We start from the raw sequence: 72,089 nt of genomic DNA on the forward strand, positions 1-72,089 counted from the left end.
GACTTATTCCTTTAATATCATGAATCTTCCATGCAATGGCTGGTTTATGAGCTTTCAACACAGAAATGAGTTGTGATTTCTCATTTTCAGTAAGAGAAGACGATATTATTACAGGTAATTCAGATTCACCATGTAAATAAGCGTATTCCAAATGGTTTGGAAGTGGCTTTAACTCTAATTTCGGAGGTTCTTCTATCGATGATTTATATCGATATCTGTCTTCTTCTTTTAGCATTTGAATTTCTTCTGTTGTTGGTTCATATCCATTAGCTATAAGTGTAGCTAACATTTCGGCTTCATCAATTGGTTCATTTCCTTCTCCTAAAGAACATTCTCCTGTTCCTTGTAATTCTGGAAATTCTTCTAATAATTCTGCATGTGCATCTATAGTTTTAATATAATAACATGTATCATCTGCAGATTGTGGTTGTTGCATTGCTCTATCAACTGAAAAGGTAACACTCTCATCCTCTATACTTAGGGTCAGTTTCTTACCGAACACGTCTATCATTGCTTTAGCCGTGTTTAAGAATGGTCTTCCTAATATGAGAGGAACTTGAGAATCTTCTTCCATGTCTAAAACAACAAAATCTACTGGAAATACTAAAGTACCAACTTTAACTAGCATGTTCTCCATTATCCCTCTAGGATATTTTATTGATCTATCGGCTAGTTGTATGCTTATTCTGGTTGGTTTCAATTCTCCAAGGTCTAGTTTAGCGTATAGTGAATACGGCATTAGATTTATACTAGCACCTAAGTCTGCCAATGCTTCTATTGAACTAAGACTACCCAGAAAACATGGAATTGTGAAACTTCCTGGATCAGATAGTTTTTCTGGTATCTTATTCAACAGCACTGCTGAACAATTAGCATTCATAGTAACAGCCGAGAGTTCTTCCATTTTCTTTCTATTCGTGATTAGATCTTTCAAGAATTTAGCATATCTTGGCATTCCTGAAATCAAATCAATGAAAGGAAGATTTACATTTATCTGTTTAAACATATCCAAGAATTTGGATTGCTCGGCTTCAAGTTTTTCCTTCTTCATTTTACTCGGGTAAGGAAGTGGTGGTTGATATGGTTTAACATAAGGTTTATCCTTAACTGTGTTATCTTCATTAACCTTTTCAACTACCGGTTCTTTTTCCTTATCTTGATCAGGTTGTGGTTCTTGTGTAGTAGGAATAGTTTCATCAGAAGTTACAGGTATTTCAGGTGGTTTAAGTGTTGTACCACTTCTTGTGGTAATAGCTTTAGCTGTTTCATTCCGGGGGTTAGCGTTTGTATCGCTAGGTAGACTTCCCGGTTTTCTTTCACCTATTAACCTTGCTAGGTTACTCACTTCTTGTTCCAGATTTTGAATAGAAGCTTGTTGATTTCTAAATGCTTGAGCATTTTGTTCATTGGTTTGTTTTTGAGATGTGAAAAACTGCGTTTGAGTTTCAACTAGCTTCGTCATCATATCTTCTAAATTCGGCTTTTTATCATCGATTTGTTGTGGTGGTTTGTTTTGAAAATTCGGTCTTTGCTGATTGTAAGTATTATTGGATAATTGTTGATTGCTAGGACCTTGTTGGTTGTTGTATGGAATATTTCGGTTATAATTCTGGTTTTGATTGTAAATCGGTCTTGGCGGTTGATAATTATTCTGATAATTATTTCCAGGCCTTTGGTTTATGTATGAAATATTCTCTCTTTGTTCCATTGTTAATTCAATATTGAGACAATCTTTTGTCAAATGTGGTCCTCCACACTGCTCACAACTAATTCGTATAGTATGAATATCTTTAGTCATCTTTTCCATTCGTCTCTCGAAAGCATCTATCTTTGCGGAAATGGAATCTAAGTCATGGCTAGAATCGGCTCTAGATGCTTTAGATGATCTAATGATATCTTTTTCTTGGTGCCACTCATGTGAGTGGGAAGCAGTATTATCAATAATTTTGTAAGCATCAGTTTCGGTTTTCTTCATAATAGAACCACCAGCTGCTATATCTATGTCTTTTCTTGTAGTGATGTCGCATCCTTGGTAAAATATTTGTACTATTTGACAGGTGTCTAAACCATGTTGCGGACATCCTCTTAACAATTTTCCATATCTTGTCCACGCCTCATATAGAGTTTCATTTGGCTTCTGTGTGAACGTAACAATTTCTGCTTGAAGTCTTACGGCTTTAGATGCAGGAAAAAATTGTTTAAGAAATTTGTCAATTAAAACATCCCATGTATCGATCGCCCCTTCAGGTAACGATTCCAACCAATCTTTGGCTTCTCCCTTTAAAGTCCAGGGAAATAACATGAGATATATCTGTTCATCCTCCACTTCTCGTATTTTAAATAGTGTGCAGATCCTATTAAAGGTACGCAGATGTTCATTTGGATCTTCCTTCGGCGCACCACTAAATTGGCATTGATTAGTCACCATGTGTAGAATTTGTCCTTTGATTTCATAATCTGGCGCATTAATGTCTGGATGAGTAATTGCGTGACCTTGGCCAGTGCGTTTAGCTCTCATTCGGTCTTCCATACTTAAAGGTTCCAGATTCTCCATAATTGAATTTGTTGACTCGGTATCACTGAATGATTCTGATTTAATAGTTCGTTCCTCAACAATCTCTGTTTGAATGATTGGTGGTTCCGGAGGAAAGTTTAGTGGTTCAGGATCTATGAACCGTTCCTGAATATTTTCTGGATTCTCAATTGTGAGGTCTGTTTCAAAAACTGGATTATCGGAAATTTGAACTGAAGTACTTGGTTGACTGGATGACGATTCTAAAGAAAAATCAACGGCGGTTATATTTGTTAAACGATGTCTTGATCTAGTTACAGGTGGTGAACGTACAAAAGGTGATGAACGTCTTGCTCGGTGCATTCACAGAATATCCTATTAGTTTTTAAAAGGAAAGAAAAATTATAATAAGTTATCCAATCAATAGACTTTTCTGATTTTGCCCACGTTTCGAATAGCCAAAAGATGCAGCAGAGGGGCAGGATTCGTTTGGTCTCAATATAATTGAGGACTGTTTGGCTCCAATAACCCGGTCCACGTACAAATCCAACTATTACTACGAACCAGAAAATTTTGATGTCTATCAATTTAACCACTTAAAATAAATTTTCGTAATTTTAAGAAATTTAGATAAGAAGTAGAAAAAAAATTCTAAGTCCTAAAAACTAGAATGGCGAGAAATAAGAGAGAAAAAGATTGCGCGTCGAAAAATGTCGAAAAAGAAAAATGGTTGAAAAATAAAAGGTGACGGAAATAAAAGAAACTTATCAAAACTTAAAAATACTTAACTAATTTAACCTTATTACTACAACTAACTTAAAATTATAATCGCAATTTGAAATTATTAATTGGAATGATAATTGATACATAGTAAAAGGTCTAAAAATATTAAAGCTTACAAGAAAAACTAAATCCCAAATGGAAATAACTTAAAAAGAAACTAAAACTTAAAAAGGCGTCGCAAAATTCTAAAGCACCTAATTCTTAGTCTAAAGAAAAAGCACTTAAGGAATTCTACGGCAAAGCCTAAAAATCTAGGAGTAAAAATGACTATAGCAAAAACTAAGTTTAAAATTAATTATGAGCTAAAAAATACAAATATTACGCTACAACGATTAAAAAGGTACAAAATATAAAAATATACAAAAAGTTGTAAAAATTACAATTTTTATAAAAAATATTATTTTTATATTATTTATTTAATAAAACTACAAATAATACAATTTTATTAAAACTAATTAAACAAAATACATATATAAAGTAAAAAGTAAAAATAAAACTAAAATTAATAATAATAGTAATAATAATTAAGTTAAATAATAATAATAATAATAATAAATAATAACCCGTGATTAGGGTTTTTGTCCGAGTGTCAGAGGCCCTCCGCGAGTTGCGGTGAATAAAGAGGAAAACCCCGCGAGTCGCGGGGTTCAGGAATTCACTTGACAGGTTTTGTTTTTACGCGTTTTTCTTTTATTTTTTTTTTTTTTTTATTTTGTTTTCTGTTTTTAATTTAAATAAACGATTTTTAATAAAATTTATATTTTTATAAATTAAAATAAAGATAAAGAAACTTATAAAACTTAAATATTTAACAAAATCCTAAAAATACTTATATTTTTGTTTTTCTTTTTATATTTTTGAATGATTAAAACGTAATTTTTACAAAAACGACTTTTAATAAAAGTAAATAAAAATCTTTTTTTTTTTTTTTTATTAGCGTTGCGCTTCCGGCTTTTAAGAGTAATTCCCCGGCAGCGGCGCCAAAAATACTTGATGTCGAACGAGGTGTATATAAAATAGTTTATAATTTTTAGCAGAAAATACTATTAAATACGATACAATTTTACACAAGATATTTATTTATTTATAGAATGGATATACTTAAACCTTGCTACAACACTTATAGGCAGTGTACCTAATCGTACAGTAGTGTAGTTTTTAGTAAGTCCGGTTCGTTCCACAGGGAGATCTTTAAGCAAAGCTCAACGCTATATTAGTTTACTTTTATAAAAATACAAATATATATATATAAATAATATTATTATTATAAAGGGGGGTTTTTACCGTTTAATGACCGGTTTGTCGATTTTAAAACTTTAGTCGCAGTTAAAACCTAATGTAAAATATAAAATAAATACAAGACTTTAAATTAAAGCGTAAAGTAAATAACGATAATGAAATTGCGAATAATAAAAATGCGATAAAATTAAATTGCAATAATTAAAAGTACGATAATTAAAAGTGCGATTAAATAAAATAACAATAAGTAAAAGTGCGATAATTAGAAGTGCAATTAAATATAAAATAAAAGAAATAAAATATGATATAAAAGAATTATGCTTATTTAAACTTCCGTAATCATGATGTTTGACGTGTTGATTTTAGTTTTATGCCCATGGGTTAATTGTCCTTTGTCCTGGATTATTCAATATGTCCGTCTGGTTTTTGTCCATAACAGTCCATCAGTCATAAATATAAATTGCAAGTGTCCTTGTCAAATTATTATTATACCCGAAGATAAATATTCCAACTAATTGGGGATTCGAATTGTAACAAGGTTTTAATACTTTGTTTAATGAATACACCAGGTTATCGACTGCGTGTAAACCAAGGTTTTACTACTTTGTTAACAATTACACCAATTACCCTTGAATGTAATTTCACCCCTGTTTTGATTATTCTAGTGGCTATTAATCCATTCCCGTGTCCGGTTAAATGAACGATTATTCGTACATATAAATACCCCGCCCATCGTGTCCGATCGAGTGTATATGGTAATTTATAGGGACGCCCAATTGTAAATCTTTATATTAACATTAACAAACTTTCATTTAGTTAAACAAATATAAAGCCCATTAATAGCCCATAGTCTAGTTTCCACAAGTGTCGTTCTTTTATCCAAACCCCAATTATGGTACAAAGCCCAATTACCCCGTTTTAGTAATTAGCCCAACATCATGATTACTTCGTTTTAAACAAGCATAATAATAACTTAGCTACGAGACATTAATATAAAAAGGTTGAACATAACTTACAATGATTAAAAATAGCGTAGCGTTACACGGACAGAATTTCGACTTACACCCTTACAACATTCGCTAACATACCCTTATTATTAGAATTAAAATTAAAATATAAATTATAAATATAAATATATATTACTTCGTATGAATGAGAAGAAAAAATGATAATATTTTGATCAGAATTCGGGTTGATTTATAGCCAGGAATGATTTTTGGGGCTCCGCGACTCGCGGCCAAATAGCCTTAAAACTCCGCGAGTCGCGGAGAGGTATTTTCAGTTTTCACCCTTGGAGTTTCCTGCTGCCGACGGTTTTAAATATATATATATAATATATATATAATTAATTTAATTAATTATATATTATATTATATTTATATACATAGTTAACTTGTAATTTTTAGTCCGTTGCGTCGAGCGTTAAGAGTTGACTCTAGTCCCGGTTCCGGATTTTCGAACGTCCTCGCGTACAATTTAATATCTTGTACTTTGCGTTTTGAATCTTGTACTCTTGTGATTTCGAGACGTTTCTTATCAATAATTGGAACCTTTTTGATTGTCTTTTGTTCTTTTGAGCTTTTTGGTCGTTTGCGTCTTCAAATCGTCGAATCTGTCTTTTGTCTTCACCTTTTATTATTTAAACGAATATCACTTGTAAATAGAACAATTGCAACTAAAAGCTTGTCTTTCTTGAGGAATAATGCTATGAAATATATGTTCGTTTTTAGCATTATCAGTTCACCATATGAATGATTTTTATCTCTATGTATGGGATGTGTATTGAAATATGAAATCTTGTGGTCTATTATTATGATTTGATATATATAGGTTAAACCTATAACTCACCAACATTTTTGTTGACGTTTTAAGCATGTTTATTCTCTGGTGATTATTAAGAGCTTCCGCTGTCGCATACTTAAATAAGGACGAGATTTGGAGTCCATGCTTGTATGATATTGTGTAAAAACTGCATTCAAGAAACTTATTTTGTTGTAACATATTTGTATTGTAAACCATTATGTAATGGTCGTGTGTAAACAGGATATTTTAGATTATCATTATTTGATAATCTACGTAAAGCTTTTTAAACCTTTATTGGAGAAATAAAGGTTATGGTTTGTTTTAAAATGAATGCAGTCTTTGAAAAACGTCTCATATAGAGGTCAAAACCTCGCAACGAAATCAATTAATATGGAACATTTTTAATCAATAAGAACGGGACATTTCAGCTAACTCGATCATTACTGCATATAGAGTGTCTATGGTTATTCCAAATAATATATATAGATGCGTCGATATGATATGTCAAAACATTGTATACGTGTCCCGATGTTTAAAATGCGTAAATAACAGTATTTAAATGCCGATAAATAAAGTGCGTAAAATAAATAACAGAAATTAAATGATGATAAATAAAATTGTGAGAATATAAATTGCGATAAATAAATTGCGATAATAAATTGTAATAAGGAATTAACAGTTAGCTAGGAACAGTTAGCTCGGATTTTGTTTGCGTGGATTCTTAACAAAATTTTCTCATGGTTAATTTGTTTGTTTCTAACAAATTTTATTTTTTTGTCCAATGTTTTCTTCATTATGCCACTTGTTGGATTCTGATAGGTCAAAATCCAAATATGAAATTGAATGAAAATGGTTATTCTGTGGTGAACGGATTCATATATCTGTGGATGTAAGTAGAATAGTAAATGACTGTTGAATCAAATTGAAATAATGTACAGTGTAACTTATTAATGTGAACTCTAAATATTTCTAGGGTATTACCTACCCGTTAAAATATTTTCACCATTAACAGTCTGGACAAAAGAATTTTTAATTACAATATTTATGAAAACATATAAATACATATATTTTCTTCAGATGTAATACAGATTTAATGAGTTAATGTAATATTAATCTCATTTTTTTTACCGTTAGAACTAGAATACATAATCTCTAAAACATTAGAGATTACATAACCGTCATGTCGAACGAAGATAAATGATGTAGAATGTCATGTAGAAAGATGATTATGCTCGAGGTACAGATTGTGATGTTGAAGAGTGTGTTGTTGATGGTACTGTTATTGATGTTGGTGGTACTGTTGGTGCCTTTGATGTTGCTGAAGCTGGTACATTTTGCACCATATTTTTTCAAGGCTACAACTCGGGCACGTAGTTCGTTGACTTATTACTCTGGGATGATTGTCGATAAGAACGGGCGAATGAATAAGGTTTAGAATCTGAGTTATGATATAGTCGTGGCGAGATATTCGGGAAATGAGGGTGAAAATGGTGTTACGGACAGGTTCGCCGGTAAGTGCTTCAGGTTTTTCATCAAGAGGTGAATTCGGTTAGTGGAAGGGATCGTCTTCTGCGCGTCTCCATTGATTAAGTTGACTACGAACCCATCAGATAAATTGGGGATGGATGATTGGTTGATTGATTCTGGTGACACTGCTTTCGGAGCTTAGGTGAAACTCCATATCGAAATAGCTGTCGAAATCCGAGGAATTCGAACTGGTTGAGGGATTCATCTCGTACGATCAAATGAAGGATTTTCGATAAGAAATAGATTATAGGATATAGATTAGTACCCTGCAATACATAATTTACATATGCATATATAATACAAAAATCCCATAAGTTACGGAGGAATCTACGAAAGCTGTCAGGCAAAGGTAACAATAACAGATACGCTAAGATATGAATTTATTTATACAATGTCTATGCAATAGAGGCAGTAAGACGTGTCTAGACTTTAAGGATGATAAGCAAATAATTTTCGACACTAAATGATAAGCAAAAACTTTGACATGCAGACACGGTCGAAGTCCAGACCCACTAATGTATCTAAACAACTATCATTTAGACACACTAATGCAAGACCTGGTTCGCTAAGACCACCGCTCTGATACCAACTGAAAGGACCCGTTCATATACATTATAAACGATTCACAATAGTTGATTACATCGCGAGGTTCTGACCTCTATATGATACATTTTACAAACATTGCATTCGTTTTTAAAAGACAAACTTTCATCACATCGAAAGTTGACGTCATGCATACCATTTCATAATATATCCAACTATAAATGACTTAATAATATTCTTGATGAACTCAATGACTCGAATGTAACGTCTTTTGAAATATGTCATGAATGACTTCAAGTAATATCTCTAAAATGAGCAAATGCACAGCGGAAGATTTATTTCATACCTGAGAATAAACATGCTTTAAAGTGTCAACCAAAACGTTGGTGAGTTCATTAGTTTAACATAAATAATCATTTCCATCATTTTAATAGACCACAAGATTTTTATTTTCATTTCTCATAAATATACGTCTCATGCATAGACACAAAAATCATTCATATGGATTGAACACCTGGTAATCGACATTAACAAGATGCATATAAGAATATCCCCTATCATTCCGGGACATCCATCGGACATGATAAAATAACATCGAAGTACTAAAGCATCCGCTACAACGGATGAGGTTTGTTAGGCCCAATAGATCTATCTTTGGGATTCGCGTCAATTAGTAGACTGGTTTACTAATTCTTAGGTTACCAAGCAAAAGGGGAATATTCGGCTTCGATCATTCAACCATATAATGTAGTTTCGATTACTTGTGTCTATTTCGTTAAATATTTATAAAAGAGCATGTATTCTCAGTCCCAAAAATATATATTGCAAAAGCATTTAAAAAGGGAGTAATGAAACTCACAATAATGTATTTTATAGTAAAAATACATGTGACGGTACTGAACAATGCAGGGTTGACCTCGGATTCACGAACCTATATCATTTGTATATTTATTAATACATAACCTTGTAATTGAACAATTATATATATTATTATTAATGATATAATTTTTACATTAGTAACTTATATATTTCGTTATTAATATATATTCATGCAAATATATATTTTGTTATGTTATCTGTATTAAATATTTTATATATATATTTCATTTATTTGTTAAAATACTAATTATAATAATATCAAAATAATATTACTAGTGATTAAAATAATAATAATGATAATACTAGTATTAATAATAATGATAATAATATTAATGATTCTATTAATAATACTATAAATGTTAGTTTTAGTAATAAATCTTATGATAATAACAGTAATTTTTAATAAAATGAAAAGTTTATTAATAATGATAATGAAAATAATAATTTTTATAGTAATACATAATACTTAATAATAATAATTATAGCAATTTCATTATAATGATAATATTAATAATAATACTTATGTTAATCTTAATCAAAATCTTCATGTTTAATTTGTAAACTAATAACTAAAGCTTCGTAATCCTAATCATAATAATAAGAGTAATACTTATTAATAATAATAATATCATTCATAAATGTGACTATAATCATAATACTACTATTAAATGATAACTAATACATATTTTAATAGTAATAATTATAATAATAACATTTATAATACTTGTAATACTAATAATAATTATAATAACAATAATTTATAATAACAATATCATTAATACTAATAATAATAATAATAATAATAATAATAATAATAATAATAATAATAATAATAATAATAATAATAATAATAATAATAATAATAATAATAATAATAAGAAAGGCTACCTTATAGTATCAAGCCTAAAAAAAATAAACGCTCATGCCCGGGCTCGAACCCGCGACCTCTAGCTTAACAACCATACTCCGAGCCACTGCACTATCGTATGCTTTTCTGTTTTATACCCACGCCTAATGTTACTTATCCCGTAATCTGTTATCCCATTCTCCTTCTACTTCATCATTTAATTTGGCCCAACAGGAATTTCTAAGCTGGATCGTGGCCCAACAGAAAATATATATCGGCCTACTATTATAAATTGGCCCACGTTAGTAAAAATGAGATTTGTTGTGATCGGTCCAAAAAAAAACGTAGGAAGTAAACCAGGAAATTTCGCTTCCTTATCATCATACAACACTCATATCATCATCATCGTTACAGTTCTCCATCATCTAACCCTACCTATGATCATCAACTTTTATCATTATAACCACATCCTAATCATCACTATTCATCATCGTTATCATCACGTCTCACTGTTTCATCGTCCTATTGTCGTCATCTTAGCATAATGAATCATCGTCATTAATATTGTTCACCATCATATACCGTCCATCATCTTCATAATCATCTTATTCGCAATAGTTATAAACTCCTAATTTTTTATTACTTTTTGTATTTAATTGATTAATTATATTTGTATTTAATTGTTTACACATACAGATATAACAGTAACGATACAATTTAATTATAAATCATTATTGTATTAGTACCACTTTAGGTAATGGCCGACAGAGTAAGTAATATCATATTTGAATTATATAAAAGTTTCATTTTCATTCATTAGCGGCTATATAAGAGAGGAATATATATATATATATATATATATATATATATATATATATATATATATATATATATACATAAAACTAACCTAACGAATCAGAAATAGAAACAGACAGTTTGCAGTAGAAGTTGGTGTTGGTTGTGAGGACTGTTTCGGATAGCAACACAAAAGGGAGCAGCTACAGCAGTGATTAGAATTATGGTTCAAGTGGTTGGTTAAAGAGGGTGATCATGGGTGCTAAACACGATCCAATAGTAGCGACGGTTTGCAACCTGATGACTTTTTGGTGAGGTTTAAATGTTTGTTCGAATCCCATGAAACAGAAAAAAAAAAATTGATGCAGTGATTATTATGGTGAGGGTGATGGTGGTTTTTAGTTGGTTTGTGTTGGTGATGGTTGGAACCAAACAATATTGTCGTAGTAATAACCCGATGTGATATAGTAGCAGTAACAATCCATGTGGGTTCGATGGTTCTTCAATGGTGGTGATATGTTGGTGTGGAGTTTTCAAGGTGGTGATAAAGATGGGTGGTTCGGTGGTGGTCACTATAAGTGACGGGTTGTGATGATCTAGGTGGTTTTGTTGATCGAAGACACAGAAATATGGAAACAGAAATACAGAGTTGTGGTGTTGGACGTTCACTAGAGAGACATATATATGGATGGGTGATCGATATATCTCTATATGTGTTTGTATGCTTATATGTATATAAAAGGGAAAGGATAGTCCATTCCAAAAACAGTATTCAATCATAACTCAATTATCTACAGTGAGACATAGTAATTAATAGTAAAGCAGCCGAGATTTTTAAATTCTTCTGCCGACAGTTTTCACGGACTGTGTATCGTGCGAAATCAGTGGCGGATAAAAGTGTTCAGAAAAATTCCATATTTTTAAATTAACTATATTTATTTATTTTGGTCATTATGGTATAAAATTCGATCATTGGCTATTAAATAAAAAATTACATTAATTATTCACTCCCAACCCTAAGTAAAATATAAAAAGTTTTAAAAATCAACAAATAGTTCCTAAATACATTTTTAATAAGCCTAAAAATTATAGAACCCATTTTCGGATCACCATTTATTTTAAAATCATATAAGTTCGAATTAAACTTCTCTAAATAATAATCGAAACGTCTAACGAGTATTACAATCATTTAATATTTATTTTTTAATATACCTTATTTATATATAGTTATATTTTAAATAATAATCATAATAATATCCTATTTTTATTTTATTAATTTTTTTAATAACAACAACATATAATACTTCAAATTATATTTCGAATTATTATTTATATATACATACACACATATTTATTTACAATTAATTGTTCGTGAATCGTCGAGAGCAGTCGAAGGTCAATTGAATATATGAAACAGTTCAAACTTTTTGATATTTAACATTACAGACTTTGCTTATCGTGTCGAAATCATATTAAGATCAAGTTTAAATTTGGTCGGAAATCTTCGGGTCGTCACATTACTATAATATATACGTGTATTATAGAAATAGATTATACCATATTTAAATTAAATTAAATATCCATTATATTCTATAATATATAATTGTATTCTATAATATATTTAAATTACTATTTACATATACATGTTACAGTTATACCATAGTAAATGGTATAATAAATGCATTATACAATTGACGAATATAGTGTGTAGGTTATAAAGTCATGGATTTGGAAGTAGTTAATTTCAAATATTCAAGGGCATTATAGTAAATTCTATTCTACTCTAATATTTGGCTAAAAGTATGATGTCATAAACAAGGCTTTACATAGCTTTAAAAAAATCAAAACAAAAAAAGAAAAAAAAGATAGGGCCTTTGATGATGTCATTAAGGGGGGATTAATTTTTAATTAAATTAATTAAACAAATACAGAAAAAAGAAAAAGAAAAGAAATAGCGTGGCATGCTGCCTTTCAAAAAAAATAGCACGCATGCTTTTGAAAATCGGCTTTTTACGTTACCAAGGGCTTCACCAAATTACTCCTGCTCAATAAAATTGGTACCGTCATTTTTCTCAATGAGCTTGCAGAGATTAAATATGCTTCTTCACAATCAAAAATTACATATTTCAAATCTCCAATTCAAAAAAAAAGAAAAAAACTACTCAGATCTTCGCCTATTCGATAGTTCTGAATGAATTAATTGATTCCACTACTTGCGATTATGTAAAATAATTAGGGTTTTTGAATTGTTGCTTTTATGTTCTTCAACCTGTGATTTTGGAGGCGGATAATGGTTCTTTATGTTAGGATTAATACTATTTCTTCTTCATCTTCTCAAAGGTAATCTTAATCTTCCTTTCTATGAGCTTCAACAAGTAATCAATCTTTTGAGTTTATGATTTTTGTAGGTTTGAAGAATGATATTTTGGAAGCGGTGGTTTTTGAGTGGGGGTGTTCAAGAATGGAATGTCATTCTTAGCAAGTTTCAGATATGAGAAGGGTAAGGAAGCAAGAATTACTATGAATTTTGTCTATGATTTTACAAGACATGACAAAATGGGCGGGTTGCATTGGGTTTTGTAAGTATGAGCTAGGAGCTATTGAACATAAAACATGTTCAATCAACTTCATTTTATTATGATTACTATGTTCTTTTATCAGGTACACCTCAATGTAGTTCTTCCTTACTTATTTTAAGAGGCTCAAATTTCAAAAGCTTCGGTGCAGGTAAACCTTTTCTAGAGGTTCAAGGGTTCATGTGGTTTTATGTTCATGGGTTTCCTATCTTCATGTCAATAGTCAATTTTCGTTACTGTTGCTTAGTACTTTAGAGCCTTTTGGATATGTCTTATAATTATAAGGTTCAAGTAATGGGTTATAAAGTTGAATTCAATGATGGAGAGACATTTATATATAGGATTGAGTTTTAGCTATTCTAAGTCTTTTGCAATGCATATGAATGGAGGCTGCATTTTGATTTTTATGCATAGGATTCTTTAGTGAAATATTTAGCATTTTAACTCATAAGATGTTTTAGATTTAAGTTTGAGAGCAACATTTAGTTTCTGTTTCTTTCTCCATTGTATTTTGATTGGCAAGGGCTCATCTTTTTTGTCCAATGTATTGTTCTCTTTACTTTGTAATCTTTTAGATGACAAGTCTCATTTCTAATTTAAGTTTGGTTATTGTTAAATCTTCTTTTTGTCTTAATGACGTGTTTGGTTGATTATGGATGTACATCTCTCAATTTGGCCTGGCCATTCTGCGTGCATCTAAGTAATGATTTTTTGAATGTGTTATCATGTACCTAATGGTTAATAAAATATCATTCAACAATTTTTCTTATACAATCCCGTGAAATCACGGGTCCCTTCACTAGTTATAATATTAAACTGCAATGAAGTTCATCATAATATGTACTTTTGCTTTTGTTATATATTCAACAGATGTGAAATTTTATTCTTAGAACTTTTGTTCAACGAACGAGCTCATAAAATTGCAACGAACTTCACCATAATATATGTACTTCTCTTTTTGTTATATATTCAGTGATTGCGAAATTATATTATTGGAACTTTTGTTCAAATGACGGGTTCATAAATTGCAAAGAACTTCACCATAATACTCCCTCCGTCCCAGATTAATTGTCCCCAGACAAAAAACACACAGTTTAAGAAATATCATTATCACACTGTACTTTTTCTGTACTTTTTTCTTACTTTACTGTTTTACCCTCAACTAATTAATTGGAAATCTCTCTCACCTTTGTAATTTAATTAATTCATTAGGGACAATATTGTAAACATCATCAAATTTACTTACCATATTTGGAAGTAGACAATTAATTTGGGACGTCCCAAAAAGGAATACTGAACAATTAATCCGGGACGGAGGGAGTATCTACTTATGCTTTTGTTATATATAGAGTTGTTAAATCATATTTTTGAAACGTCCGTCTAGCGAATGGGCTAATATATATATATATATATATATATATATATATATATATATATATATATATATATATATATATATATATATATATATCAAACCTTTTAGCAATATTTGGTGGCAAGTGGAGTAGAAAAATCAAACACTTTAACATTATTTAATATTTATTACTTTATCAATAGCTTTTAAACCAAAACAACACAAAAGCTTCCTCAAAACACTTTGTTCCTTTTTTTCTTTCTGCCACCTAAAAACAACACTCACCAACTCATGGAAGAAGATGGTGAAGAGACACCAAGAACTCCATTTTGGATACAAAGCACCACCAATGTCCGCCGTGTTGACCTCTACCGCCGCCGTGCATCCTCCCTATTTTTTAACTCCGGTGTCCTCATCATTTTCTTACTCTCTCTTGCTATTCTTTGCATGGTTTTTATAATCCCATCACTTATTTCATTCACATCTCACATTTTTAAACCAAACTTAGTGAAAAAGAGTTGGGATTCAATTAATTTAGTCTTGGTTTTATTTGCTTTAGCATTTGGTTTTCTTAGTAGAAACATTAATAAAGATAACGATCTTAATACTAATACACCAAGATTTGAAAATGGGTTTGAACGGACCAGATCCGATTTATCAACCGGACCTCCGGTTTCAAGTCCGGTTATATCAACCCCACATCAATGGTATGATTTCCCTGATCAACCTATTGTTGGGTTAAGAAGGCATAGAAGCACGAGCTCTTACCCTGATCTCCGGGAATTATCGCCGCCGTGGAACCACCGGAGATTCTCTGATGATACCCATCTAAAATATGATCGATACTATTTCCGGCAAGACCAAGATCATATTGATACTACAATGGATCTTCCTAAAGAAGAATCACATGCTCCGCCGCCACAGCCACCGTCTCCGCCGCATATTCCGCCGGAACCTCCGGCGACTGGTAAAAAAGAGAAGCCAATCCAAACATATCATAGTGTTGCTGCAGACCCAGAAGAAAAAGTCAGCAGCTTGGAGGTCGAAGAAGTCAGCAGCTTTAAGGTCAATAATGTAATACTGCCGGAAAAAGAAACAGAGCTTCCGGTAAAAGAAACGGAGCTGCCGGAAAAAGAAACGGAGCTGCCGGAAAAAGAAACAGAGCAGCCTGACACTCAAAATTCCGGTAAAATGGAAGAAACCTTGGCTAGAAAAAGAGGAAAAGGAGCGAGAAGAAGGGCAAGAAGCTCAGAGCCCAGAAAAATGGTGTCACCGGAGAATGAACCGGCGCCTGAGCTGTCGTCATATTCGCCGCCTCTAATATTGCCTGAAATTCAAGAGTTTGAGATGAAACACCAAAAACTTGAACGGAAAAAATCAGGCAATGCAACTAAAGAATTCTTTACATCTTTTTATAACAAAAAGAAGAAGAAAAGACAAAGACAAAGAAGTGTTGATAATTTAGATAATTTATTACACCATTCTCAGTCGCCGGAAAGACTCCACCATCCACCGCCGCCGCCGCCGCCACCACCACCGCCGTCGCTTCTCAACAACTTATTCTCATCCAAAAAGGAAAGACGAAAGAAAACATCATCAACACCACCTCTGCCGCCACCGCTTCCACCGCCGTATACTGCGACGCGTGCACCAAGACCTACTACCACGCGCGTATCCCCATTTGTAACGGAAAAACCTAGAGTTCCAATAAAAATGAATTTTTTTAACAGCATTGATGATAGTTCTAGTGGCGGTGAATCTCCGATGAATCGAATTCCACCGCCGCCACCAATGCCGCCGTTTAAGATGCCGGATTGGAAGTTTCCTGTTGAAGGTGATTATGTAAGGGTACAGAGTACACTGAACTCCGATAGTGGGTCACCGGAAGGAGATGAATCACAATCGCCGTCATCTGCAGTGGCGTCGCCGTTATTTTGTCCGAGCCCGGATGTGGATACAAAAGCGGATACTTTCATTGCAAGGTTTCGGGCCGGGTTAAAACTTGAAAAGATGCATTCGTTTAATGCAAATCAAAGCAAAAGGATGTCTAATCTTGGCCCAGGACCAGGCCCAAGTCAAAGTAATCGGTTTTGAACGCTTTTAATTTTTAAAATATGATTTCTTTGTATTTGTATATTTGTATTGTATTTTTCTTTATTGATTTGTTTTTATTTTGTTACGTATTGGTGGTGTGGGTATGTGAGATGACAGTAATGATTTTGTTGGTATTAGATTTGGGATGATGAAGAACATGTGATTTCCAATTATTTTATGATAACCTTTGAGATTGTTTTTTAGCTGTCTTGAGAATGAAAGGAGAAGTAGATTAATGACTTTTTTGGCACACTTTAATAAAATGAGTTGTATTATTACTAATAAATAAAGGAAACATGAATTAGTACTTGGGATAAATGGCTACAAAATTGTAATGATCGTGGTTCACTTTTGTAACAATTTTATATTGTAAAATCTTTTTATCAGTTTGGAAATATATGTTTTAATTAATTTTTTTTAGTTACATATGGAAAGGATTTTCTTTTTTTGTGTGTCGCCTTGTTTCAAAAGGTAAACCTATTTCAAAGGATAAGAAATTCTTTATATTTTCAGCTAAAGAAATTTAGATACTTGATGATAAATAAAGACAAATGCTACATGAAAGTAGGAAACAAGCAGACTTTTACTCTTTTAAATGTAACGAAGTGCACTGAGAGAAACATCTAATTGAACCAAATTTATTCAATGGGGTATTGGAGTATGCTAGATATCATACATTGAAATGTAATTTGTTCAGAACTTCAGATTTTTGTCCTTTGTTTTTATATTTTAGTGGTGATAAAGTTGATTTGAGAGGATTTTTGTTTGCATCTTGTGGATGTACATTCTGACATTACCATATTAACTATTAGACAAAAATGATTAATAGTATCAGTGACAATTACGTCTCTTTACCTATTTTACTGTAGCAACGGAATCACTGTAGGCCGTTAGCACTGTAGCAACGGAATCACTGTAGCAATTGTAATGTAGCATTTTTTTTTTCCGGTTCGTTTACTGTAGTTTTTTTTTGTTTTTTTTTTCCTTTATATTTTTCTCTACCCGTTATAACAATTTTTTTTTCTTTTTTGGTTTCCTTTATATTTTTCTCCACAAAATAACGACTTAATTGCGTTAAATTTTTAAAAGTCAACAATTTCATAGCGAAACGCGGAGATGCACGTATATTATTATTTTAAAGTAACATTTAAATCTTTGATGGGTTATAATTTTTTGTTCGACTCGAGTTGCGCTTCAACGACATTATCGTTAGCCACGAAATAATTTTACAAACTAAACGCAATAAAATACATTGAAAACCGAACACCCGACGCGAAGCGAAGGTTCCACAGCTAGTTATGTCTAAATTGCACCCTGCCCATATAGTATAAAATAACACGATAAAGGTTTTCTTAGGGTAACCCCGAGAATCGAGTTTTTTTTTAACTTGATGTACGTAACCTAATTGTCTTCTCATGATCATTTTCGAGTCTTTCTCTAACCAGAGGTGTCTTCGAACATAGGCTAGATAGACAACCGCCTAGGACCCAAAATTTTGAATATGTAAATATTTTTTCAATATATTTAATTAAATCAAATAAAAAATTATCAATTAAAGTTGAAATATATTGTTTTTAATAGTTAAATACAATGTAAGTAAATAAATAGATAAATTGAAGTATTATTTTTTTATACGTAGTAAAAAAAATTAACGTATATATGAGCCCATTTTTATTTTCGTCTAGAGCCTTTAAATTGTTGAGACGGGTCTGTCTCTAACTACCATAAAATGTAATGCCTGAAGTATGAACTTAAAATCTCTTATAAGCATATCAAGACACCAACTTGTAGATCTTACAACGGTTTTACCGAGCAAAATGAAATCGTATGTATTCTAACATATCCATGTGCCAGATATTTTGCTCAACCAAATCAGGTAGAGCATCTTCTTGATGATCTAACTTAAATTGACAATTTGTCACAAGCAAATTATAATCTCACAAGAGAGAAAAGGTTAGCTTGACCCAAGACATTTTTACTAAAATTTTGACTTTTTGAGAGATGATTAAGATACTACTCTTATATTACTGACACCAAGTAATACGCCAACTGAGATCAAATTTTTAAAAGCATACAGTAAACAGGATTAACCAAAGTCAATTAACAGACCAGCTAACAGTAAACATAATATTGATCCAGTCATAATCAAGGTCGAGGTTTCTTGTGGCTGCAAGACGGGCACTTGTAATGCTTGATGTTAGCTGCTTTTGCTGGTGTGATCCTCACACATTTGCCATGAAACCATGTCTCGCAAATATCACAACATATCCAGAACTCATTTGATGCGTAATTTTCCCCGCATATCCCACATAACGTTTCACCATGCTCATCATCATCATCTTCATCGTCATCATCATCATCCAAATCGTCTTCTTCTCTTGGTGGTGCTTGTCGCTACAAGAAAATACAACAGTTATTTGTGAGAAACATTAGTGATTTATGATCGGATATAAGACAAATATTAGGCAATATACATTCCAAAAGGTACGGATAAAAGATCACCCATATGTCCCATTAAACTTCTAAATTTTGATAATATCATACACATTTTTCCCAAATAAAAGATGACATGGCACCTATGTGGCTTACAATGGGTCATGTTGGAAATAAATCTTATAGGTATCTGGTTATATTAACTATTACGATAGGTTGTTCATATTAGTATTTTTTAAGAAGAAAAAAAACTATTTTAGTACCTTCGAGTTTGATTTGGATTTGGTGCTACTGTTGTTTGAAACTGTTGATTTCACTTTCTGGTTGTTCTTTGCAATACCATTCACAACTTCGAATATTGTTGGGAGATCATTTATCATATTGAAGAGCCATTTCCTATAACATGGAAGAAAAACAAACAACATGAAATTTAACATATAATAACTATTTAGAAAACGTATTGAAAAACTAAATGCGTAGGGTAAAGTTAGAAATGAGGTTATGAGTTTATAACTTACATTTTATATTACGTATAGATAGACGGTACATAATGCTACCATATACATTATTAAATATAAGTTACTGAATTTTGTATGTATAACTAGGCATAATGTTGAACAGAGAAGACAGTATCACCAAACTAAAGGATTATTAAAGAAAAGCTTATCAAAAACTCCCAATAAGATAGAAAAAAAAAAAGAGTTACAATGAGATAAGAATTAAATGGGGGAAAAAAGTAGTTTTAGATTGGTCAAAACTCAAAAGTAGCGAGAAAGTTCGTGTATTTTATAATTGGAGATTAACACGATCAAGATTTACCTGTCCGATTTGTCAAAGCCAAATCTGGCACCAAAATAAAAGGAAACGGAAAGTAACCAAGCGTCACTATGAACAGCAACTAAAGATAACCAGTCTTTTTCTTGCATACCATCTCTTGCAAAATTGATTCCCAGTGCTGGTTCAGGGAGTTCGGGAGGCACCTCTTCAGCAGGAAAATTCACTTCCCACTGCTCATTAGGAAAGCCATACAGACACAAATTCTCCTTTTCTGCACACACACACACACACGAACAAGGCACAAACAGAAAACGATTATGGTTCCACATCAAATGCGACAATGGTTATCTCTTTGGGGGAAAAAAGAGACTAAATAATGTACATATAGCATGCAAAAATGAAAAATGGGCGGGTCCAACGGGTTGCCAGGCAATTCTTGTGTAATAATAAAAGTAAACAAAGACTTGAAACTTCCTTTTTACATAGTTATATACTAGAGCGTGCCTGTTTTGTGTGTAAAATATGATTACATACATTATATGAAGTACCATTTGATGATTACAGGAGTAAAGCGCATTAAAACCGATGCACGTGCTTTATCCTTAGCTTTTACAGCATCATAGACAATCATTCACAAGTTTATTGCACTTCAATTAGATAGAACACAATAAAATAGCATGTGTTATAAGCAAAAAGAATACACATAAACTATAAATTGCATAAATCCAGATGTAAGTTTTCAAGTAGATTGACAACAAAAAAAGATAATGAAAGGAAAAACTTAGGAAGCTCATATCATATCTATGTGATAAAATGCATCATAAGGAAGTTGCAAAATCGCAATAGTAGGAATCTACCATTATGTCACCCACATAAGTAAGAACCATAGCGGCGATTGTAATGCCCAATGCAAACTTGAAAGAATGAAATATGACAACACAGAGGGTGCGTTCAGCTGCAGAAAAGTGGATGTGTTTGACCAACATTCTTGACCAAAGACTTAATTCTTGTGAAAACAAAACCTAACAGAACATGATTTCCGTATATTGTCATCCAAAAGCATATATCGTATACCTTTGAGACTGTTCAACTTACCAATACTGTTAACCACTTAATCTACAAATAACACAAAAGCAAGCGATTAAAGAGTACTTGCATTCATTTTCGATTCATATTCAAAATCTAAGTCTAATGCATATGCAAGGAAACTACTGTTTTAGCATACCTTATGTAGTAACTATAACAATAACAGTTACTACTTATAAGTTATATATACATAATATAGCCAAAACTAAAGTATTATACACATCTACATGAAAAACATTTCATAAAGTGCAACTAAATACTCACTATATAATAATATATCAATACGCAACCACAAAATCATTACATAATATATGTCAATTGCAAGTCTGTAACCTAAAAAAAAGGAGAATAATTACTATTTTCAATGCATTAAAGTGACATGGATTTAGCAGATTAACAGATTAACACATTAGTTAAATAACAAAACAAATATTATAATAAAAATCCCTAACCAGGATCACACTTCTGGTAAAACTCTGCAACATCTGCAAACACAATTAATTACAAATTCAGTTACAATGGAGCAAAATATACATAACAAAAAATCGAATTAAACACGAACTAATCAAATCGTAAATTATACTATTACATAATAAACTAACAAATATAGTTTACCAGTGGTAAGAGCTTTGATTAAACCGGCACGGCGGCCTTTGAAATCCTTAAAAACTTCATCAACTGTGCGAGGATTATAATTCCCTCCACCGTCCATTTTTTATTTTTTGTTATGATTAATTTAAAAAAACGAAGTAATTTTAATCGGTGTGAAATTGCAAGATGTAGAAATTGAGTATTAGACTGGTAGTAGAGTGAAGTAAATTTAGAGAAGAAATAGACACGTAGATGATGAATGGCGGATTTGAAAGTAAATTTTTTTAAGGGTTTTACTATATTTAATTCATACTCACGAATCCGAAACTGAAAATCAAAGGTATAAAATCAACTTATTTTTTATTTTTTTAAAAGTAGTCGTCACCGAGAGAGGCACATTCATGATTATTTGTCAAGCACACATAAGCATCTTCGCGATCATTTGCTATGCACACACGTGCTTTCGGGAGAAAACTCGAATCGTATTGCAGGAACCCAATCTTGAACTGTAACGACCCGACCAAAACCGTTATTGACGGCGCCGTTAACTTAGGTCCCGTTGCGTGGTCGTAGTCCCTATATGAGACTCGTTTGACCAAAATTATGTCGCATTCATTTGAAAGGTACAAGACTTGCAAGTTTAGTTTACAAAACCGTTTGACAACAAGTCTAAGTTTACAAAAGTCATAAAGTATAAATGAAATAACTTGCGACATAATTAGTTTAAAAACACAGTTGCTATAAATAGCGTAAGTATGTAAACAAAAGTTTGAATCCAAAAGTGCTATCCCTAGCGTATGCATGCATGGTTGACTCCAATCAAGTAATCAAAGAGTGCGGAAGCATGTATCAAGTAGCCAAGTATGAACCTGAGAAAACATGTAGAAAACTGTCAACGAAAAACGTTGGTGAGATCATAAATGTATTTGTAAAAGTATGTTTTTAAATCACAAGGTTTAGTATCAAAGCGTATACATCTACAAAGATGTGTTTGTATCAAAGCGTATACATCTCGAAAGATGTTGTTTGTAAACCATAAGATTTAGTATAAAGTGAATATCAAGTGTATACATCCCAAAAGATGTTGTCTGTATCACGAGCACCCAATTACCAAAACTTAACTGAATCTTACCTCTGCATAATAGTGTTAGAACCTACACTATATCCTGAAAATACGTTTCATCCCTTAGATGAGGGTTCGTAAAACCCGCATGGCCACACAACATAAGTTCTCGCTCACACCCTACAAGTGTAACTAATGGTAATTGGACTTGAGGATTTTCGTTCTAACTCGTATGTATCTTTGCTCTTGTATTCGTATTTGTGTTCAAAGTATGAATGTATAAACCGTATAAAATGTATATAAAGTATATGTTTCTCAGCCCACGATTTAAAAGAATAAAAGTTGTTGAAAAGGTGGGACTATGATCTCACCTCGAGTGCACGAGTATAAAAGTACTTCACAAAGTAACGTATGCATGAAAGTTGCTTAGCCTTGACCTAAACAAGTAAGTTGTGTCAATTAACCGGTTACGATACAAGGTCGGGTGAAATGTGTTCAATTAGTCTTATGGCTCGTTACGACTCGATTAAATATAGCATGTGAATCAATTTGTCAAGTTTCATACAAGAATCACGTATAAAAGTATGTTAGAACGATTGCATAAAAGTTTGGTTAAGTTTGACTAAAAGTCAAACTTGGTCAAAGTCAACGAAAAAGTCAACACGTTCGGGTCGGGTCCCGGACTATTTTTCTATGCTAGTTATTCATATACAAGTATATTAGAACAAGTTTCATGTGAATCGGAGATCGATAGCTAGTCAAACATTTCACGTGAAAAGGGACATAATGAGCAGAATCTGGCCAGGCCAGTTCGCGCGCCGCGCGGGGATGGGGCGCGCCGCGCCACCATCTGGGCAGACCCTTTTCTGTTTTTCAAAGTATGCGCGAACCAAAACTCCTTCCAACCCAATTCTTGACCCGCAAACACCCAAAACATGTGTCTTATATCATCGGAAAGGTATTTTTACAAGGAATACAACTAAACACAATTCATCAATCACAAACATCATTTACAATAGCCGAAATCTCATTAAGTGATCAATAAAAGTCCATTTTCAAAGTTTCAAGTTCATCAATCGCATTTTAAGTTTCGGGAATCCAATTCACACATATGATATGCCGTTTTGAAGGTAATGAAGCATACATTACTACTAAACACTAACAATTAACATTTCATGGCATTCAAGCATCAAAAGTTCATGTCAAGAACTATCAAACCCTAGTCAAACATCACAAAATCCTTAATCGGGTTTTTGAAGTTTTCTTAATCAACATACACATCAAAATGTAGCTAATGATACTAGTAACACAATTAAAACATGAACTTTAACAATTAAACAACTTTTAATCATCCAAAATCAAAGATTAAGCTAACCCACTTCAAAAGTTCAAACTAGTTACTCAAATCAACAAATCGAGCAAACAAAACATATATTCATGCTAGACACGAGCCATAGACACTAACTAACACAATTTCAAGTCAAAAACACGAATTTATAGAAATCTAGAGTTTTTAGAAAGTTACCCAAACTTGATGAAATTTGTATCAAAATGTAGAGGATGAAGAGAGGATCACGAAAATGTAATTTGTTTTGAAGTTTGCTTCCAATCCCGAATTTAGATGATGATTTTATGAAGTTGGGGTTTGTGTTCAAAAATGAGAAGTAGAGAGAAAGGGAAGGATGAAGGTGGGTGGTGATAATGAATGGATGAGATGGGGTTTGACTAGTTGACCTAGTCACTAGTTAGGCCCCTTTGCAACTTTGGTCCCTCGAGTTTCAAAGCGGGTGCGGGAATTAACCAAACGAATATTTTAAAAACGCTCGTGTAAACGGGTGACGTTAAAATTAAATAACGAGGGATATTATTTATAAAAAAAAAGACGGTGTTAAAATAAATTTAACGGAAAAACGCGGGATGTTACATGAACCATCATTGAAAACCCGAATCGCATTGCAGGAACCCGGTCTTAAACCATCATGAGGAGCAGGCGGACCGGTTTTGAAACCGAATGGGTACGGAAGAGAATCCCTCGAGGTCAATCTAAAGCTTCATATTTCAGACAGATTAATAATTAAGAATGTGAGGTGAGCGAGGCTCGAACTCACGACCTCAACTTCTGCCCCAAACACAAATAACGAGGATACCGCTCGACTAGAAGCGCGGTGGTTAATCAACTTGATTTTTGTTATGTAGTGAAATATATTTGCAACTTCATGTTCGAAGCGACGTCGTACAGTGTACATGTTTGAGAAATAAATATTTGTTAAAATCATAGTGGATGGATGTGTTACTTTTTTTTTTTTTTTTTAACCTGGGTATCCAAACGGTAAACTTGACTAATCCCAGGGCGACTACTCGCTACGCTAGCAGCCCGGAGTTATTGCAGGCGAACCTCCGTGGCCGTGAGTGGATAACTGTGGGTGCCTGGAATCGAACCCTTGACCTCCACTATGGAAGGTCAGGGTCTTAACCATTCAACCACCACACTCATGGTTGGATGGATGTGTTACTGTGCTGAATATTTTAACTATTTTTATGAAAATTAATATGAAGATTTCTAATGACGGTTTTAAGGTTTTCATAAAGATTTATACAAATCTTGAGGAGTTTTAGATGGTGTGTAAAGTTTGTTGTTCATGGCAATGGAGAGTTTGGAAAGAAAGTTTAGTGAAAAGGCAAACTGTTAGACAAAAAGATAAATATACACTCACGTGCAAATCATGTGACATGTTAACAACAAGAAGTTGACGTAGTAGGTAGCTTGTCTTTTCATGTGGGAGGTCATGAGTTCGACTCCCACTCGCTGCAAAAATTTTCTTGTGGTTACCCGCTCATTTCGTGAGCATCGAAGGTTGTAGACTTCTTGCCTTCCGGCCTCACCGTGAGAAATGTTGCACCCCCTTGAAATGAGCCTCACCGTGAGAAGTGTTGCACCCCCTTGAAATGAGTGCATGTAAATCACACCTCCTACAGTGGTTGCCAAAGTTTCGAGTGAACCCCGATGGAGTTTTACCACACGCGAAGCCCGTATGAATTCGCTGTGTTGGTTTCCTCTCGGGGCGGTAGGATTATAATAATTCGTACAAATGAAATGATTGGGTGAATGGGTGTTGACACCTCGTTCGACCTCCGTCAGTGACTCCTAACCGCTGTTAAAAAAATCATGTTACATGTTTTAAGGAGATTTTTTTATAATAGCCCGTCTTAGATATTTCCACATAAAATTAAAGGTTGAGTCTTAGATATTTTCACATAAAATTAAAGACTAAACCTGTAATCTCAGCAAGCCACAAAAAATGTTCACGTAGTTATGTATGGGAAAAATGGAATTAAATTGATGAATTAATGATATCATGATGAAAAATGATATATTATCATCATAGACCGACGAAGAAGCAAAGAAAGAAGAAAGTGATTCAATGCGTCGAGATGAAGCAATTTACCGAGTTCGTCAAAGATATTTGATTGATGTTTAGTTGGTGTTGCTTTCGTTTTGTTGTAAATGGTGCGGAGATGGTTCCTAATCTTTCTTCGGTGTTTAGATTAGGCGCTCTCTGTTGCCTCAGTCATCCTATTTGTTATATTTATTTTACGAATGTTGTATGTTTTGACGTTTATGTGTTTGTCTCTTTCAGTGTAGTCTTTAGTTCGAGTTTCTAGTTGTATCGTTTAGTTGAGCTCGTATGGTTATTGTTCTTTTGCTTGTATTTGGGGCTTCATTTGTTTGATGAACTTTTTTTTTATATGGTATAAAGTTCTTTGTTTTTCGGGGAAAAAAATATGTATATTATCAGTCTAGTGGTTTGACCAGCTCGCCAGTCCAAATTGGCCTGGCTACATCAAGCAATCACCTGTCCCAAAGGAATTTATAGTTTAGTTAGTATCTTTTACCAATCAAACTAATAATTTTAATAATAATAATAATACTATATATTAAAAAATAAAAATTTATTGGATGCATTGTACAATGTATAAACTTTTCTTAAACTGTACATTTTTTTTAATCTGTGACAACCATTTTGGGAAAAAAGAAGTGTTGAAGAGGTGTTTGTTTTATTGATGAAAAATGTAAATATGAACGAAAATGGTTACGTTATCAATTATCTATGGAGGTAACTTTGTTAAAATTGAAAAGGGTGTGATTATTTAAATAAATGGGTATGGTTTAAAACTTGTACTATGATGCAACTTTGTAGCAATCAGGCAATAGTCCAAGCCAGTAACGAACCACCTCACATTGATCCAGTTCTCAATTCCATTATTCTTTTCAGAGTATTATTAACATGAGTATTCAACGCGCTTTGTGAGACGACTAATTCCAAGGCGACCATGCACTTTACACTGATCCAGATTAGTCCCATTAACACCCGCACAAAGAACTGGTTTTACTTTAAGAGCATCTTACCACCAACAAAACACGATATACTAACACACAGCGTACCCCTAAACTTCACCCAAATTCCATAATAAAAAAAAATAATAAAAAGGCAACATGCCAACATTAGATGTGTAATCAAAGGATGCAAAAAGTACCTTCTTAGAAAAACTTGTGTGGGTCAAATAACACAACCTAAATAAATAAAAAACATAACCCGGAAAAAAAACACACGAAAAAAGATATCATTGAAGAGCTTTTAACAAATGCCAGTTAGTCATGGTACAACACCATGTAGCGAAGGTTACGGATCTGCTTTTCCCTTTTGTGCAAATCATGCTTCAAGAGCATGTCAAAATTTGTAATCTGATGACTCAAATCCACTGTTAACCTAATATTCTCTTCCTTTATATGGCATTTCCTGTGACGAAGAACCCAAGTAAGAGGTTAAACAAAGCACAAGTGTTTCCTAATCCATAATTCAAGAACTTAATATATTCAAGTTTTTAATGGTTTAAAAAAACATAGTTGGGTTAGATGATGTTGGACAATATCAAAGAATTTATTATACATCATTTTCTTCCCTCCAATATATCACATTCACCTATCAAACAAAAGAAATACACATTCTCTTTCTCATTAGAGTCAGGTTATCAGAAATCCACTCTCTCTAAATACATACATACATACATCTTTAATATCGTAAAAAATCAAAAAACAATATCTATAAGCCTCACATGTATAAACTAGTTAGCAGTGAGCATGTAAAAATGATGAGTCCAACTAGGGTTGGCAATGGATACCCGATCCAACGGATATCCACCCGATTATTCGTGGATATGGACGATTTAAATGGATATGGATACAGATATGGATGAACCGAAATGGATATGATATGGATATGGATATGGATGAAAAGTTTCATCCATGGATGAACCCGCTTTCACCCGAAATAACTAAATATATAAATTTATCACTCGAATTAATATCATCTATGTAGTGACATTTCATTAATTATATCATCTTTCTTTATATTTCTCTAAAAATATATAAAAAATTTCTTATATTTTGTTTTGTTTAAATTATTAAATGTATTTATCGTACTTTGGTGGTTTAAATGTGATTCCATGTAACTAAAAAGTAAGCAACTTACAGGTAATCGATATCTTTACACGTTTAATAGGCTATTTGTTGACTATTTGTTATATAGATTAGTAAAAATGTGACTTTCGGTCGCATAAACTATTAAGAAACATTACTTTTGATCGTATACAGTGAATCACCGCTTATAATTGCTAAAAATAAAATAAATTTAAATGGATATGGATGATTATCCATTAACCCGCCTCACCCAACGGATATGAATATGGATGGATGAAATTTTTATACGTGGATATGGATATGGATATGGATATGGATATGGATTTATAAAAATAAATGGATATGGATATAGATATAGATACGGCCTCACCCGATCCATATCTGATCCATTACCATTCCTAAGTCCAACTGGTCAAATCTAGCTTACCGAGAGTAATATTCTTAACTATATTGTGAAAAATATTTGTACAGTAGTTCTTCATAGGCTGGAAATTTTTCTGGTTAGATATTGTAAAGGTCAAGTCAACTTTCTTACTAATGATACGCCCTATGGATCGTATCAAATAATCCACATTTTCGAATACAGTTTATTCAATTACAACATACTTAGGACAGTTCGGGTCGGATATTTGAGGACGGATCTAAAAAAGGTAGAAGATTTTCCTTGTTCGGGCTACCCAGGAGGATGAGTAATCCGACCCCATACTCGGATCTAAAAGTAATGAAAATAATTATAGGAAGAAAGGAATAAAGAGCGGATACGAGATTGAGTCTACGCCAGCGTCGGGATCAATAAGCAGAATGGGAATTGCCGAGTGGAAGAGATTCATAAAGATCTATTAAGGATATTGCAAAAAGTCTACGTCGGGAACAAAGATCCGGCTAGGTGTGCCGGATAGGAATACTTGGGTAGTTTACATTAAGCCCTTTAAGTTAGACATTCTTGTATGCTATTCGGTAGCATGCACACATGCCAAAATATCTAGGCAATGCCACACGAGAGAAGTGTATGTGCCATGTAAGCCCGAATATCCAGAAACGTTTGTTACAAACACAAGAGGTACGTGTGCCACGTCAGCCACTCATATAACAAACTTTCACGCCTATAAATAGACCCCTTATGTCATTCATTTCATATAACTTCACTCATTGCAAACTTACTACGCCAAAACCACACCTTGGGCGTTAGTTTGCTCATCTATAATTGGATTCTGATCATCTTCATCGGAGTTCATCGGCCTTAAATACTAGTTATTCGATCTAATCGAATAGGCTAGTCGATTGATTGTTTTACACCCTCGCGAATCCATATTCCGATCGGGTTTGCACGATTGCCGGAGATAAAACAATCGATCAATCCTATTTTTTCCAATCTTAGCACTCAAACTTGTTACTTGAAGTATTAGGTTTGATCACTTACCGGAGGAAAGTTTGGCATGTAGTACACTTGTCGAGGTTGACCAAGAAGCATCTGCTGTCCATACTACAATACATTCAGCAATACAATTTACAACCATGTTATATTTAATTTCTAAAGCTAATTAAAAGAGAACAAGTGGAACAATTAACATACTTGTGGACCATTTGGGTGAAAATAAGTCTGAGGGGTTTGCAATGGCGTTCCTTGTGGACCAAAAATAACAGGTTGGTGGGGAGGATATGAAGGTCCCATCTACAAAGGTACAACATAAAAATTTAGTAGAAATGAACACTTAAATTAAATGCAACAAACATAATTTTAACAATCGGTTAGAACTTACTCCAACACCAACAGGCATCCCTTGCATATGTTGCACTGGAGCTACATTAGCTGGGTAGTAAAAAGAGCCATCGGATACTGGAGAAGCAGCCTTCAATTGTGTTGGTGATGGAACAAAACTCTTAGCATTTGGGTTCAGTCTAAATTCCTGAACACGGGTAAATTAATACTGTCAGTAGAGGTGTCAATTTCCAACCGCTTTAAAACCATGACTAGGTTGATTCTGGGTATGTTTGATCTCTGAAAGGTCTAACCAGTAAAACCAGAAAATAATGGCTTAGGAAATAATGCTTAAAAAGAGATTACATCAATAGAATATAAAACTTGATAATATCATTAAAATTATCTTTTATTCAAAAAGTTTAAAACTTTGGTTGGTCCCAAACTGTTTCCATTCTTTCAAAATTACCATTATTAACATGTTACCAAACCCGTCCACCTGTCAGTTTCTCCAACTCTAGTATTATTATTAGGGTCATCAGCACTATAATACTTATATCTCAATTCTCAAGGCATGGGAAATCGGACAACAGATTTCATGTTAACCTTGGCATGAGGATTCAAGGTTGACTTTTCTGAGGTGAAAGAGCTGATTGACGAACTACGTGATAATCCAGGGGCACTTGCAGTGGCAACAGAAGCAGTAGGGGCAACATTTCCAGGTTCTGAAGAAGGTGATGCAAGCGTAGCAGGATGTGCACGAGAGACTGTAGGTGCATGAATCTTGAAGGTGGCTGATGCAACCTCCGCTTTATCACTAGAACTCGTCTTTTCTTGAGCTTTGGCAGTAGCAGAAGCAGGAGGTTCATTATTGCCACTTACATTATTTGGTAACTCTGCATGAACGTTACAAGTACAATGAGATAACAACAAAACCCACTTACTAAATGTCTTGGAGAGCAAATGCACAAGAGTCACAAACTCAAAAGAGATAGAACAAAACACATATAGCAACAACAAAATTAAAAGTTTAAAAGTGAAGAATTTATCTGTGATACTACATATTATCGATGAATTTATAAAGAGCGCAATCCAACATGATTGTCCTTTTTATCTTTATTCCAGATAGTATAAAAATCTCCCTCCAACCCATACAAAATGTAACATATACTACATAGTATAATATCATGCATTCTCTGCCAACAATAACTGCAACATTTGACTCGGTACACAATTATAACAAAGAAATTGACTTTAAACAGTAGTCCAAGAGACACTTTCCAGATTTAAAATTTAAGGAAATTAATAGCTCAAAAGTAATCGACATTACTAATGATCAGACCATTATGTTTGCGAATAAGTACCCCTTTGGAATTTCCAATTCCGTAGCACATCCTAATAAGAAAATCATCACTTTTTTTTTTTGCGGGATGGAGGGTTTTTCAAATAAAGGTTTAAACAAACCATAGTAGACATTTACCTATCTTATCACAGAAATGATCATGCAACATGATAACATATGAAGTTAGTGACAGCTAAAATATATAGTGCATTAATATATTATAGCACAAGTATATAAAAAAACTAACCCTTAAGTTTTGAAGCCTGGCTTTGATCACACACCTGCATAATTCAAACAATACAGGAACAGTCAGTAACTAGTAAAAGAAAAGGAAAAAAAAAAAGAGCTAATAGCATACACAGACACCTAAAAATGTGATAAAGTGACCAGTGTTAAAAACAAAATCTACCGTTTTGTTCTCTTTATCCTCTTTGGAGTAATTACTTCCTGCATGTTGATTAGTCTGATAGTCCTGAATTCTGCATCAACAAAGGCTTAGTGAGAAACTATAGAACTTAACAGTAGATTGTACCAAAAAAAAAAAAAAAAAAAAAAAACACCACCAATTTAGAACATTTTAGAGCCAATATGAATACCTGCTCTGACCATCCATAGAACCAGATGGATGGATGTCGCTGCTAGTACTCAAAAGAGAACGTTGAGCCTCGACCTGCAAAGCCTGGAATGTTGACAAATCATATAGAACAAATCTTAAGGTTTTAATAATCTTTATGCTTTACAACAATAAATATTAAATATGATGCATCTATTAATTGATTTGGTGTCAGAGACAACATGAAGAATTTTCCTCCCATCCTAACCAGAGGTAATAGAAAGACAAAGTTAGTTACTGCTAGAGCTGGCAAATTCCACCCATTATGGACAGGTTTGATTTGGTTGTAGTTAATCCCTACAGGGTCAAATAGATTAGATAACAGAAATTAACTGAAAGGGAATGAGAATTGGTACGGGAATGAGAAAGAGGTTTCCAAAAGGCCAATTTCATAGTTATACAATCTGTAAATCGTTTTCATTCAAAAAATTAAGATTATTATAAGCAAAACAAAAATCTTATTATCATACATAATCCATTTCAGCCCATTCTAAAATTTAACCAATTTTAAGCTGGAACCGTTTTCAACAGTTCCCCATCCCGCCAATTATGCATCCTCTAGTTTCTGCAATGTGACTATTGTTAATTCAATAGAGCTAACAACAAAATCATTACAAGCCCTAATGTTATTAGACAACTGGTTGGCTAAGTAAGACTATCATGTCATTGTAATTTAGCAAGAACTCTATAAAGCAAAAGTTGAGAGGTTCATATATACAAATTTCGAGTATTTTAAAGCTATTTAAACCATGGTTACTTTTCCCATTAACTACCTCACTGAATGACTTGTTCATGATAGAATCAGAAACATCTCCAAAGGTTTCGTTATTTTGAGAATCCAAAACGTCCTCATCTTCATCATAGCCACTATCATCAACCCCACGAAAAACAGATGAGTATTTAGTTTCCTCATCGAGATCGAACTTTTCATGGAAGTGGATGCCTCTTTCCTAGTTGCAACCAAAAACAAACATTGTAGGAATTAAAATTTTACAAAATCAACTTTTATACAAAAAAATAGTAAATTTGGGAGTATATATCAAGAAGCGGAACCCTTACCTCTGCTAAATGAAGATCTTGAGTGTCCTCACCTTCAATCTCCCTAGCTATTCTCAAGGCCTCCCTTTCTCTTTCTATCATTTGAGGACCTCTAACCAGTTTTGTTGTGTAGAGCTCCTCATCAAAAGTACTTGTTACTCCAAATAATGCGGCATTTGCTTCAAATTGATTCCAGCCCCTATTTGCAAAATATATCAGTAGATTAAAGATAAAGTATTCAATAAAAATTCACTACAAGTGGCCAATGTTTTCCAATTATCAAAAAAAAAAAAAAAATTACATAATACGTCCGTCCCATCAAGAGTAAAACCTACGAATGATTTATGGCCATTTTGAAAATTTTAAATGACGATATTAACAAGTAAAGCCGGGAATCGGAAAAAACCTATTCCAATGACGATCAAAAGTATTGTCTAACTCAGGACATACTGGATTATCATCATCGGGGACCCAAGGTTCCAACTCTCGTTCCAAGTCAACATGCCGGGATTGAGAAATAGATGAGTCTATCATAATGTCATGCAGTTGATCATGCTGAAGCTCATTCACCAATCCATCTCTAGTTATTGATACACTCTGAACAGTGAAACAAAAACACTTTCATCATTACAAGTAAATATAAAAACAAGCCTGCGACAACATCAAAATTCAACACCTACACAAGTGTAAACTACCCTAAAAAATCATTACAATTAGACTACCACATGATACATGTAGGGCTTTGAATGACACAAGCTCAAGCTTGAATCCCCATATCACACACTTAAACTTGAATCAACTGCTATATGAGCCGTCATTATGCAAGTTCCAGCTTGCCTCAAGGAACGTTCAAGCTCGGCTAAAGAGAGCGAACCGCCCAAAAATATAAACAATAAACCATACTAAATCAAAGAAGCTCAAACGAAAAGCTGGATATAATTCAACTTAAACAACCTCAAGCCGAGTTCAACCTCAAATAACTTAGTAAAAGCTTGGCTTATTTATATTCCTTGATTATCTGAGAAATACACCTATAATCGCAAACACATATTACATATGGGCATACTGCTCCAATCAATTGGTAAAATATATCAAGTTATTTTTAAATCAAACTCTGCTAGTAACTTTTAATCTTGCTTAATGTAACTCGGAAATTCAACAATAATTCAGCTTAAAGTCTATAAGATTTGACTCTAACGGGGTCTAATAACTAGGAGAAATCATAGATGTTTTCATTACTAAATGTGAACAGAACAAGAGGATAGATGAAAACTTATATTATATAGAACTGATAATATAAAAAACAAAACCTTAGCTACAATCTGCACGAGGTCTTTTGCGGGTATTATCAAAATTTTAGAAGGGGGTTTCTGAACAGAATCTGAAATGTTTTTCTGTCCTCGAGATGAACCAGCCTTTGTTACACGAGCCATTTTCAAGATTATTCCTGCAAACATCAACCAAGTATATCTTTAGGAGGCATATGCTAAATTAAACTAATGTCTGATGCATCAATTACACATAATTTCTACATGTATAAAATACTATAAAGGTACCAAAATCTTTCCGAACATCAGTCGCATGAAATATTCCAGAGTACACAGATCCATCAATAACCTGTACTTCCACCTGATGCCCAATGAGACATGTTGTTACGTAAACTAGCCGCTCACGTGATGGGCTTTCAACTCCCCCTTTGTTACCAGCTTGTACACCTGAATAAGCTGAAATATAAATAAGCGGACATGAAAATTACAATATAATTAGGAGAAGGAAAGAAATATACCTGAAGTAGAACTTTTATTATAATTTACTTTTCCAGGCTGCGACTTACTTCCAAGTCTAGTACCCGTTTCTTTTTCACCTCTTCCACGGTTAAACCCATTAGAGGAAGATCTGGGCTGCGCAACTTGGTGTGGGTTCATTCTTGCCTGGAACCTCTAATCAGCCAAATATAAGATGCTGCAAGAGTAAAAAGCAGTCAAATAACTAACCAAACTTCAGAATGAATTTCATGCACATGCACCAGGTACCGACTTTATGTAACACCATATCCTAGTGATTCAGGGCAATCTTTAAGTTTTTAGGTTATAAAAATAAGGCATGAAAAACACGAAAATTTAGAGGCCTTAATTTCAAATTCACTCATTCATTTTAGTTGCAACAAATTAACATTTGACAGTTTGACCCAGCATTCACCATGATAATAATAGGGATTTCAACAAGTATGGAAACACCATAGTAATATAAACGATTTCTCATAGCTGCAACTAGATTTACATATAGTGACTTTAATCTGTATACACCGATCTCAAGAACCTTGATTGTGACCAACAAATAATACTAATGGAGCCCCATATATAAAACTCGTAAATGAGATAAGGTTTTTCTTGTTCATACTACCCGGAGGGAGAGTATTTATACTCTGATATATGCGGCCTAACCGGGTTATCCGTTTCCAACCCTACCCTTGGCGTACCCGATATATGCTGCTAGTGAGGTTAACGAGAGACCTCTAGGATATCAGGACACATCTAGGCTATCTGGGATGGTTAATGGAGCCCCATATATCAAGCCCCTCAAATATTTTCCCATCCTATATCTTCACCCAATTTCTAGTGTTCCCTTAACTTCCAATTGCAAGGCTAATATGGCATTTGTGTTAATGTGTGTAGGCTTCGGCAGTTAAGCTAAGCAAACGGCAGCAAGTTTACTTGGTGGTTAAGTTAGGGTTTGGCCAACCCTAATTTAAATGGGCCGGTTCTAGTTTTATTTAGACTAGGGTTTATTTTGATCCTTGCCTATAAATAGTCTCTCAATTGTACGTATTTGGTATCACCTCCAAAATAATAAAGAATACGCTCTAGTTCCAAAGTGGATTAAGTCTCACACAGAGACTGAACCACTATCATTTCTTGTGTCGTTATTTTCTTTCTCGTGTTTATTATATTCGGCTACTGTGATTGTGTGTGGGATTACTTAATCGATTAGGGTTGTTACTCTGAAGGCAGGTCTAGCCTTAACAATTTGTATAGTTTGAAGGATGCTTAAGTAGATGATACTTAGTTCAGCATCAGGCATCTCTATTCTCTATATAACAATATGATAATAACTATAATCCTTTATACCATACACGGATTTGCACATACTGAGATATATAAATTCACTCCAAATAAAAGGATGGAATCATGTTCTTAAAAGGACCTGTCACCTGTAAATAGAACGAACATCAAAATAACTGAGAATACAATTCAAATTACAAGGGTTTCAAATATAGTCACTTAGTGGGCTAGGGATGCTTACATGGCCGACTAGATGTTAAGCTTGTTCCTCTGCTATGCTACCCTTAACATTTTTCTAGAAAAGAAATATGTTTTGTCACTATACCTAAAATAGTCCATTTGTTAACAAATCAAAACAACTCACAGAACTCAGCTCTAAGACGATTTTTAAAGGGCTTCACCCCTACCAAACTAACGCCCAAGAATCCCATGTGGCAAAAGGTAACGCCCTGCCGCCCCTTAACGGGGCGTTACCCGTGACGAAAAAAGGGCGTCAGTCAAATGAGTGCTTGAATATTTTGAGGCGTCAGATTTCTTTTTGGCCAATATATATTTTACCATATCAACCAAAATCTTTTCAATCACTCAAATTTAAGACTCACCACTATTTACCTTCACTTTATTGCAACGTCACAGTCAAAAATACACTTTTCACCAAAAAGTGCACCATTTGCCTCCACGTCACAGTGTGGGTTAAACGCGGTCTAAGTAACTAAATATCCTTCAAATTACTTGCAGCCATTTGAAACTTTCAAGATCTGGTTAAAAACTTACTAAAACTAGATGAGATACTACTTGCGGCATTTCATGTAAACCACTAAAAGTCTAAAGGCATAAAATTGTTACATGCGAAGTAAATAGTCCAAATAATTATTATATAGGTTATTCAATATAAAGTATGCATCATTTATCTTAAGCTCTCACCTCATCTTAACCAATATCACTCATTCATATAAATCTCATCTCAAAGTCAGCTGAATAATATGTTACTAACAAAGAAAATACATCTCAATCTTCAGATTTTATCAATATTTACTAGACATTGCTCTTAGCTTCTTTCTACATTAATTACAAAACAACTGGCAATTTCCCTAGGGTTATTTTATTCTCCAGAAATTAACTAATACCAAATAATGTATACTGATACCTTTAAGCACAATAACAGACTGACTTCCCTCACTGTAAACCCTAGAACTAATATTACAAATCTATACAAATAATATTACAATAATAAACCCTAATAATTCACTAATTAGAACCAAAAAAAAAAAATATCAGCATACGTTCTAAATTCAATTAATTATATAACAGTAATAAACCCTAATAATTCACTAATTAGAACAAATAAAATTCAGCATACGTTCTAATTTCAATTGCATGTAAACGATCTACAGGGGATTAGAATTATAAGCATGTGTATGTGTATATAATGAGACAGAATATGAATTGAAATTACCGGGATGATCTGATAGCAGATAAATAATGGAAGCTGGTCAGAAAAAGAAAGTGCGTTGAATAGGTGGTGGTGGTGGTGGTGGTGATTGTGGATCGATGAACGAATTCAGCGACTGATTTGTCGGTAAAGATTTGAAATTGAATTGAATTGAAACAATGATGATGATGATTTAGATCCTAAAATCAGCGAATAGGAGGAGTAAGTAGTCTTAGTAGCGTGCGATCGACAAATTTTCCCCAAAAATTTGTATTTACCCACCAAAAAGGCTTAGGTTTAGTTTTCATTTACCTCAATACCGAGTATTTTCTATCGATTGCTCACACGCTCGGCGTTCTACAGCGTGTGAGATATTTTTTTTTCTTCTTGATATACCTATTTTATTTATACTTTATATATTTTAATTTTTTTTAATATTAATATTATGGCTCTAGTTATTGAGTCGACATCAAGCGTCGATTTATTAGCGACTTGACTGACTCTTAGAGTCTTTAAGTAAATTTCAGACAGGATCTAAAATTCATGTAAATTTGATTTTACCATTTCCATTGCGTCTCAATTTTATTTTATTTTTTAAAAAAAAAATCTGCTTATTGACCGGAGGTCCACTCGGAAGCAATCTCTCTATCTGTCGAATAGAGAGATTGATGACTTTCTCTACTTTTGAAAGTGTTTTCACTCTGAGCGGAGAAATGACTTGTCTTGTAGCAAATAGTGTTACTGTAGCAAATAGTGGCACTGCAGCAAATAGTGTTTTACTGCAGCAAATAGTATTTTACTGTAGCAAAGCGAAAATTTGCTGCAGCAAATAGTATTTTACTGTAGCAAATAGTATTTTACTTGTACATTGTTAACACCTATTTCCTTTTGAGGTAAGGCTTAGTGTGTCAACAGGATACTAGAAGTTATCTAGCTTTAGGAGGGCGGAGTGTTGCCGATTGATTTTTACCCTTGGGAAATAATCCCTGCAGACCCGGTTCACAAGTGTAGAAACTTGTGGGGTGGCTTAATCAATCTGTCGTCCGTAGAGCGTAAAAGTGCTAACCGGATGACTTCTAGTGAGAGAAAGTAGAGAGAGAAAGAGAAGTGAAGTCTCAGCTCTCAAAGTTGTCAGAATATCTGAACTCCGTAAAATGACGACCCAAGGGGTCTATTTATAGTGTCAGATCCACCAGATTGCTCGGGGACACGTGTCAGATGACGATACGTTCTGTTACCTGTGATCCGAAATTTACGCTGAAGGTGGCGTTCTCCGGCCAGGGCTTACGCGCTAGGCGGCCTTCAGGGCTTACGCATGACGGAGCAGCCTGTACAGCGGAGAACGCTGGACGGATAATGTCATGACCCGTCCTAATCCATCTGGATGAAATCCATATCAATTATAAACGATTCACAATAGTTGGTTATATCGCGAGGTACTTGACCTCTATATGATACATTTTACAAACATTGCATTCATTTTTAAAAGACAAACTTTCATTTCATCGACAGTTGATAGACATGCATACCATTTCATAATATATCCAAATATAATTGACTTAATAATAATCTTGATGAACTCAACGACTCGAATGCAACATCTTTTAAAATATGTCATGAATGATTCCAAGTAATATCTCTAATATGAACAAATGCACAGCGGAAGATTTCTTTCGTACCTGAGAATAAACATGCTTTCAAGTGTCAACCAAAAGGTTGGTGAGTTCATTAGTTTAACATAAACAATCATTTCATAATTTTAATAGACCACAAGATTTCACATTTCTCATAACGTACGTCCCATGCATAGAGACAAAAATATCATTCATATGGATTGAACACCTGGTAACCGACATTCACAATATGCATATAAGAATATCCCCATCATTCCGGGATCCTCCATCGGACATGATATAAATTTCGAAGTACTAAAGCATCCGGTACTTTGGATGGGGCTTGTTGGGCCCGATAGATCTATCTTTAGAGTTCGCGTCAATTAGGGTGTCTGTTCCCTAATTCTTAGATTACCAGACTTAATAAAAAGGGGCATATTCGATTTCGATAATTCAACCATATAATGTAGTTTCGATTACTTGTGTCTATTTCGTAAAACATTTATAAAAATTTGCGCATGTATTCTCAGCCCAAAAATATAAAGGGTAAAAAGGTAAATGAAACTCACCTAATGTATTTTGTAGTAAAAATACATAGAACGACATTAAACAACTGAACAAAGCAGGGTTGGCCTCGGATTCACGAACCTATATCATTTATATATTTATTAATATACATATTGGTAACCGAACCATATATATATATAAATTTATTAGTTATATACTTTTAATAATATATATGTTTTATTTATTCATTTTGTTATTACTTTTCGTTATGTCATATGTATTAAATATATATATATATATATATATATATATATATATATATATATATATATATATATATATATATATATATATATATATATATATATATATATATATATATATTTTAACATATATATTTGCTTATTAATAATAGTAGTTATAATAAAACTAAAATAATATTAATAGTGGTAAAAAAAAATGATAGTAATTATAATACTTAATGATAATTATATTGATATTAATAATTATAATTGTAAAATATTAATTTTTCTGTTAATGATAGCTATGTTACTGATTTTAGTAATTTTATAATAATAATACCCGTGATAATACAAATAATACTACTTATGTTAATATTAATAATTATATTATTTATAGGAAGATACTAATACTAATATTTACGAAAATAATAATGATTCGTATTATTTTCATACTAATAATAATCATAATCATAATTTTGATAATAATACTAAAGTGGTAAAAAAATTATGTTTTTAGTAATACTTATAATAATACTATGATAATATAAATAACATTACTACTTAATAATAAATCTAGAAATGGTAATAATATTAGTAATAACAATAATAATAATCATATTTGTAATTTTAATTATGATAAATAATAATTGGTAACTATTACTTATTTTAGTAATAATAATAATAATAACCATAATACTTGTACAAATAAAAAAGCACTAATAATAACAATAATTATAATATTAATAATGATAATAATAATAAAGATAATAATAATAGAAGTATTAGAAAAACTACCTCAATGTGATAAGCCTTAAAAATAAACGCTTACGCCCGGCCTTGAACCTAGGACCTCTCGATCCCTTAAGATGCACCTTAACCATAACACCATCTAATCCATTCTGTTATATTTCATATGTTTAATCTATTTAACCCGTCAATTATCATCTCGGCCCAACAATAATACTATAAAGTAGCCTGTTAACCCATTTAAATATTCACTAATTTACGGCCCAACTTGCAAACTAGGCCCAACATAAGTAGGCCGCTGTCCAACAACAACATATGGGTTGTGTGTCTTATAACTTGCTGATTAAATAATTGGAAGAAAAGGGAAAAAAAATGTAGAAGTCTGGTATCGAACTCAGGACGCCTCGCTCACCCAACACACTCCTAACCATTACGCTGCCTCTGCCTTTGTGATATAATTTCCATTCTAAATTCTTTTAACCTTTAAATATATGTTCTTCTCCTTCTTCTTCTTAACTCGATTTCTGTAATACCATCGTGTACACATTCATCAATCATCATCACAGTCCCTCGTTATTACAGAATCACGGCAAGTTAATCATCATCAATTCCTAATCGTCCTCGTCATTTCGTGTTCATGATTATCATACTCGTGTCACATAAAATAATAACATCATATATCATAATCATCTTTATTTTATCATCGAACCATCATCATCCTTCGTTCCTCAATCATCACCAACCCGTTATCTTCTCATTACGATATTCGAACAGAAAAATAAGAAATCATCGAGTAATCACTAATCATCTTCTTCTTCATGTCAACAATAGTTTCGAGGTTTATAGAAACAGAAAAGAAACAAAAAGGGTTTCAAATAGGATCAGAATACAGGAGCTGTAGCAGTAGCTGTATCGAGCAAGGAGAAGAGAAACAAAAAACAAATAACAGCGGTGGTTATGGCTATTGTGGTGACATGTGGTGGTTGATGATGATGGTTTAAGGGTTTTATGGTTATGGTGATGGAAGGTGGTGGCGTATGATGTTCGATGGTTCTTGGTTTATGGTGATTGTAGGGTGGCGAGTGGTGGTTAGTTGTGGGTGTTTGAAATGAAAACAGAAAATGTAACTGTTGCAGCAACTTTTATGGTGTTTGTTCATGGTTGTCTATGATTTGAATTTGGTTCCAAAACCGAAAAAGGGAGAGGGAGAGATGGAGGATGGTGGTAATATGGTCTAGTTGCGGTTTAGGGTGGTAGCCGTATAATTGTGGTGATTGATGGTGTTCTAATGATGGTTAAAGGTGGCCAGACGTGGTTGCTGGCTCGATGAAATATAAGAGCAGAGTATAGAAGTTTAGATGTTGGGTTTCATGTATGTGCTAATCTATCTCTATGTATGTATTTACAGAATATAAATATTAGATATAGGATAGGAAATATAGTACTCCCTAACTTTAATAATAATAAAATATTGACTCTTAATTCAAAGAAAGAACAGTATACATAAATGATTGAATTCTTCACGGGTTACTCTGCCGACACTTTATCGAGGATAGCTATATCGTGTCCTTTGCTAAACAGTTGTCGTATAAAAGTGTTCCTAAAAATCCCAAACTTTTAGATTAAATATAATTAATTATTTCACTCATTAACTGTTTGAAACCTGATCAAAAAGGTTCAATAATTATTTATTTTCTGTTCCAATTTATAGATACGGAGTACTAATATTTAAACTTAAAAATGTTAAAAATATCTTTAACAAATCTAAAATCTTCGTAATCAATTTACATTCCAAGTTTTATCTTAATCATTCATGAACATGTATTATATCTATATTAAAACTAATGAAACGTCAACCGAGTATCACTGACGTTTACTAATTAGGTTCGAAATCAATTATTTTTAATATATTCTCTTTCTATATGCAACCAGTTTTAAATAACAAGTTTAATTACTAAAATAAATATATTATAAATTTTTAACAAATCTATTTAATATAATTTTATATATTTATAGATAGTATTTATATACATTTTTAAATATATACTTATAATAATAGTTTTCATTACATCGAATTATTTTACATATTTATTTCTTAAAATTTAATCATATATTATATCAAATAATATTTCAAATTATTATTATTATTATTATTATATATATATATATATTTAAATATATATGTATTTATTTACAACGTTGGTTCGTGAATCGTCGGGAACAGTCAAAGGTCAAATGTATATATAAACACAGTTCAAATTTTTTGAGACTCAACATTACAGACTTTGCTTATCGTATTGAAATCATAATTAGATTAGGTTTAAATTTGGTCGAAAATTCCCGGGTCGTCACAGTACCTACCCGTTAAAGAAATTTCGTCCCGAAATTTGAGTGAGGTCGTCATGGCTAACAATAAAAATGTTTTCATGACGAATATGGGTTGATAAATAGAGTTTTATTATCATCTTTGAGTAATATAGATAAAACGATTTGATTACGTGAAGCGTACGAGTGAAGCTATCACAAGAGAGTGAAATGAGTAATTGTATAGATTTGTCATATCTTTTGACATAGATAGGATTGATTTCCAAGTTCAAGAGATTTGGAGAAAATCTTCGTAATAAGATTTTATTCTTCGGTAATTAAGGGAATTAGGATCCGCTTTAAATGCGATCATCTATTTTGATTGCTCTGTCGGATATTTTACTATAAATTCACCCCCTTCGTTTCCTTATTTCCATGCTTCACATCTTCTATTCTTTCCACCTCAATTATTACGTTAAAACATTCGTCAATATGCTCCATCCGGTTCTAATTCTGAATATATTCCTGACCTTTGTGTCTGTCATTCTTCTTTTTCATCTGTCACTAGAGAAATCTACTTCCTTCTACCATTACCTTGGGGTTATAGTGTTTTTCATTCTCCCGTGTCTTTATATTGCTATACGCATTGATATACATGGTTTGTAATTCGGGGTTGTTATCGGGCTTTATATTCTCCATTATATTTCGGAGCTTCATGCTTTCGTTTTCTCTTCCCGTCCGCGAGTCAAGCGAATAATGGTCCAGAATTCGTAGATATGAAGTTTTGGATGAACATAGTTAATGTTTTTAAGAAAGGAATAGTAATGGCACAATCTTGATTTGGTAAATTACCAAAATATCTGAAAAGATAGAACTATCAATAAGATATGTTCTTAATACGTTTGAAGATTGGGTAGAATGTAAGAGTCGTGTAAATGGCACATGATGATGGTACTGAGAATCATCACGTTCCATTAGAAACTCAACATGAATTACTGTAATATAATCACGTTGATCAAGTGTCATTATATTATACTAACTCATGCATCAATTTCCAACATTACTTCAAAAACATTAATAATTTAAACTCGAAAGTTACAGAATATAGAAACTAACAGTTTCTATATGATGTAACACTAATAGCACGAAGAGATTAATGATTTCAGATAAGAATAGTTATGAAAATATCTTCAGAAATATGGAGGATATTTATAATGAAAGATACGATGATATCTTGGAATTTCTAATATTGAAGGATGATGGAGACTAATGTCCGCAAGGGTTTAGAGTAAGGAGCAAGATATTCGCTAAAGACTTTAGCAGGCATTGAATCTTTTGGATTCTTTGAATTCAAACTTATTCTTTGTGATTTGTCCACGGTTTCCTTCATAGTTTCGCATAATCCACTTTTCGGTACTAAATTCTCTATTGAGTGTTTCCAATACTCCATTCTTTATCATCTACTTTTGATTGTTGAGGTCATTTACAGCTTTTGTTGCTTCATTCAACTTTTCAAAAATTCAGAGCATTAATTTGCAGGCAGGGTGCTTTTCAGAGTTTCAGAATGGAAGATCATAGTTCTAAGAGATAAATGTTATATGGATACATATAACTGTTGATGTGGAAATGTTGCGAGATTCACAATACAGATTTGCTGATTTCCGGTTATTGGTATAGTAATTCTCGGTATAAGATGTAAATGAGTGAATGATAGGGTTTCACTTAATATAGTGATTTTTCGAAAAGTCAAAGATTAACGGAGTTGTTGATAAATTTACTGCTAATGTGGTGAGATATAAACGGTTTCCCGGTATCAATGACGAAAGACATCTTATATATCAGGGTTATAATAAGCTAATATGAGTGGAAAGTCGAAATTGACTTGTTGGAGCTGTGACAAAATTGGCTAATTTGGAAAAAGATTGAAAAGTTATTTTGGGTAATAATAACACTAAAGGAATTAACACAGCTATGTGTTAAACGTTTATTCAGTTTTCGAGAGTTTTCATGTGCATAACTATATGCGTCAATCTCTTATTCCGTAGATGAAGTGTGGTTGGTTCATCCTCTCGATTTAGGTGTTTTCAAGAATCATAAAAGCTTTGAACGCAGATTGTAATCGTCAATATACAAATGAGGTTTAAGAATGAAATCAAGTGGCAAACTTGAAGAATTGTTTAGTTTCATATGTTATAATCAATATTTTAATTCATTTTATTTGTCCAATGTTGGTAGTCCTCAGTTGATAGTCCACAGTTAGCAATTCAATATTTCATATATAGTTTAATATATAATATTCGAATTAATTAATACGTATCATGACCCGTGTACATGTCTCGGACTCGATCACAACTCAAACTATATATATTATTATAGAATCAACCTCAACCCTGTATAGAGAACTCGATCATTACTGCAATTAGAGTGTTTATGGTGATTCCAAATAATATATATATATATATATATATATATATATATATATATATATGCGTCGATATGATATGTCAAAACCTTGTATACGTGTCCCGATATTTAAAGTGCGTAAAATAAATAACAGAAATTAAATGATGATAACTAAAATTGCGAGAATGTAAATTGCGATAATTAAATTGCGATAAATAAAGTGTAATTAGTTAGCTGGGAACAATTAGCTTGGAACAGTTAGCGTGGATTCTTAACAAAATTTCTCATAGTTAATTTGTTTGTTTCTAACAAATTTTATTTTATTAAATGTTTTCTTCATTATGCCACTTGTTGGATTCTGATAAATCAAAATCCCAATATGAAATTGGATGAATATGGTTATTCTGTGGTGAACGGATTTGTATATCGATGGATGTAAGTAGGATAGTAAATGACGGTTGAATCGGATTTGAAGAATGTACAGTGTAACTTATTAATGTAAAATCTTAAATATTCCTCGGGTATTACCTACCCGTTAAAATATTTTCACCATTAACAGTTTGTACAATAAAACTTTTAATTACCATCTTTATGAAAACATATATACATATATATTTTCTTCAGACGTATCATGGATTTAATGAGTCAATGTGATATTAAACTCATCAGATTTATAGCTAGAACTAGAGTACATAATCTCTAAAACATTAGAGATTACATAATTGCCATGAAGGACGAAGATAGTTTATGTAGAACTATTCGTATAACGATGATTATGCTTGAGGTATAGGTTGCGAGGTTGAGACGTGTGATGATGTTGTTGTTGTTGGTACTGGTTATGCTGCTGGTGCTGCTGATGATGGTATTGTTGCTGTCGGTGCTACAAGTGTTGTTGGTACTGAGGTTGATGATGATGTTGGTGTAGTAAGTATAGCTTGTAATTCACGCACCCTTCTTGTCAGGGTTTCTATCCTACCCTCTATCATTTCTATCCATCCACTCATCTGATTTGATAGATCTTGATTATCAATTCGAAGTTCCCTAGCTTCTTCTAATATTCACCTTCGATTGGTATTCGGAAGTAGAGGTTGAATATTTTCTGAAATTGCAGTAATGAGACCTTTGAGGTGAAAAACTTTAGCAAGAAGGGTGAATACAGTGTTGCGCATAGGTTCACCGGTGAGTACATCGTTTTCTCCAATGTTAGGAGGTAAGTTTGGTTTGCGGTAGGGCTCGCCTTCTTCATTTCTCCATCGAGTGAGTAAGTCTCGGACCCACTCCCATCTCCTCCAGAAAGAAAAAATAGCTAAATGGTGGAGACATTTTGGGTTCATTGACTTTGGAGTCTACTTAAATACGCATCTCGAAATTGCTTCCGGAACTAATGGAATCCAAGCTAGGTGTAGGATCCATCTCTTTAGAGGATTTTCGATATGAAATGATTTTCGGTAATCGGATAATATTCTAATTAGATAGAATATCTAATATACTAAAGAAGATCCCGTAGGTTACGGAGGAAATTAAGGAAACGTGTCAGATAAAGTCTACAGTAATAGATACGCTAAGATATGAATTTTGTCTATACACTATTCATGCAATCATTGCAGTAAGATGTGTCTAGACAAAGAATGATAAGCAGGTAATTTCTTAAGGATAATAAGTAGATGAATTTCGACACGAATGATAAGAAAAACTTTTGACATGCAGACACAGTCGAAGTCCAGACTCACTAATGCATCCTAACGACTTATCAGTTAGACACACTAATGCAGACCCGGTTCGCTAAGACCACTGCTCTGATACCAACTGTCGTGACCCGTCCTAATCCATCTGGATGAAATCCATATCAATTATAAACGATTCACAATAGTTGGTTACATCGCGAGGTACTTGACCTCTATATGATACATTTTACAAACATTGCATTCGTTTTTAAAAGACAAACTTTCATTTCATCGACAGTTGATAGACATGCATACCATTTCATAATATATCCAAATATAATTGACTTAATAATAATCTTGATGAACTCAACGACTCGAATGCAACATCTTTTGAAATATGTCATGAATGACTCCAAGTAATATCTCTAATATGAACAAATGCACAGCGGAAGATTTCTTTCGTACCTGAGAATAAACATGCTTTCAAGTGTCAACCAAAAGGTTGGTGAGTTCATTAGTTTAACATAAACAATCATTTCATAATTTTAATACACCACAAGATTTCACATTTCCATTTCTCATAACGTACGTCCCATGCATAGAGACAAAAATATCATTCATATGGATTGAACACCTGGTAACCGACATTCACAATATGCATATAAGAATATCCCCATCATTCCGGGATCCTCCATCGGACATGATATAAATTTCGAAGTACTAAAGCATCCGGTACTTTGGATGGGGCTTGTTGGGCCCGATAGATCTATCTTTAGAGTTCGCGTCAATTAGGGTGTCTGTTCCCTAATTCTTAGATTACCAGACTTAATAAAAAAGGGCATATTTGATTTCGATAATTCAACCATATAATGTAGTTTCGATTACTTGTGTCTATTTCGTAAAACATTTATAAAAATTTGCGCATGTATTCTCAGCCCAAAAATATAAAGGGTAAAAAGGTAAATGAAACTCACCTAATGTATTTTGTAGTAAAAATACATAGAACGACATTAAACAACTGAACAAAGCAGGGTTGGCCTCGGATTCACGAACCTATATCATTTATATATTTATTAATATACATATTGGTAACCGAACCATATATATATAAATTTATTGGTTATATACTTTTAATAATATATATGTTTTATTTATTCATTTTGTTATTACTTTTCGTTATGTCATATGTATTATATATATATATATATATATATATATATATATATATATATATATTTATATATATGTATATATATATATTAACATATATATTTGCTTATTAATAATAGTAGTTATAATAAAACTAAAATAATATTAATAGTGGTAAAAAAAATGATAGTAATTATAATACTTAATGATAATTATATTGATATTAATAATTATAATTGTAAAATATTAATTTTTCTATTAATGATAGCTATGTTACTGATTTTAGTAATTTCATAATAATAATACCCGTGATAATACAAATAATACTACTTATGTTAATATTAATAATTCTATTATTTATAAGAAGATACTAATACTAATATTTATGAAAATAATAATGATTCGTATTATTTTCATACTAATAATAATCATAATCATAATTTTGATAATAATACTAAAGTGGTAAAAAAATTATGTTTTTAGTAATACTTATAATAATACTATGATAATATAAATAACATTACTACTTAATAATAAATCTAGAAATGGTAATAATATTAGTAATAACAATAATAATAATCATATTTGTAATTTTAATTATGATAAATAATAATTGGTAACTATTACTTATTTTAGTAATAATAATAATAATAACCATAATACTTGTACAAATAACAAAGCACTAATAATAACAATAATTATAATATTAATAATGATAATAATAATAAAGATAATAATAATAATAGAAGTATTAGAAAAACTACCTCAATGTGATAAGCCTTAAAAATAAACGCTTACGCCCGGCCTTGAACCTAGGACCACTCGATCCCTAAAGATGCACCTTAACCATAACACCATCTAATCCATTCTGTTATATTTCATATGTTTAATCTATTTAACCCGTCAATTATCATCTCGGCCCAACATTAATACTATAAAGTAGCCTGTTAACCCATTTAAATAATCACTAATTTACGGCCCAACTTGCAAACTAGGCCCAACATAAGTAGGCTGCTGTCCAACAACAACATATGGGTTGTGTATCTTGTAACTTGCTGATTAAATAATTGGAAGAAAAGGGAAAAAAAATGTAGAAGTCTGGTATCGAACTCAGGACGCCTCGCTCACCCAACACACTCCTAACCATTATGCTGCCTCTGCCTTTGTGATATAATTTCCATTCTAAATTCTTTTAACCTTTAAATATATGTTCTTCTCCTTCTTCTTCTTAACTCGATTTCTGTAATACCATCGTGTACACATTCATCAATCATCATCACAGTCCCTCATTATTACAGAATCACGGCACGTTAATCATCATCAATTCCTAATCGTCCTCATCATTTCGTGTTCATGATTATCATACTCGTGTCACATAAAATAATAACATCATATATCATAATCATCTTTATTTTATCATCGAACCATCATCATCCTTCATTCCTCAATCATCACCAACCCGGTATCTTCTCATTATGATATTCGAATAGAAAAATAAGAAATCATCGAGTAATCACTAATCATCTTCTTCTTCATGTCAACAATAGTTTCGAGGTTTAAAGAAATATAAAAGAAACAAAAAGGGTTTCAAATAGGATCAGAATACAGGAGCTTTAGCAGTAGCTGTATCGAGCATGGAGAAGAGAAACAGAAAACAAATAACAGCGGTGGTTATGGCTATTGTGGTGACCTGTGGTGGTTGATGATGATGGTTTAAGGGTTTGATGGTTATGGTGATGGAAGGTGGTGGCGTATGATGTTCGATGGTTCTTGGTTTACGGTGATTGTTGGGTGGCGAGTGGTGGTTGGTTGTGGGTGTTTGAAATGAAAACAGAAAATGTAACTGTTGCAGCAACTTTTATGGTGTTTGTTCATGGTTGTCTATGATTTGAATTTGGTTCCAAAACCGAAAAAGGGAGAGGGAGAGATGGAGGATGGTGGTAATATGGTCTAGTTGCAGTTTAGGGTGGTAGCCGTATAATTGTGGTGATTGATGGTGTTCTAATGATGGTTAAAGGTGGCCGGACGTGGTTGCTGGCTCAATGAAATATAAGAGCAGAGTATAGAAGTTTAGATGTTGGGTTTCATGTATGTGCTAATCTATCTCTATGTATGTATTTACAGAATATAAATATTAGATATAGGACAGGAAATACAGTACTCCCTAACTTTAATAATAATAAAATATTGACTCTTAATTCAAAGAAAGAACAGTATACATAAATGATTGAATTCTTCACGGGTTACTCTGTCAACACTTTATCACGGATAGCTATATCGTGTCCTTTGCTAAACAGTTGTCGTATAAAAGTGTTCCTAAAAATCCTAAACTTTTAGATTAAATATAATTAATTATTTCACTCATTAACTGTTTGAAACCTGATCAAAAAGGTTCAATAATTATTTATTTTCTATTCCAATTTATAGGTACGGAGTACTAATATTTAAACTTAAAAATGTTAAAAATATCTTTAACAAATCTAAAATCTTCGTAATCAATTTACATTCCAACTTTTATCTTAATCATTCATGAACATGTATTATATCTATATTAAAACTAATGAAACGTCAACCGAGTATCACTGACGTTTACTAATTAGGTTCGAAATCAATTATTTTTAACATATTCTCTTTCTATATGCAACCAGTTTTAAATAACAAGTTTAATTACTAAAATAAATATATTATAAATTTTTAACAAATCTATTTAATATAATTTTATATATTTATAAATAGTATTTATATACATTTTTAAATATATACTTATAATAATAGTTTTCATTACATTGAATTATTTTACATATTTATTTCTTAAAATTTAATCATATATTATATCAAATAATATTTCAAATTATTATTATTATTATTATTATTATTATTATTATTATTATTATTATTATATATATATATATATATATATATATATATTTAAATATATATGTATTTATTTACAACGTTGGTTCGTGAATCGTCGGGAACAGTCAAAGGTCAAATGTATATATAAACACAGTTCAAAGTTTTTGAGACTCAACATTACAGACTTTGCTTATCGTATCGAAATCATAATTAGATTAGGTTTAAATTTGGTCGGAAATTCCCGGGTCGTCATAGATAACTCCACAGAACTGTTGTCTCCAGTCTTCCTGATGATACTTTTATGCAACCATTATGCCTTTCATGCGTGTATACGATAGGATACACCATTAAGTCCCCCCAGTTTAATACTTAAGCTTTTGAAAAATGTTTAAGTTATTAAACTTTTGATAACGCATGCCAAACTAGCCAGCTCATTGCCCATTTGCATCGGGGAAAACATTACAGGCATTAAATGTAGACGAATTTTACTGACACTGTTATGATTAATTTTGCATGGTTGAGATCCTCCACGCGCCTCCAGCTGTAAAAAGTGTTATTTCGTACCCCATGTTCAAACTCACCCGTACACGTGTCTTAATCATGGCCATAAAAATTGCATCGATGAACTCCTATATAAACCGTCATAACCATTTTACCCTCACTTTTTTACCTTTGCCAAGATCTGAAAAGCATATTTCTCCCCAAATCTTCATCGCATTCTTCAATTTTCAACTTTTTAAGGTTTAGCATCTTTCCAAGGTCAGTTATACTTCATCCTTCTGCTATTTTCTTCTTGTTGATATCTTTTTACTGTATTATCATGGCTTCTACTCCAAGTCCTTGCCAAGAACACCCAAAGCCTTCTTCGTCAAATACCGCTGACATTCCAGAAGTTAGCACGATGGCGTCATCATTGACAAGTGAATACTTAGATGGGTTAAAGATTGCCTTCCGCCATCTTAATCAATACAACCCTGTTCTTCCCACCAACAAACAAACTGCTGACAACCCTCCTGACGGAAAAATTACTTTATACGCTTTACAAATTACCCACGACAATCTCCGTGTTCCCCTTACTAACTTTATTCTTCGTCTTCTTAGATATTATAAGGCCTGTCTTAGTCAGATGCATCCCCATGGCCTTCAAAAAATCATCCTTTTTGAAATGTACTGTAATGCTATTAATATAAAGCCTCGCATTAAAGTTTTTATCTCCTTGTTTAGAATTTACACGATTAGTGACTGCTGGCTTACTATTGATAGTAAGCGAAATACTTATTTTGTTGGTACAAATAGAGTTTCAAATTTGAAGGACTGGAAAAGTCCATTTTTCTTTGTTGATGAGACTGTTATTCCGGAGGAGTACTCCGTTGTCCGGGAATGGGGTGCTATTGATGCTAGTGTAGGAAAGGGTGTTAAGATTTCTGCCACAGAGCAGCGGATAGTAAATAACTTAAAAGAGCTCCGCCTTCAGCCCAGATCATACGAGAGGTATGAGGGAATTCTTGTGCTGTGCAAAGTGAGTCAAGAATGGTCAAGCACTTCTGTACCAGTACTTCATGAGAAAACCAGGGTAGGATGTGATATGATCATCCTATTATATATATAAATTCGTTTCTATTGCTTGTCATGTTTGCGTATATTGCTGTTCATGTTCAATTTTTGCAGCCAACTCTGTGATGCAGATTTGTTCTGCTCTTTTATCCTTGATCTTGATGATGAAGTAGAGGTCACTGCTCGTGACAAAACTGCTGAAGAGCTAGAGGCGGAGAGAGCTGCAGCTGATTCTAAAGCTGCTGCTGATGCTGTTGCTGCTGAAAAGGGGGAAGAAATTGTTGTTAGCAGCTCGGACAGTGAATCTGGGTCTGAAGAGACAGACACTGAGCGGACAGCGGACGACACCACCACCGCTGAGCAGCAGACATCTGGTTCGGTTGATATCACGGGTGAAACAAACCCCACCCCCCTCCAACCCAAAAGACAAGGAAGAAGAGCATAGGCTCTAAGAGGGTAAAAAGTACAGAGGGGGCCAAAAGCAGAAACGAAGAAGAAGTATGTCCATTCTGCTCTTTCTTGATAATGCACATGTTTTTGCTTATAACTGTTATGTTTGTTCATAATGCTAATTTGTTCTTGTTAGTGATTTTAGCAGAATCTGATGATAGCCAAGGGAAGGCTACTGAGGGCGGTGAACGGGTGCCAGAGGAAAACCGTGAGAGTGAAGGAGATAAAACACTAAAAACTCCGGACTACAACTTCACTCCCTTTAATGAATCTGAGTTTGAACAGAGGACGGAGGACGATGCCTCTTACCGTTCTCCTCCTCCCAACAATGGCAACCCTGCTGTCACATCATCAAATGTGCAAGTGCCACAAGTTCCTGCTCATGTTAGTACGTTGCAGGCACTCATTGATTATCCTGCTACTAAGAGCAAAGGTTTTGCAACTGCTCTTCAGGTATTAACGATTAAATCATCTGTATGCCTGTACTTGCGATTTATTTATGTAATCTTGCAATATTTAATCATAATATTTTGTTGTTGCAGGGTTGTGCTATCCCTGAGTTGAAACCTCATTTAAACGCTCTCCGTTCTGAACAACTCAGGGAATCAACTGCTACTACTCACTTGCTACTAACCAATCAGCTGGAGTCCGTCCTACAACTGCAGGAGCATCAGGAGTCTATTCTTGCTATAGCCCGTAAAGATATAGCTGAAGGTGCAAATGCTCGTAAGAGAGCTGCTGATGCTGAGCGTGCCTTGAGTGACGCTCAGAAAACAATAAAAGCTAAGGAGACTGAGCTAAAAAATGCTCTAGATGCTGCTACTGTCCTGCAAGAGGAGAAAGACAAGTTGGTGGATGCTGAGAAGAAAAGGGTTGAGGAGGATCAGTTGAAGATTGCTGAGTTAGAAAAGCAGTTATCTGCAGAAAGGGAAAAGTCTGCAGGGCTTTTCCAGAGGGCGGAGAAGGGTGAGAGCAACTTTTCCGAGCTTAAGAAGGATATACCGGGTTTGATAGCGAAGGTGCTTGGATCCAGTCTTGTAGGGAATCCCTACAATGATTATGTTGATGCTATACGCACCCATGCTATTGCTGATGTGGCAGACAAATTAACCAGACACCTTGCTGGATGCTATTGCTAAGGGGTATAAAATACTATTAATTTTTAGCAGAAAATACTATTAAATACGATACAATTTTACACAAGATATTTATTTATTTATAGAATGGATATACTTAAACCTTGCTACAACACTTATAGGCAGTGTACCTAATCGTACAGTAGTGTAGTTTTTAGTAAGTCCGGTTCGTTCCACAGGGAAAATCTTTAAACAAAGCTTAACGCTATATTAGTTTACTTTTATAAAAATACAAATATATATATATAAGTAATATTATTATTATAAAGGGGGATTTTTACCATTTAATGACCGGTTTGTCGATTTTAAAACTTTAGTCGCAGTTAAAACCAAATGTAAAATATTAAAAATAAATACAAGACTTAAATTAAAGCGTAAAGTAAATAACGATAATGAAATTGCGATAAATAAAAGTGCGATAAAATAAACTTGCGATAATTAAAAAGTACGAAAATTAAATTGCAATCAAATACAATAACAATAAATAAAATGCGATAATTAGAAGTGCAATTAAATATAAAATAAAGGAAATAAAATATGAAATAAAAGAATTATGCTTATTTAAACTTCCGTAATCATGATGTTTGACGTGTTAATTTTAGTTTTATGCCCATGGGTTAATTGTCTTTTGTCCTGGATTATTTAATATGTCCGTCTGGTTTTTGTCCATAACAGTCCATCAGTCATAAATATAAAGTGCGAGTGTCCTCGTCAAATTATTCTTATACCCGAAGTTAAATATTCCAACTAATTGGGGACTTAAACTGTAACAAGATTTTAATACTTTGTTTAATAATTACACCAGGATGTCGACTGAGTGTAACCCAAGGTTTTAATATTTTGTTATCAATTATACCAAGTGTCCTTGTACATAATTTCACCCCTGTTTTAATTATTCTAGTGGCTATTAATCCATTCCCGTATCCGGTTAAATGAACGATTATTCGTACATATAAATACCCCGTTCATCGTGTCCGATCGAGTGTATATGGTAATTTATAGGGACGCCCAATTGTAAATCTTTATATTAACATTAACAAACTATCATTTAGTTAAACAAATATAAAGCCCATTAATAGCCCATAGTCTAATTTTCCACAAGTGTCGTTCTTTTGTCCAAACCCCAATTATGGTACAAAGCCCAATTACCCAATTTTAGTAATTAGCCTAACATCATGATTACTTCGGATTAAATAAGCATAATAATAACTTAGCTATGAGACATTAAATTAAAAAGGTTGAACATAACTTACAATGATTAAAAATAGCGTAGCGTTACACGGACAGAATTTCGACTTACACCCTTACAACATTCGTTAACATACCCTTATTATTAGGATTAAAATTAAAATTAAAATTAAAATATAAATTATAAATATAAATATTACGTATATAGATAGAGAGATTGATGGATATTTATTATGTGTTTTTTGCGATCAGAATTTGTTTGCTTTTATAGGGAGTTTCAGTTTTTGGGGCTCCGCGACTTGCGGCAACTTTTGCCTTCAAACTCCGCGAGTCGCGGAGTTTGTAATTACAGCTCACTCCATTTTGGCTCTTTGTTTACCGACGGTTTATTTTATAAATATAATATATATATAATTAATATAATTAATTATATATTATATTATATTTATATACATAGTTAACTTGTAATTTTTAGTCCGTTGCATCGAGCGTTGAGAGTTGACTCTGGTCCCGGTTCCGGATTTTCGAACGTCCTTGCGTACAATTTAATATCTTGTACTTTGCGTTTTGAATCTTGTACTCTTGTAATTTCGAGACGTTTCTTATCAATAATTGGAACCTCTTTGATTGTATTTTGTACTTTTGAGCTTTTTGGTCGTTTGCGTCTTCACTTCGTCGAATCTGTCTTTTGTCTTCACCTTTTATTATTTAAACGAATATCACTTGTAAATAGAACAATTGCAACTAAAAGCTTGTCTTTCTTGAGGAATAATGCTATGAAATATATGTTCGTTTTTAGCATTATCAAATATTTCCACACTTGAGCGTTGCTTGTCCTCAAGCAATATCGTCTTGAAATACTAGAATCACTTCTTTATTCTTCACACTTTGTACATCAGTGATTTCTATACGGCGGTATAAACAATGGTAGTAACGATATGGTTTACAGTCCCACATGACTATAAAAATTTAGATCCATTAAGGAAATTGGATCTTTATGAAAATATTTGATCTTTTGAAAATTAAATCTAGTTTTTACCCTAGATAAGTTTTCCGGAATAACCCTTCACCGGTGTTTGCAAAATATTTTTGTGGGTTTGGTGGGTTTCAGATTTGAAAATTTTAGCTCAAAACTTATGGTTTTGTGTCACCTACTTGCTAACCTTGTATTTGGAAAGCAACACGTCCAGTTTACTTGTCCTGTATATTACCTTTAGGTAAACTACCGTCCGGTTGTAAAGGAAAGCGTTGAACAAGCAACTGTTAAGGCAATGTCCCCTGACATGCTTTTAATTATGGTCTATAACGTGTCAGACGCAATTACTATCCTTGGTAGGAGCAATAGTAAAGCTCACCCTTATAATTTGTAGGTTTGGCACAAGGTCCTGTCTTTGACCACTATGCAACCACCGTTCTTACGGTTGACACCCGATTTGGTTCAGGTGACCTAATGAATTCTAGGTGAATTCCTAGGATTTTACGTTCAATGGTAATGAACGCATTGAAAATGGGTTTTTAGAAAACAAATCGGTTTGTAATTTTGATCAAAATATTTTCTCGTTCAGGCTCGAGTTTAGATATCATTGAATTCCATGAGTTTGTAATTCTCAATCTTTAAGGTCAATCTCAAGGATTGAGTAATATCAGGCTTAAAAGCTGATTTTTGATCTTTTAAGGAGATTATCCTTTCTGGGGATCTGATTCATTAGTCTTATCCAGCTAATTTGCATGGTGCCCCCCATTTTACGAGATAAATCCTTCTCATGGTTAGGATAAGTCTGACCACTTGACGACCCTGTTTGATGCTGAGGTCCGTGGATTTCCTGCTGATTTTAGTGATGACTTTTCTAGGTTTTTCGTCAACCTACAGCTGGTCATGACCTAAATCAAGAAGCGCGTTTCTTTTTCGGAAGACTTTACTTCCTTTTAATGATGGAATTGATTCACCGTGTAGATCCATCTCTTCTTTTCTTTCATCGGGTAAAATAGTTTAGTTTAGTCCAAAGCAAAAGTATTTTCAGTTATTTGTTACAGAAATATGTGACATATGTTTAAGATAACTTGGTAATTTTTCCCACACTTGGCTTTTATTTTCCTTTTTATTGTCCTCTATTCCATTTTAAATGAATTTTAATATTTTGGTTTGTTTCTCAATTTATGTCCTTTATGAGGTAACAATAATTTCGGTGTTAACACCTAGTTTTATCGTTCATAAATATGTATAAACATGATTTTGAGTTCATTTAATTGAAAATTTTGAAATTTTTTACTAGAATTGGGTAGTCAGTATATAAGACTAGGGTTGTTCTTTATCATCAGAGAGCACTAGATTCTAATACAACTACTACGTTACTAGTATTTTTAATGGTAACCAAGTGTTTAAGATAAAAATTTTAAAAATCCGAAAGAATTTAACCCCTTCCCACACTTAAGATCTTGCAATGCCCTCATTTGCAAGAAATCAGTAACAATTTAAATTATTGAGGGTGATTTGTGTGAAAATGATTAAATTTTACCAAAGTTTCCAAACATATTTTGTGTTTGCTTGCTGAATGATAAATGGTGCATATCATTTGTTCATTCCGTCTTGTTGTTATTTCACATATATTTTGCATCTTGTCGTCAAAATTAGTTGCTTTTGCTGAACTTAATGCCAGTATTTGAAAATGCGTTGTTTTACCCTGTTGTGTACATAAGATAAACTGCAAACATATATACATATTTTTGAAGTTTGGTATATTACCCCACATTCAAAAATTATTAAAATCTAAGAATAAAAGTTAGAAAATTATAAAAACTATTACAATATTAAATAAGTATTAAACGTATCAACATTACAAATTACAAAATAAATAAAACTAAGTAGACTAGGGATGATACTGATACCAGTAGGGGTTCCATGCATAACCATAGGTGCTATAAAATGCTTCGGCTGGGTTATACGTAGGATACGGTGGTTGAATCTCTATAGACCAGGGAGGGAATATGGGCTTTGTAGTAGGAATATAGTTTCTACCTATATGTTAGCAATAAGCTATGATTTGGTTTTGATGAACTTGCCAATCTTCAAATGCTCTATGTCCAGCATTTTCGTACTCCTGTGAAGCTATAAACCTTTGCATTTCTTGCATTTCATTTCCCCCTCCTACATTACCTTGCTGTTGGTTTCTCTCAACCTGTGGATGTCTACCATGGTATTGTACTGCGGCGTTATTTCGCCTCTTCAAAACTTTCGCACCATGGTATACATTTAAACCTATTGTATCGCGGGGTTCTGGTTCTTCGACTAACAATCCCCCCCGACTTATATCCACACCGAGATATTCAGCAATCAAAGTAATAAATATACCACCTCCTATTATGCTATGCGGTCTCATCCCCCTAACCATAGCTGATAAATAATAACCCACACAATAAGGTATACTTACAGCGCTTTGTGGGTCTCGAATACACATGTGGTAAAACAATCCTGTTCATTTTGCCTTTTCCTTGTTCTTACCTCTTTGTGTAATCAAATTAGCTAAAAACCTATGAATTACTCTTAATTCAGCTCTATCTATATCCAAATAAGAGTAATTTCCTCATTTGAATCGGTGATGGCTAGTCATTTGACTCCATACACCATGCGTATCAAAATTTTCGTCTATCTTCCTACCGTTCAATATCAACCCTCTACAATCGGCAGATGCTAACTCCTCAGGCGTATATATACGTAAAGCCTGAGCCATGTCTAGTAAAGACATGTGGCGCATCGAACCTCCTAACAAAAATCTAATAAAAGATCGATCGGTTAAACTAGCTACCCGATCATTTAATTCTATACTACACAACAATTCTTCACACCATACTTTATATACAGGTCTACGCATGGTGAATAAACGTACCCAGTCGTTAAAAGTAGAATTACCATACCTTTGTGCAAGTAATTCCCTAATTGGCCCGGCCAATTCTACAGCTTCTAATGGTCCCCATTCTATGACCCTAGGTACCTCAACAACTTTAGAATGAAGAGTATGCAAACCCCTTTGGTATTTTGGATAATCTATCCAAAGTCTGTCAAATCTCAAGTTCGGGTGCAAATCTTCCAAGTGCATATCAGAAAATATCATGACTGGATGAGGTATATCTTGTTTGTAGTAGTTATCCACCTCCTGTTGTTCCGCATTCTCAGCAGGAGCATTGCGAGCTTGGGATGAAGATTCATCCCTTTCAGTCTGCAAAATACATCAAACACAATTTTTGTGCATCCAAATATGCATTAGTGTCAGCAAAATCATCAATCAAAATAATTACAATCACATGATCAATTTATATCAAACTTAAGCTCATTTTCATATTTTCATCAAATCTACACTTTTTCAAATAAGCATATACGAAAATGTTTGCCAAGTTCATAAGCATTCAACTCAAATAACATGTCAAAATAATCATTACTAGCAATTAAACAAGTTTCAAATGGCATTATCTCTCAAAAATCAAGTTCATGAATTTTAGACTTGAAAAAGTCCACTTTAATTCTCAAAATCATGTTTAGGCTCAAAGTTTGGATCATTTAACTACCTAAACATGTTACATTACTTAATTTAGCAACAATTCATGACAAAAATCGGCCATAACCTGTTTATATCAAAAAGCCCCAAATTGCTCAAGAACACAAACCCTAGATTACTCAAAATTTGAAGTTTAAGGCTTCTAATCATGTTAAATAGCATCAATCTAGGTTATACAAGCATAATACATAAACAATTTAAGCATAATTACACTAAAAAGCATCAAAATCAAATTGGGGAAAAAATTGCTCAAGAACACTAATTTTCGGATTAAATGGTGTTTAGGTGTAGAAATTTACCGTTTTTCTTGAGTAATTCCTTGATAGCATCCTTCTCAACATGATTTTAGTAAAAGATTTGATGATTAATGGTGAAAAAATTCGATTTTTGTGTGATATTTTCGGGTTTTTTCGCAGTATGTTTTGTGGGTGTCATGTGGACTGAGCTGTTCCAGCTCCTTTATTTTTTTCTGTAATTCGGTCCCTCCGCGAGTCGCGGTGTTTGAACCTTCAAACTCCGCGAGTCGCGGAGTTTGTATTTTTTTTTTAACATCTTATACTAATTAAAACAATTAAGTATTTAATTTTAAAATTTTGTTTCCCTTGTTATTTAGGACGAGGTCGTTTCGGATCGATGTCCTAGTCCGTCCTTCGACAAAATTTTAAAATTTGTCTTTTTGTAGCGATTGTTTTAAAAGCTAAGATTTTTGGGGTTTTTTTTAATGTTTTTGGCATACTTTAATTCAATAAGATTAAAAATAATGATAATAAAAGTTCTCGTCCCTCCCTTGGGTAAAGTAATTTCGGTTCAAAGACCTAGTCTTCAACTTACGACGAATTTTAAAAATTATATTTTTAACTTAATGAGATAAAGTAAATTTTTGTTTTTAAATTCACACAATTTAAATATAAAATTCAAAATTAATATTAAAAATTCACACCAAACTTACAATTTAAAATGCATAAAAATAAAATTCATATTTTAAAAATTAAAAATTCACACCAAACTTAATTTAAAAATTCATATTATAAATTCACACCAAACTTATATTAATTTTTCAAATATTTACAATTTTAAATATATTGTTTTTACAAAGTTTACAATATTAATTTAAGATTTATATATTAATTTTAAAAACATGGTAAAAATAAAATTAAAAATCTTTTTGGCTTTTTATCCCACTTTAATCAATCAAATATTATCAAAAATATGTGCCCCTCTTTTCGGTAAAGTAATTTCGGTTCCAAGACCTAATTTAACTCATGACGAATTTTTGAAATATTTTGGGTTGATTGATTAAAGATATTTATACCTTAAGAATAAACGTTAAATTTCGCAGTGATGTAATAAATTTTTGTATGATATCAATAATTTCGGTCGCCAAACCTAATTTTATTCAATACCAATTTAATACTTTATAGCGAACAAATTAGCGTTTATTATCAAAAGGTTAAAAATAAAAATAAAAAAAAATAAAAACTGTACAAACATACCTGTGAAATAGATTTCTTAGTTATATGATCTATCCCATTCATAAGATAGTCGGATTAATTGGTTTTCCATGGCTACATAGGCGTAACCTCGAGCATTCAGTGTTTTTTCTTCTAAACATATGAACGGTCCGTCTCTGCATAAAGTAACAAATTCGGTGTTTGAATAGGTTTGATTATTTGAACATTTACCTCCATGTGACCATTTTCCGCATTTGTGACATCTTTCTAGGTGTCCTGCTCTTCTTTTCGCTGCGGATTTTGATTTTCCTTTACCAAATTGTAACTTATTATCTTCGCATCTGGATTCTTTTCTAACTCCATCCAATCTTTCTCTGATTACTGATACTATTTCACTCGGAAGTGTGTCATTATTATGTTTAGTGATCAAAGCGTGTAGCATTAGACCATGGTTTAGTTCACAGGCAGTCTTCATTTCCTAAAAAAAAAATAAAAATTCAGAATGGGGGGGAGAAGACTAGTTCTTTAGGGTCTGCTAGGGAAAGACCGTTCGGGTTCCATTTTCGAGAACTACACGAAAACAGACAATCTAACTCTAACAGAAATACATAAACCCCCTATACTTAGTTAGCTGTGGTATCGAAATTGTGATTAACTTCATTGTCTTCTTCCATCGGACCATGTATGTAATGTTTAACTCTGTGACCATTAACTTTAAATTCAATCCCATTTGAATTTATTAATTCTATCGTTCCGTATGGGAAAACTCTTTTGACTATGAATGGTCCAGACCATCTTGATTTCAATTTTCCAGGAAATAGCTTGAATCGTGAATTGAAAAGAAGAAATCTGTCTCCTTCTTTAAATTCTTTTAAACTTCTGATTCTTTTATCATGCCATTTCTTCGTTTTTTCTTTATAGATTAATGAATTTTCGTATGCTTCATGTCTTAACTCTTCTAATTCGTTTAGTTGACTTAATCGTAGACGTCCAGCTTCATGTATATCAAGATTACATGTCTTCAAAGCCCAAAATGTTTTGTGTTCAATTTCTACTGGAAGATGACATGCTTTTCCATAAACAAGTCTAAAAGGTGTGGTTCCAATTGGAGTTTTGTAGGCTGTTCTAAAAGCCCAGAGTGCATCCTCCAATTTAATGGACCATTCCTTCGGATTTGATCCTACGGTTTTCTCTAGAATACGTTTTAAAGCTCGGTTGGTATTTTCAACTTGTCCACTTGTTTGTGGATGATATGCGGTGGAGATTTTATGAGTTACTCCATATCTTTTAAGAACTTTCTCAAGTTGATTATTACAGAAATGAGTACCCCGATCACTTATTAAAGTTTTCGGTGTTCCAAACCTTGCAAAAAGACGTTTTAAAAAGTTGACTACAACTCGTGCATCATTAGTTGGGAGAGCTTGTGCTTCCGCCCATTTAGATACATAATCAATGGCTACGAGAATATAGAGATTATTATGAGATTTTGGAAATGGACCCATAAAGTCAATACCCCAAATGTCAAATACTTCACATACTTGTATGACATTTTGTGGTATTTCATCACGTTGACTTATTTTTCCGGCCCTTTGACAAGCATCACAGGATTTGTAAAGAAGGTGTGAGTCTTTGTAAATTGTAGGCCAATAGAATCCAACATCATAAACTTTTTTTGCTGTTAGTTGAGGCCCATAATGCCCTCCTGTTGGTCCTGTGTGACAATGGTTTAAAATTTTACTAGCTTCATCTCCAAATACACATCAGCGTATTATTCCATCGGGACAACTTTTAAACAGATGTGGATCTTCCCAAAAATAGTGTTTTATATCACTGAAGAATTTCTTTCGTTTTTGGTACGATAATCCTTTTTCAAGGAATCCACAAACTAAGTAGTTTGCATAGTCTGCAAATCATGGAATTTCTTTATAATCTATCTTCAATAGATATTCATCAGGAAAGTTGTCTTGTATGGACGATTCATTTAGAACTTCTAATTCGGGATTTTCAAGACGAGAAAGATGATCAGCGGCGAGATTTTCTGCTCCTTTTTTATCTCGGATTTCAATATCAAACTCTTGTAAGAGTAAGATCCAACGGATTAATCTTGGTTTAGCATCTTGTTTTGAAAATAGGTATCTAAGAGCAGAATGGTCGGTATAGACCACCGTTTTTGCTAGAACGAGATATGATCGAAATTTGTCAAAAGCAAAGACAATAGCAAGGAGTTCTTTTTCAGTAGTTGTATAGTTCGTTTGTGCTCCTTGTAATGTCTTACTAGCATAATATATAGGTTGAAATCGTTTTTCAATCCTTTGTCCTAAAACGGCTCCCATTGCAAAATCACTTGCATCGCACATTAGTTCAAATGGTATATTCCAATTTGGTGTTATCATGATCGGCGCATTAGTGAGTTTCTCTTTATGAATATTAAAAGATTTGATACACTCATCTGAAAAGATGAACGGAGCATCCTTTTCTAGGAGTTTATTCATAGGAGTGGCAATTTTAGAAAAATCTTTTATGAAACGTCGGTAAAAACCGGCATGCCCTAGAAAACTCCTTACTCCTCTAACATTGGTGGGATGTGGAAGTTTAGCAATTACATCTACTTTAGCTCTATCCACTTCAATTCCTTCTTTTGAAATTTTATGTCCAAGAACGATGCCTTCTTTAACCATGAAATGGCATTTCTCCCAATTAAGTACTAGATTTGATTGTTCGCATCTAATAAGCATTCGTTCAAGATTAGCTAGACATGTTTCAAATGTATCACCGAAGACTGAAAAGTCATCCATGAAAACTTCCATGCATTCTTCTATCATGTCATGAAAAATCGCCATCATACACCTTTGAAAGGTTGCAGGGGCGTTGCAAAGTCCAAATGGCATGCGTTTGTAAGCAAAAGTACCATAAGGGCATGTGAATGTGGTTTTCTCTTGGTCCTCGGGTGCTATTGGAATTTGAAAATATCCGGAAAATCCATCTAGAAAACAATAGTAACTATTTCCGACTAATCTTTCCAACATTTGATCTATGAAAGGTAAGGGAAAGTGATCTTTTCTGGTGGCGTCATTTAATTTTCTATAATCAATACACACACGCCATCCTGTTACAGTCCTAGTAGGAATAAGCTCATTTTTTTCATTTGTAATAACAGTCATGCCACCCTTCTTAGGCACGCATTGAACTGGGCTTACCCATGGACTATCAGAGATTGGATAAATTAGACCTGCATCTAGTAGTTTAATAATCTCTTTCTTAACTACATCTTGCATATTAGGATTTAGTCTTCGTTGGCGTTGCACATACGTTTTATGACCTTCTTCCATAAGGATTTTATGTGTGCAATACGAAGGACTTATTCCTTTAATATCATGAATCTTCCATGCAATGGATGGTTTATGAGCTTTCAACACAGAAATGAGTTGTGATTTCTCATTTTCAGTAAGAGAAGACGATATTATTACAGGTAATTCAGATTCACCATGTAAATAAGCGTATTCCAAATGGTTTGGAAGTGGCTTTAACTCTAATTTCGGTGGTTCTTCTATCGATGATTTATATCGATATCTGTCTTCTTCTTTTAGCATTTGAATTTCTTCTATTGTTGGTTCATATCCATTAGCTATAAGTGTAGCTAACATTTCAACTTCATCAATTGGTTCATTACCTTCTCCTAAAGAACATTCTCCTGTTCCTTGTAATTCTGGAAATTCTTCTAATAATTCTGCATGTGCATCTATAGTTTGAATATAATAACATGTATCATCTGCAGATTGTGGTTGTTGCATTGCTCTATCAACTGAAAAGGTAACACTCTCATCCTCTATACTTAGGGTCAATTTCTTACCGAACACGTCTATCATTGCTTTAGCCGTGTTTAAGAATGGTCTTCCTAATATGAGAGGAACTTGAGAATCTTCTTCCATGTCCAGAACAACAAAATCTACTGGAAATACTAAAGTACCAACTTTAACTAGCATGTTCTCCATTATCCCTCTAGGATATTTTATTGATCTATCGGCTAGTTGTATGCTTATTCTGGTTGGTTTCAATTCTCCAAGGTCTAGTTTAGCGTATAGTGAATATGGCATTAGATTTATACTAGCACCTAAGTCTGCCAATGCTTCTATTGAACTAAGACTACCCAGAAAACATGGAATTGTGAAACTTCCTGGATCAGATAGTTTTTCTGGTATCTTATTCAACAGCACTGCTGAACAATTAGCATTCATGGTAACAGCCGAGAGTTCTTCCATTTTCTTTCTATTTGAGATTAGATCTTTCAAGAATTTAGCATATCTAGGCATTCCTAAAATCACATCAATGAAAGGAAGATTTACATTTATCTGTTTAAACATATCCAAGAATTTGGATTGCTCGGCTTCAAGTTTCTCTTTCTTCATTTTACTCGGGTAAGGAAGTGGTGGTTGGTATGGTTTAACATAAGGTTTATCCTTAATTGTGTTATCTTCATTAACCTTTTCAACTACCGGTTCTTTTTCCTTATCTTTATTAGGTTGTGGTTCTTGTGGAGTAGGAATAGCTTCATCAGAAGTTACAAGTATTTCAGGTGGTTTAAGTGTTGTACCACTTCTTGTGGTAATGGCTTTAGCTGTTTCATTCTGGGGGTTAGCATTTGTATCACTAGGTAGACTTCCCGGTTTTCTTTCACCTATTAACCTTGCTAGGTTACTTACTTCTTGTTCCAGATTTTGAATAGAAGCTTGTTGATTTCTAAATGCTTGAGCATTTTGTTCATTAGTTTGTTTCTGAGATGTGAAAAACTGCGTTTGAGTTTCAACTAGCTTCGTCATCATATCTTCTAAATTCGGCCTTTTATCATCGGTTTGTTGTGGTGGTTTGTTTTGAAAATTAGGTCTTTGCTGATTGTAATTATTATTGGATACTTGTTGATTGCTAGGACCTTGTTGGTTGTTGTATGGAATATTTCGGTTATAATTCTGGTTTTGATTATAAATCGGTCTTGGTGGTTGATAATTATTCTGATAATTATTTCCAGGCCTTTGGTTTATGTATGAAATATTCTCTCTTTGTTCCATTGTTAATTCAATACTGAGACAATCTTTTGTCAAATGTGGTCCTCCACACTGCTCACAACTAATTCGTATTGAGTGAATATCTTTAGTCATCTTTTCTATTCGTCTCTCCACAGCATCTATCTTTGCGGAAATGGAATCTAAGTCATGGCTAGAATCGGCTCTAGCTGTTTTAGATGATCTAACGATATCTTTTTCTTGGTGCCACTCATGTGAGTGGGAAGCAGTGTTATCAATAATTTTGTAAGCATCAGTTTCGGTTTTCTTCATAATAGAACCACCAGCTGCTATATCTATGTCTTTCCTTGTAGTGATGTCGCATCCTTGGTAGAATATTTGTACTATTTGACAGGTGTCTAAACCATGTTGCGGACATCCTCTTAACAACTTTCCAAATCTAGTCCACTCCTCATATAGAGTTTCATTCGGCTTCTGTGTGAATGTAACAATTTCTCCTTGAAGTCTTACGGCTTTAGATGCAGGAAAGAATTGTTTAAGAAATTTTTCAACTAAAACGTCCCATGTATCGATCGCCCCTTCAGGTAACGATTCCAACCAATCTTTGGCTTCTCCCTTTAAAGTCCAGGGAAATAACATGAGATATATCTGTTCATCCTCTACTTCTCGGATTTTAAATAGTGTGCAGATCCTATTAAAGGTACGTAAATGTTCATTTGGATCTTCCTTCGGCGCACCACTAAATTGGCATTGATTAGTCACCATGTGTAGAATTTGTCCTTTGATTTCATAATCTGGCGCATTAATGTCTGGATGAGTAATTGCGTGACCTTGGCCAGTGCGTTTAGCTCTCATTCGGTCTTCCATACTTAAAGGTTCCAGATTCTCCATAATTGAATTTGTTGAATCGGAATCACTAGAGGATTCTGATTTAATGGTTCGTTCCTCAACAATCTCTGTTTGAATGATTGGTGGTTCCGGATGAAAATTTAGTGGTTCAGGATCTATGAATCGTTCCTGAATATTCTCCGGATTCTCAATTGTGAGGTCGGGTTCAAAAAATGGATTATCGGAAATTTGAACTGGAGTACTTGGTCGATTGGATGACGATTCTAAAGAAAAATCAACGGCAGTAATATTTGCTAAATGTCTTGATCTAGTTACAGGTGGTGAACGTACAAAAGGTGGTGAACGTCTTGCTCGGTGCATTCACTGAATATCCTATTAGTTTTTAAAAGGAAAGAAAAATTATAATAAGTTATCCAATCAATAGACTTTTCTGATTTTGCCCACGTTTCGAATAGCCAAAAGATGCAGCTGAGGGGCAGGATTCATTTGGTCTCAATATAATTGAGGACTGTTTGGCTCCAATAACCCGGTCCACGTACAAATCCAACTATTACTACGAACCAAAAAATTTTGATGTCTATCAATTTAACCACTTAAAATAAATTTTCGTAATTTTAAGAAATTTAGATAAGAAGTAGAATAAAAATCTATGTCCTAAAAACTAGAATAGCGAGAAATAAGAAAGAAAAAGAGCGTGTCGGAAAAAGATCGAAAAATAAAAATAAGAAAGAAAAAGAGTGACTTATAGAACTTAAAAACACTAGACTAACCCAACCTTATTACTACCACTAACTTAAAATTATAATCGCAAATTGAGATTACTAATTGGAATGATAATTGATACATAGTAAAAGGTGTCTAAAAATATTAGAGCTTACAAGAAAAAATATATCCCAAATGGCAATAACTTAAAAAGAAACTAAAACTTAAAAAGGCGTCGCAAAATTCTAAAGTACCTAAATCTTAGTCTAAAGAAAAAGCACTTAAGGAATTCTACGGCAAAGCCAAAAAATCTAGAAGTAAAAATAACTATGGCAAAAACTAAGTTTAAAACTAAATATGAGCTAAAAATACAAATATTACGCTAAAACGATTAAAAAGGGACAAAATATAAAAATAAACAAAAAGTTGTAAAAATTACAATTTTTATAAAAATATTATTTTTATATTATTTATTTTATAAAACTATTAATTTTACAATTTAATTAACTAAATAAACTAAATATACAAAATAATAATAAAAACTAAAAACTAATTAAAAACTATAAACCTAATTAGGGTTTTAATTAAAAATTAATAATAATAATTACTCCATAATAAATGCTGATTAGGGTTCTGTCAGGCGCGTCAGAGAGAACTCCGCGAGTTGCGGTATTCTAAGCAGCAAACTCCGCGAGTCGCGGGGTTCCAATTTTCAACTCAGGTACAGTTTAAAATTTGACGCTTTTTTTTTTATATTTTTTATATGTTCTAAATAAACACAAAATATTTAAATAAAACTTATATTTTTTATAAAATAAAAATAAAGAAACTTTATAAAACTTAAATATTTAACAACCTCTTAAAAATATTTATATTTTTGTTTTCTTTTTATATTTTCGAATAATTAAAAACGTATTTTTTTTACATGTCAACAATAGTTTCGAGGTTTAAAGAAATAGAAAAGAAACAAAAAGGGTTTCAAATAGGATCAGAATATAGGAGCTTTAGCAGTAGCTGTATCGAGCATGGAGAAGAGAAACAGAAAACAAATAACAGCGGTGGTTATGGCTATTGTGGTGACCTGTGGTGGTTGATGATGATGGTTTAAGGGTTTGATGGTTATGGTGATGGAAGGTGGTGGCGTATGATGTTCGATGGTTCTTGGTTTACGGTGATTGTAGGGTGGCGAGTGGTGGTTGGTTGTGGGTGTTTGAAATGAAAACAGAAAATGTAACTGTTGCAGCAACTTTTATGGTGTTTGTTCATGGTTGTCTATGATTTGAATTTGGTTCCAAAACCGAAAAAGGGAGAGGGAGAGATGGAGGATGGTGGTAATATGGTCTAGTTGCAGTTTAGGGTGGTAGCCGTATAATTGTGGTGATTGATGGTGTTCTAATGATGGTTAAAGGTGGCCGGACGTGGTTGCTGGCTCGATGAAATATAAGAGCAGAGTATAGAAGTTTAGATGTTGGGTTTCATGTATGTGCTAATCTATCTCTATGTATGTATTTACAGAATATAAATATTAGATATAGGATAGGAAATATAGTACTCCCTAACTTTAATAATAATAAAATATTGACTCTTAATTCAAAGAAAGAACAGTATACATAAATGATTGAATTCTTCACGGGTTACTCTGCCGACACTTTATCGAGGATAGCTATATCGTGTCCTTTGCTAAACAGTTGTCGTATAAAAGTGTTCCTAAAAATCCCAAACTTTTAGATTAAATATAATTAATTATTTCACTCATTAACTTTTTGAAACCTGATCAAAAAGGTTCAATAATTATTTATTTTCTGTTCCAATTTATAGATACGGAGTACTAATATTTAAACTTAAAAATGTTAAAAATATCTTTAACAAATCTAAAATCTTCGTAATCAATTTACATTCCAACTTTTATCTTAATCATTCATGAACATGTATTATATCTATATTAAAACTAATGAAACGTCAACCGAGTATCACTGACGTTTACTAATTAGGTTCGAAATCAATTATTTTTAATATATTCTCTTTCTATATGCAACCAGTTTTAAATAACAAGTTTAATTACTAAAATAAATATATTATAAATTTTTAACAAATCTATTTAATATAATTTTATATATTTATAGATAGTATTTATATACATTTTTAAATATATACTTATAATAATAGTTTTCATTACATCGAATTATTTTACATATTTATTTCTTAAAATTTAATCATATATTATATCAAATAATATTTCAAATTATTATTATTATATATATATATATATATATATATATATATATATATATATATATATATATATATATATATATATATATATATTTAAATATATATGTATTTATTTACAACGTTGGTTCGTGAATCGTCGGGAACAGTCAAAGGTCAAATGTATATATAAACACAGTTCAAAGTTTTTGAGACTCAACATTACAGACTTTGCTTATCGTATTGAAATCATAATTAGATTAGGTTTAAATTTGGTCAAAAATACCCGGGTCGTCACAGTACCTACCCGTTAAAGAAATTTCGTCCCAAAATTTGAGTGAGGTCGTCATGGCTAACAATAAAAATGTTTTCATGACGAATATGGGTTGATAAATAGAGTTTTATTATCATCCTTGAGTAATATAGATAAAATGATTTGATTACGTGAAGCGTACGAGTGAAGCTATCACAAGAGAGTGAAATGAGTAATTGTATAGATTTGTCATATCTTTTGACATAGATAGGATTGATTTCCAAGTTCAAGAGATTTGGAGAAAATCTTCGTAATAAGATTTTATTCTTCGGTAATTAAGGGAATTAGGATCCGCTTTAAATGCGATCATCTATTTTGATTGCTTTGTCGGATATTTTACTATAAATTCACCCCCTTCGTTTCCTTATTTCCATGCTTCACATCTTCTATTCTTTCCACCTCAATTATTACGTTAAAACATTCGTCAATATGCTCCATCCGGTTCTAATTCTGAATATATTCCTGACCTTTGTGTCTGTCATTCTTCTTTTTCATCTGTCACCAGAGAAATCTACTTCCTTCTACCATTACCTTGGGGTTATAGTGTTTTTCATTCTCCCGTGTCTTTATATTGCTATACGCATTGATATACATGGTTTGTAATTCGGGGTTGTTATCGGGCTTTATATTCTCCATTATATTTCGGAGCTTCATGCTTTCGTTTTCTCTTCCCGTCCGCGAGTCAAGCGAATAATGGTCCAGAATTCGTAGATATGAAGTTTTGGATGAACATAGTTAATGTTTTTAAGAAAGGAATAGTAATGGCACAATCTAGATTTGGTAAATTACCAGAATATCTGAAAAGATAGAACTATCAATAAGATATGTTCTTAATACGTTTGAAGATTGGGTAGAATGTAAGAGTCGTGTAAATGGCACATGATGATGGTACTGAGAATCATCACGTTCCATTAGAAACTCAACATGAATTACTGTAATATAATCACGTTGATCAAGTGTCATTATATTATACTAACTCATGCATCAATTTCCAACATTACTTCAAAAACATTAATAATTTAAACTCGAAAGTTACAGAATATAGAAACTAACAGTTTCTATATGATGTAACACTAATAGCACGAAGAGATTAATGATTTCAGATAAGAATAGTTATGAAAATATCTTCAGAAATATGGAGGATATTTATAATGAAAGATACGATGATATCTTGGAATTTCTAATATTGAAGGATGATGGAGACTATTGTCCGCAAGGGTTTAGAGTAAGGAGCAAGATATTCGCTAAAGACTTTAGCAGGCATTGAATCTTTTGGATTCTTTGAAGTCAAACTTATTCTTTGTGATTTGTCCACGGTTTCCTTCATAGTTTCGCATAATCCACTTTTCGGTACTAAATTCTCTATTGAGTGTTTCCAATACTCCATTCTTTATCATCTACTTTTGATTGTTGAGGTCATTTACAGCTTTTGTTGCTTCATTCAACTTTTCAAAAATTCAGAGCATTAATTTGCAGGCAGGGTGCTTTTCAGAGTTTCAGAATGGAAGATCATAGTTCTAAGAGATAAATGTTATATGGATACATATAACTGTTGATGTGGAAATGTTGTGAGATTCACAATACAGATTTGCTGATTTCCGGTTATTGGTATAGTAAT

General features: G+C 32.9%; 3 protein-coding genes across 5 annotated transcripts; 1 reads left to right on the forward strand and 2 right to left on the reverse strand.

Moving 5' to 3' along the window:
* The first annotated feature begins 15,149 nt into the window (after window positions 1–15,149).
* LOC139842945 (uncharacterized) lies at window positions 15,150–17,117 on the forward strand. The gene has a single exon (XM_071833042.1). It carries the CDS (start codon window positions 15,150–15,152, stop codon window positions 16,950–16,952), a length of 1,803 nt encoding a protein of 600 aa, XP_071689143.1. The 3' UTR covers window positions 16,953–17,117.
* Window positions 17,118–18,952: 1,835 nt separating this feature from the next.
* LOC139903923 (PHD finger protein ALFIN-LIKE 4-like) lies at window positions 18,953–22,097 on the reverse strand. The gene is made up of 5 exons (XM_071885846.1): window positions 21,864–22,097; window positions 21,701–21,733; window positions 20,205–20,433; window positions 19,649–19,781; window positions 18,953–19,346 (listed from the first exon to the last, which is right to left on the reverse strand). The coding sequence occupies exons 1-5, from the start codon at window positions 21,958–21,960 to the stop codon at window positions 19,098–19,100; spliced, it is 741 nt and encodes a 246-aa protein (XP_071741947.1). The 5' UTR covers window positions 21,961–22,097; the 3' UTR covers window positions 18,953–19,097.
* Window positions 22,098–27,277: 5,180 nt separating this feature from the next.
* On the reverse strand, window positions 27,278–37,905 carry LOC139903924 (polyadenylate-binding protein-interacting protein 3-like). 3 transcript variants are annotated; one of them, XM_071885849.1, is made up of 15 exons: window positions 37,592–37,905; window positions 34,860–35,035; window positions 34,630–34,797; window positions 34,384–34,520; window positions 33,480–33,670; window positions 33,095–33,272; window positions 32,809–32,985; window positions 32,019–32,092; window positions 31,832–31,901; window positions 31,670–31,703; window positions 30,687–30,976; window positions 30,142–30,288; window positions 29,955–30,053; window positions 29,802–29,864; window positions 27,278–27,701 (listed from the first exon to the last, which is right to left on the reverse strand). In XM_071885849.1, exons 2-15 carry the CDS (start codon window positions 34,996–34,998, stop codon window positions 27,672–27,674), a joined length of 1,797 nt encoding a protein of 598 aa, XP_071741950.1. In that variant the 5' UTR covers window positions 34,999–35,035; window positions 37,592–37,905; the 3' UTR covers window positions 27,278–27,671. The 3 variants fall into 3 exon arrangements, with proteins under 3 accessions (XP_071741950.1, XP_071741948.1, XP_071741949.1); XM_071885847.1 differs by having other exon boundaries at window positions 32,019–32,101; window positions 37,592–37,903; XM_071885848.1 differs by having other exon boundaries at window positions 32,019–32,101; window positions 34,630–34,788; window positions 37,592–37,902.
* Between the last annotated feature and the right edge of the window lie 34,184 nt (window positions 37,906–72,089).

Source organism: Rutidosis leptorrhynchoides, chromosome 4, assembly GCF_046630445.1.
Source record: "Rutidosis leptorrhynchoides isolate AG116_Rl617_1_P2 chromosome 4, CSIRO_AGI_Rlap_v1, whole genome shotgun sequence".
Lineage (NCBI taxonomy): Eukaryota > Viridiplantae > Streptophyta > Magnoliopsida > Asterales > Asteraceae > Rutidosis > Rutidosis leptorrhynchoides.

Coding starts and splice junctions, on each gene's coding strand:
- LOC139842945 (XM_071833042.1), top strand. CDS start 15,150: ATGGAAGAAGATGGTGAAGAGACACCAAGAACTCCATTTTGGATACAA.
- LOC139903924 (XM_071885847.1), bottom strand. CDS start 34,998: ATGAACCCACACCAAGTTGCGCAGCCCAGATCTTCCTCTAATGGGTTT. Junction 30,289..30,686: donor CCTTGAATCCTCATGCCAAG/GTTAACATGAAA, acceptor ACCCGTGTTCAG/GAATTTAGACTGAACCCAAA. Junction 30,054..30,141: donor GGATGCCTGTTGGTGTTGGA/GTAAGTTCTAAC, acceptor GTACCTTTGTAG/ATGGGACCTTCATATCCTCC.
- LOC139903923 (XM_071885846.1), bottom strand. CDS start 21,960: ATGGACGGTGGAGGGAATTATAATCCTCGCACAGTTGATGAAGTTTTT. Junction 20,434..21,700: donor TTACCAGAAGTGTGATCCTG/GTTAGGGATTTT, acceptor GTGTGTGTGCAG/AAAAGGAGAATTTGTGTCTG. Junction 19,347..19,648: donor AATCCAAATCAAACTCGAAG/GTACTAAAATAG, acceptor ATTTTCTTGTAG/CGACAAGCACCACCAAGAGA.